General features: G+C 40.0%; 1 non-coding gene and 1 pseudogene across 1 annotated transcript; both read right to left on the bottom strand.

Moving 5' to 3' along the window:
- Positions 1-13037: 13037 nt before the first annotated feature.
- On the bottom strand, positions 13038-67183 carry LOC104229511 (protein YIP4b-like; annotated as a pseudogene).
- On the bottom strand, positions 16022-16128 carry LOC138882453 (small nucleolar RNA R71). The gene has a single exon (XR_011404056.1). It is a non-coding gene; the product is annotated as a small nucleolar RNA R71 (small nucleolar RNA).
- Positions 67184-72089: the final 4906 nt, after the last annotated feature.

Raw genomic sequence — 72089 nt, 5'->3', positions numbered from 1 at the left:
TCTAGGGTGACCTCTACCTCCCCAACCTCTACCTCTAGCTGGCTGAGTAGGTGGGGTAGCAACTAGTGCTGTAACTATAGCCTGGGAACTCTACGGGACATGCTGTGGTTGAGAAGTCTGTGGAGATGCACCTTTCCTAAGCCTGGGGTAATCCCTCACCATATGGCGTGTGTCACAACAATCAAAACAAGCTCTGGGAGGACGTGGCATCTATGACTGGCTCGGGCCAGGTTTGCTGTACTGACCACTGAAAGCACCTCGTGCAGGAGGCGCACTAGATACTGGAGGTGCATAATAAGGCTCTCGAGGTCTTGGAGGAGCTGTAATACCACTGGCTGCTGGAAGAGCTGAATGAACGGGGCAACTCATATAACCCCTACCATGACGAACTGCAGCTGGGGCACAACTACTAGAATAATGGCTAGACTCTCGATACCTCTTAGCCAACCTTTCCTTTTTATCCCAGGCATGCATACTCTCCACTCTCCTAGCAATACTCACCACCTGCTGATAAGAAATATCCATCTCCAACTTCCGAGCCATGCTAGACCTGATGCCTAGCCAATTTAGTGAAAAGGACAGCATACTCTCTTAAACAGTCATAGTACCCTAGCTCAAATGCTCAAACTCTATGCGCCATACATCCCCGAGGCTCTAAGGAACATACTCCCTCAAAAACATATCTAAAAACTAGATCCATGTAAGGGAAGATGCCTCAGCTGGGCTGTCCAACTCATAAGTACGCCACCACTGGTAGGCTGCTCCTCGAAGCTGGAAGGCAGTGAAAGAAACCCCACTGCATCCTGATATACCCATAGTGCAGAGGATACGGTAGCACTCCTCCAGAAATCTCAGGGCATCATCTGATGCTAAACCACTGAATATAGGAGGCTTATACTTCTTGAACCTCTCAAGCCTCTGCTGCTCATCATTTGAAGTCGCTGCCCTGTCCTCGAGCTGAACTAAGGCCACAGGCGGTACCGGTATAACCTCTAGGATCTGATCAACTTGGACCCACTGCTCAGAACCGCGGGCGGTAGGAGTTTGGGATCCTCCACCGGCCGGGGATGTGGCTGCAGCAAGGGGAATCAACCCTGCCTGAGCTACAGTGGTGTACATGCTCCCAAACTGTGCAAGGGTCTCCTGAAGAGCTGGAATAGTAGTAGCAACAAGCGTATCAGATGCCTGGACTCCGGCTGGAGCCACTGGTGGCTCCTCATTGGAAGCTCGCATGGGTGCTCTAGCTACACCACGGGCGTGTCCTCGACCTCTACCCCGACCCCGACTTTTGGCAGCTCTAGTAGGGGGCGGGGGTGCCTAATCATCTCCGGTAGCGCGTGTCGTCACCATATGTGAGAGAATAGAAGACAGAAGATTAGAATTTTGATTTCAAAAATCTCGCATGACAAGGAAATCAAATGAAATGGAATTTTCCTAACAGTTACACAGCCTCTCGTAGATAAAACAAACGTCTCCGTACCGATCTGATTGACTCTAATAAACCGGCTTGTGACTCCTATGAACCTAGAGCTCTAATACCAACTTGTCATGATCCAAGTTCGCCCTTCGTGAACTGTTGTGACGACACCTAGTCTCTATGACTAGGTAAGCCTAACAAATTGTGGAAAAAGGAAACAAAATACGAAACTAATAAAACCTACGGATAAAACATAATAAACGTTTAAGATGTCACTCGACATATACAAATACACACTCTCAAATTGAATCAACTTCCAAAACTTGGAATCTCATGAAATCACAAGTTGTGGATACTACATAGTTTTCTAACTCCAGAATGTCTACTCACAGGAAAATACAGAAGGCTATAGCTAAAGAGAAAATAGAGAGGGACTCCTCGGTCTACGGATACGGGAGATATACCTCGAAGTATCTGAAAAACACCTCGCCTCAATGATAATATGGCTGAGTCGAAGAACCTGTATCTGCACACAAAAAATATGTGCAAGAAAAGGCATGAGTACACCACAGCGGTACCCAGTAAGTGCCAAGCCTAACCTCGATCGAGTAGTGACGAGGAAGGTCAGGGCCCTTCTGGTTATATACATAAAACAAGGTAAACAATACGAAATATGATAGTATAATATAAGCACTAACACTTAATAGAGAAACAAAATCACAGAAAGAATGTAACTTAGTACACAGAGATAGCAACAGGGGATCTCCTAGGATATCGTCCCGTAGTCCCAAACGTAAAAGTGCAGGGGATCTCCTTGAATACCTATCCATAGTCCCAAAGTAAATATTCAGTACATGGGAATCTCTCGGGTGTCGTCCCATAGTCCTAAATAGAAATGTGCAGGGGGGTCTCCTGGAATACCAATCCATAGTTCCAAAGTAAACATGTAGGGGGATCTCCCGAGATATTGTCCTGTAGTCCCAAAGTAAACAAACAACAGTATCACGAAAGAATCTACAGTTCTATTAGTGAATAAACAGGAATTTTCCTCTAAACATGCTGCACAGAGTGCAGGTAAGCAGTTAAAGCAGGTAAGACATTTAGAACACATAAGCATGATTTCCCTGAGCTAAACAAGAGGCTTCAAGTACAAGCATTGCTCAATTACAAGAAAAACACAGATATTTACTTAATAGAAACAGGATTTTTCAACAATTAGCACGTGTGCGCACTCGTCACCTCACATACACGGCACTCATATAACAACAATACCAAAATCCTAAGGGGAGTTCCCCCACACAAGGTTAGACAAACACTTACCTCGAACAAACATGAAAATCAACTTGATACCACGCTATTGCCACGAGTATCTAACTCCGAGTGGCCAAAATATAATCAAATAAATTTCATAATGTAATTCAAACTACAACCAATAAATATAGCTAAAGGAATCGAAGCTAAGGTAAGAAAATAGAAAAATGCCCAAATATCCTCCCCGGGCCCATGTCTCGGAATCGGGTAAAAATTACGGATTATGAACACCCATACACTCACGAGTCTAACCATACCAAAATTACTCCAATACGATACAAAAATATTGATAAAAACCCCAAAATTAGGCCTAAGAACGTTTCTCAATTTTCCCCAATTTCTCACCTCAAATCCGAAATTAGATGATGAATTCATGTTTAGATTAATGAGTTATAAGCAAAAAGGAGTTAGGAATCATTACCCACAAACTTCCTCAGAAAATCTCTCCAAAATTCATTTCCTACCGAGCTCCCTATTCAATATTTGTGATATGAACTCAAAACCCTCGATTTTGAAATTTATATTCTGCCCAGACGCGACCTTAATCGCGATCGTAGAAGCTCCCACGCGATCGCGAAGAACAACTTCACTGGCTCTAAGATTTACCCTACGTGATCGCGATACTCTCCGCACAAACGCGATGCTTGCACTTTTCAGTCTACGCGATTGCGGTTGACCTCACGCGATCGCGAAGAGAAACTCACCGCTCCACATCTTCCTCACTTCTTCTTCGCGAACGCGGCATAGCCCACGCGTTCGCGATTCAACCTTCTACCAATACTATGCGTTCGCATACCTTTTCCCACGATCGTGAAGAACATTACTCCCTCTACTCAGCTAAGCCTACTCGATCGGGAGCCTCCTTATGCAATTGTGATGAAGGAAAGTCTGCAACAGAATAACCAGAAAATCTTATCCTTCTCCAAGTCCAAAAATGGTCCGTTGAGCATTCGAAACACACCCGAGGCCCCCAAGACCTCAACCAAATATACCAACTAATCCTAAAACATCATATGAAATTAGTACAACCCCCAAATCACATCAAACAATGCTAAACCCACGAATCACCCTCCAATCCAAACCTAAAGAACATAAAATTTCAAGAATCCTACAACTGATGTCGAAACCAACCAAACCAAGTCCGATTGACCCCAAATTTTGCACACAAGTCACATTCAACACTACGGAGCTATTCTAACTTTCGGAATCAGATTCTGACCCCGATATCAAATTTTCACTATTGATACAGAAACTTCAAAAACTCAACTTTCGGCATTTCAAGCCTAAATAAGCTACGGACTTCCAAAACACAATCCAAACACGCCCCTAACCCAAAGTCCCCTAACGAAGCTAACGGAATTGACAAAATTCCATTCTGAGGCCGCCTTCATAGTTCTCCGACTACGGTCCAAATTCTAAAGTTTCAGCTCTCATTAAGGGATTAAGTGTCCCAAAACACTGCAAAAATCCCAACGAATTATCCCAGCAATTCAAAATAGCAGAAACAAACACGATAAAAGCAGTTAATAGAGTATCGGGGCATTAATTCTTGAAACGACTAGCCAGGTCGTTACATGAAGTTTCCGGATCGATTGTGAGATTTTGATATCGGGGTAGGTATCCAGTTTCAAAAGTTGGAATAGCTCTGCAGTGTTCAATGTGACTTTTGTGTAAAATTTGCGGTCAATCGAACATGGTTTGGTTGGTTTCGGCTTCGGTTGTAGAATTCTTGAGATTTCAAGTTCATTAGGCTTGGATTGGAGGGTGATTCGTGGTTTTAGCAATTTTTTATGCAATTCGAGGGTTCGATTAAGTTCGTATGATGTTTTAGGAATGGTTGGTATGTTTGGTTGAAGTCCTAGGGGCCTCGAGTGAGTTTCAGATGCTTAATAAAAGTGAATTCGGACTTACGCAAATTCTGAACTTTGCTGCTTCTAGTATTTTTGCACCTGCGGTGATGAGCCCGCAGGTGCGGCCCTCAGAATCGAGGAAAGAGGTTGCAGGTGCGGTCTGGGGCCTGAAGACCAGTGGTCGCAGATGCGACTTAAGAACCGCAGAAGCGGACCGCATCTACGAAGTCTGGAGCGTAGGTGCGGCTCCTGGGGGTTTAATGAAATATCGCTGGTACGGGCACCCAGCCGTAGAAGCGGGACCGCAGATGCGGCCCCATGACCACCAAAGCGGAAATCACTGGGCAGAAATATGAAAAATTGAGGGTTTGAGTTCATAACTTGGAAATCAAATTAGAGGTCGGAGGAAGGAAATTCTACGGGGATTTTGAAGAGAAGATCGTTGGGTAATGATTTCTAACTCCCTTTTGGTTGTATTCCATTAATACTAAGCTTAATTTCATCATTTAATTTTGGATTTGGGACGAAAATTAGGAGAATTGAGGAAATGTTCTTAGGCCGAGTTTTGAGATTTTGATCGAGGTTTTGGTATCGGATTTGAGTGATTTTTGTATGGTTAGACTCGTGAGTGAATGAGTGTTCATAATCTGTAATTTTTACCCAATTTCGAGACGTGGGCCTGTGGAGGATTTTTGGGTGTTTTTCTAATTTCTCTCCATAGCTTTAAATTCATTAGTTAAATTAGTCGTTTGTAGTTTTATTTACGTTATGTCATTGATTTGATTAGATTTGGGCCACTCAGAGTTGGATACTCGTGGCAAGAGCGTGAGATCGGATTGACTTGAGCTAGTTCGAGGTAAGTGGCTTACCTAACCTTGTGTGAGAGAACTCCCCTTAGGATTTGATATTGTTGTCATGTGAATGCCATGTATGTGAGGTGACGAGTGGTACACGTGCTAATTGTTGGAAAATCCCATTTTCATTAATTAAATATATGTGCTTCCTTTTTGTTGAACACTACTTGTATTTTAAAGCCTCTTGTTTATCTTAGGAAAAGCTTGCTTATGTGACTTAACTATCTTACCTACTTTAACTGCTTACTTAGACTTTCTATAGCATGTTTAGAGTAGAAATTTCCTGTTTTCCTGATACGAACTTGAATAGAATTGTAGGATTATTTCCTGATACTATTGTGTGTTTACTTTAGGACTATCGATCGGTATTCCGGGAGATCCCCCTGCATGTTTACTTTGGAACTACGGATCAGTATTCCGAGAGATCCCCCTGCACATTTAGAATTGGAACTACGGGACGAGACCCCAGGAGATCCCCTGTACTAGATATTTACTTTGGGACTACGAATTGGTATTCCGGAAGATTTTCCAACATATTTATGATTTGGACTATAGGACGATATCCTGGGAAGTCCTCTGCACATTTACGTTTGGGATTACGGGACGATATACTGGGAGATCCTCTTTTGCTATCTCTGTGTACTGAGTTATATTCTTTCTGTGATTTATTCTTTATCGACTGTTAGTATCTTAATTATACTATCACATTTCATACTACTTTATCTTTATATATATATATAATCAGTAGGGCCTTGACCTTCCTCATCACTACTCGACCGAGGTTAGGCTTGGCACTTACTGGGTGCCGCTGTGGTGTACTCATGCCCTTTCCTGCACATGTTATTCGTGTACCGAACTAGGTTCTTCTGATCAGTCGTTCTATCAGTGAGGCGGGTGATATCAGAGACTTTGAGGTATATCTGCCACATCCGTAGACCTAGGAGTCTCTCTCTATTCTCCCTTTTACCTTTAGGCTTCCTTTGATTGGAAATTCTGTAGTTAGAACACTATGTGGTTTATATAACTTGTGATTTCATGATCTTCCAGGTTTTGGGAGTTTTGATTCAATTTTGAGAGTGTGTATTGTATATGCCAAGCGGTAATTTAAACTCTTTTATTATGTTTTTACCCGCAACTTGCTAGTTTCCTATTTCATTTCCCTTTTCCGCAAATTGCAAGGCTTACCTAGTCGTAGAGACTAGGTGCCATCACGACAGTTCACAGAGGGAAAACTTGGGTCATGACAAGTTGGTATCAGAGCTCTAGGGTCATAGGAGTCATGAATCACAAGCCGGTTTATTAGAGTCTCGTGGCGGTACAGAGATGTCTGTACTTATCTACAAGAAGCAATGTAACTGTTAGGAAAATTCCACTTTATTTGATTTCCTTGTCGTACGAGATTTTGATATCAAAATTCTAAACCTCTGTTTTCTATTCTCTCATAGATGGTGAGGACACGTGCTACCGGAGATGACTAGGCACCCACGCCCCTGCTAAAGTCACTAGAGGTCGGGGTCGGGGTAGAGGCTGAGGACGTACATGTGATGCAGCCAGAGCACCCGTGCGAGATACCACAGATTAGCCACCAGCAGCTCGAGCCAGAGCCTAGGCACCTGATACGCCTGCTGCTACTACTATTCCAGCTCTCCAGGAGACCCTTGCACAGTTCGTGAGCATGTACACCACTCTAGCTCAGGCGTGGTTGATTCCCCTTGCTGCAGCCACATCACAGGCCTGGGGAGGAACATAGACTCCCGTCGTCTGCACCCCAGAGCAGCGGGTCCAGGTTGATCAGATCCCAAAGGTTATACCGGTACATCCTGTATCCCCAATTCAGCCTGAGGACAGGGCAACAACTTCAGAGGATGAGCAATGGAGGGTTGAATGTTTCAAGAAGTACAAGCCTCCTATATTCAATGGTTTAGCATCAGATGATGCTCTGGGATTTCTAGAGGAGTGCTATCGTATCCTCCGCACTATGGGTATATCAGGATCGAGTGAGATTTCTTTCACTACCTTCCAGCTTTGAGGGGCAGCCTATCAGTAGTGGCGTACTTGTAAGTTGGACAGCCCAGTTGAGGCAGCTTCCCTTGCATGGACCCAGTTTTCAAATATGTTCTTGAGGGAGTATGTTCCTTAGAGCCTCATGGACGCATGGCGCGTGGAGTTTGAGCATTTGCGCCAGGGTACTATAACTGTCTCGGAGTATGTTGTCCGTTTCAATGGCTTGGCTAGGCATGCATCGACCTTGGTTCTACAGTTCGTGAGAGAGTTCGCCGATTTATGAGGGGCTCATTCTCAGCATCAGGTCCAGCATGGACCATGAGTTGGAGATGGATATTTTTTATCAGTAAGTAGTAAGCATTTCTAAGAGAGTAGAGGGCATGCTTGCTCGGGATAGAGTGGAGAGGAAGGCCAAGAGGTCTCAAGAGTCGGGCCATTATTAGGGGTTATATGAGTCGCCCTGTTCATTTAGCTCTTCCAGTAGCCAGTGGTATTCCAGCTCCTCCTAGACCTCAGGAGCCTTATTATGCACCTCCAGTATCTAGTGTGCCTCTTACGCGTGGTGCTTTCAGTGGTCAGTTCAGCAGACCTAGCCCGAGCCAGTCAAATCTGCCACATCCTCCCAAATCTTGTTTTGAGTGGGCGACACACGCCATATGGTGAGGTATTTCCCCAGACTTAGGAGGGGTGCACCTCCACAGACTTCTCATCCACAGCATGCTCCGTAGAGTTCCAAGGCTATGATCACAACACTAGTTGTTGCCCAGCCAGCTAGAGGTGGATGTCAAGGTGGTAGATGCCGCCCTATAGAGGGTCCAGGCCAGATATTATGCCCTTCCTGGCCGTACTAAGGCTATCGCCTCCGATTCTATCATCACAAGTATTGTCCTAGTTTGCCATAGAGATGCATCTATTCTATTCGATCCATGCTCCATTTATTCTTACGTGTCCTATTATTTTGCCCCACATTTGGGCGTATCTTGGGACTCTTTGAGTTCCGCTGTTTATGTTTCTACTCTTGTAAGAGATTCTCTTGTTCTGGACAACATTTATCGGTCGTGTTTGATTGCTCTTAGTGGTTTTGAGACCAGAGCCAATTTATTATTGCTCAACATGGTAGATTTTGATTTTATATAGGGCATGGACTGGTTGTCGCCCCATTATGTTAGTCTTGATTATCACACCAAAACTGTGACCCTAGCTATGCTAGGTGTACTACGAGTAGATTGGAGGGGTACTTTAGATCACACTCCCAGTAGAGTTATTTCATTTCTTAATGCTCTGCGAATGGTTGAGAAGAGGTGTGACGTGTATCTAGCTTATGTGAGAGATGTCAGTATTGATACCCCTACAGTTGATTCAGTCCCAATAGTATGGGATTTCTCTGATGTGTTTCCAGTTGATCTTTCAGATATGCCACCCAATAGAGATATTGATTTCGGCATTGATTTGTTGCCAGGTACTAAACCCATTTCTATTCCTCCTTATCATATGGCCCCTCCTAAGTTGAAGGAGTTGAAGGATCCGTTATAGTAATTGTTTGATAAGGGCTTTATTTGGCCCAGTGTATCACTTTAGGGTGCTCCTGTCTTGTTTGTGAAGAAAAAGAATGGTTCTATGCGTATGTACATTGATTATTGCAGTTGAACAAGGTTATAGTGAAGAACCGGTATCTTTTGCCTCATATTGATGATCTGTTTGACAAGTTCTAGGGTGAACGAGTGTTTTCTAAGATTGACTTGCGTTCAGGTTATCATCAGTTGAAGATTTGGAAGCCATATATCCCGAAGACTGCTTTCAGGACTCGATATAGTCATTACGAGTTTCTTGTTATGTTATTTAGGCTGACTAACGCCCCAGCAGCCTTCATTCATTTGATGCACAGTGTGTTCCGACCATATCTTGACTCGTTCGTCATTGTCTTTATTGATGATATTCTGGTATACTCCCGGAGTCGGGACGATCATGAGCAGCACTTGAAGACAGTGCTTCAGACATTGAGGGAAAAGATATTATATGCGAAGTTCTTGAAATGTGAGTTTTGGTTGGATTCTGTGGCATTCTTGGGTCACGTGGTATCGAATGAAGGGATCAAGGTGGATCCGAAGAAAGTGGAAGCAGTGTAGAGTTGGCCCAGACCATCCTCAGCTACAGAGATCTATAGTTTTCTTAGCTTAGCGGGTTATTACCGTCAGTTTGTTGAGGAATTTTCATCTATTGCAGCACCTATGACCAGGCTGACCCAAAAGGGTGCTCCGTTCAAGTTAACGGAAGAGTGTGAGGAGAGCTTCCAGAAGCATAAGACAACTTTGACTATAGTCCCAGTATTCATATTGCCTACAGGTTTGGGGTCTTATACTATCTATTGTGATGCCCCGAGGATTGGCCTTGGAGTGGTATTGATGTAGGATGGTAGGGTAATTGCCTATGCATCCCGACAACTGAAAGTGCATGAGAAGAATTTCTTGTCCATGATCTCGAATTAGCTGCTATTGTTCACGCCTTGAAGATCTGGCGTCAGTATTTGTACGATGTTCCTTGTGAGATTTATACCGATCATCAAAGTTTGCAGCATCTATTCAAGCAGAAGGACCTTATTTTGCGTTAAAGGAGGTGGTTAAAGCTGCTGAAGGACTATAATATCACTATCTTGTATCACCCGGGCAAGGCCAATGTGGTGGCCGATGCTTTGACTCGTTGGACGGAGAGTTTGGGGAGTTTGGCTTATCTACCAGCAGCGGGGAGGCCCATGGTGATAGATGTTCAGGCCTTAGCCAGCCAGTTTGTGAGATTGGATCTTTCGGAGCCTAGTCGGGTTCTAGTTTGTGTGATTTCTCGATATTCCTTGTTTGATCATATCAGAGAGCATTAGTATGATGAACCTCATTTGCTCGTCCTCAATGACAAGGTTCTGCATGGTAATGCCAGAGATGTGACCATTGGTGATGATGGGGTATTGAGGATGCAGGGTCGGGTATGTGTACCCAATGTTGATGGGCTTTGGGAGTTCATTCTAGAGGAGGCCCACAGTTTGCGGTATTCCATCCATCCGAGTGCCGCGAAGATGTATCAGGATTTGAGACAGCACTATTGGTGGAGGAGGATGAAGAAAGATATAGTTGGGTTTGTAGCTTGGTGCCTCAATTGTCAGCAGGTAAAGTATGAGCACCAGAGACCGAGTGGCTTGCTTCAACAGATAGAGATTTCGGAGTGGAAGTGGTAGCGGATCATCGTGGACTTCCTAGTTAGACTCCCACGAACTTTGAGGAAGTTTGATGCCATTTGGGTGATTGTGGATCGACTGACCAAGTCCGCACATTTCATACCTGTGTGTACTACCTATTCTTCGGAGCGTTTGGCGGAGATTTATATTTGGGAGATTGTTCGTCTGCATAGTATTCCAGTTTCCATTATTTCAAATAGAGGTACTCAGTTCATATTATAGTTCTAGAGGGTCGTACAGCATGAGTTGGGTACTCGGGTGGAGTTGAGCACTGCATTTCACCCCAAACGGACGAATAGTCCGAGCGCACTATTCAGATTCTTGAGGATATGCTCTGTGCGTGTGTGATGGAGTTTGGAGGTTCTTACGATCAGTTCTTAGGTGGAGTTTGCCTACAACAATTATCAGTCTAGTATTCAGATGGCACCGTATGAGGCTTTTTATGGTAGGCGGTGTAGATCCCCGGTGGGTTGGTTCGAGCCGGGCAGGGCTAGATTATTGGGCACAGACTTGGTTCAGAACGCCTTGGAGAAGGTTAAGGTGATTCAGGATAGACTCAGCACAGCTCAGTCCAGACAGAAGAGTTATGTGGACCGGAAGGTTCGCGATGTTTCATTTATGGTTGGAGAGCGGGTCTTGCTTCGGGTTTCGCCTATGAAGGGCGTTATGAGATTTGGGAAGAAGGGAAAATTGAGTCTGACGTTTATTGGTCCTTTTTAGGTATTGCGACGTGTTGGGGAGGTTGCTTATGAGCTTATCTTACCTCCCATTTTTCCTAAACTCTGTTATACTATTTGGCCAAGTTTTCCCTACTGTTATCCGGCCAAATTTACCCATACCACCACTAAACTTTTAAAAATTACTCCTTAGACTGTCAGGTGACCCAAAATCTCCTAAATCATTTTTGTTAAGTCACTTATTCTTCTTCTTGATCCACTATTTTCAAAATAGTTAGCATTTATCGGCTTTCTTAATTAGAAAAAAAATAAAAGAAAGAAATATTAAAATAATATAGCGGTTAGTAACAAAGTATAGTAAATTGAAGATTCTAAAGTAGATAGTTTGTTTAAATTTCAAAAGCATTTACAATACCTCAACTTTAATAAATTCATTCCACAAAAGGTACGAAGACTTTGCAAGTATTGATAATAGAAGTTGAAGTTCCTTTGAGACTTTGCATTGTCGAATTCAACTTTGTCTCAATCAAATACCTACGTAGTGTGTATTCTTAAATTAGTCGACCGAATACTAACTAGACAATTACAAAAATTTATTTGAATGTATATGTACATACATGATGAGGAGCCACATACAATACATACTCCCTCCATTCCAATTTATATGAACCTATTTGAATAGGCACGGAGTTTAAGAAAAAATGAAGACTTTTAGAGATTGTGGTACTAAACAAGTCAAAAAGAGGTCCAGAGTATTTGTGTGGTTATAAAAGCTTCTCACTAAGGATAGAATTGGAGGTTTAAGCTAAATAATTTCCAAATTTAGAAAGAGGTCATTCTTTTTGGAAGGGACTAAAAGGAAAATAGGTTCACATAAACTGGAATGGAGGGAATAATAAATATACCCACAAAATTTTGTAGTGTTAATATGATTGAAAAATTATAAAAAGTTTAAACCAATTCCAAAACCATTATCACAAGAAAAAAAGTGGGTGCAATGGTAATTAAAAATATCCATGAATAATTTGTATAGTTTAGTATCTTTAGCATTCATATTAATAGTAATTTCTAAAAGTAGTGAATCAATAAGAAGAACAAGTGATTTAAATAAAAGTAATTTGAGAGATTTTGGGTTACCTAATAGACTGAAGGGTAATTTTTGAAAATTTACTGATGGTAGGATTAAATTTGGCCGAATAGTATAACGATTAGGAGTAAATTTGGCTGAATAGTATAGTGAAGGTTAAATGTAAACAATATCCCAAAGTTAAAGGGCAAATTCAGACCTTTTCCCTTCAATGAAAAAAGTGAAAATGCTTCCCTCTGCCTCTTAAAGGTATCCTGGAGATAATGACGAGGAAGAAAGGAGTCAACGCATTGCACTAACGAGATGAGTGTAGTACGTGACCGATCTACCATAGTACACCCATGAATAAACAACCATCATCAGAAGATATCTTTTAGAGTGAAGACGGTGTTTCATGCTTATATGATAAACACCAGAAATAACTAGATATATACAACATCTTTAAAACACAGTACAAAATGTGACATATCCGTGGTAGAATTGAAACGATCAACAAAATTTCATATGGTAAAAAGTCATCCACATTATATGCATACTTCAAATGGGCTCCAAACATCTTATGTGATGCATTTAACGGGTTTCAAACATCTTTCATATGACAGGCATCAGTGACATCAATCAATGGCAATAATGAGAAATCCAACAGATACATACATGAGTACCACAGGATACAAGGCCAGAGCTTTCCTGCTAGGGTTAACAGCTGTACTCATGAAAGGGTATGCAGCCCAAGAGCTCTAAGCTAGTGCAACACATACCACAACCACCTTCAATATCACACTGTCCTTAAGCATGCAAATAAGGGCACCAACATCAAGTGGGAATTGACAGTAACCCAACAGACTGAGACTTTGGAAGAAGATTATGTGACCACCCTGCAAGTCAACATCCTTAATCCATCTGAAGTAATAGATAAATCATTTACATTAATTCTGTGACCCCCCATCTCCTTTAGAACTGTAAAAAAAATTGCAAATTGTTGCTCAAAAGTGCCTGTATAATGGTTTTGTTTCATTGATAGTGCCTATAGACTGCGTTCCTTGGGTATATATCCACAGATGAGCTGCCCTTTCCCCTATCCGTTCAACATCTCTTCTCTAAGCATCTTTATTACTCCCTCCCGTCAACAATAAGTGAACAAAATATCTTTTTATCTTTGTCCAAAATAAATTTCCATTTATATAATTAAGAAAAAAATCAATTTGTTTTACCAAAATTACCCAGATGTATGTATCCCTAAAAAGCCTTTTACTCCTCACATTAAATTATGCTACAACATTTAATTAAGGATAGTTTAGCTGCACTAACTATTTTTATCTAGAATTTAGTATTTTTTTTAATGGATGTGCCCAAGGCATATTGGTCACTTATTGTAAACCAGAGGAAATATATATCTCATAACTGGCAAAAAATCTTTGAGCATGCCCATATTTAGGGTGTTTTTTCTCTTGTTACTCTTTTTGTCTTTATTCTTTTTATAGGGATGGGTTGAGAAAGTGTCATTACCAGTAACAAGACATTCAATGTCAGAATGACAGCACCAGCGGCAAGCAGAGCAAATGCAACAGCAAAAACCTCCGACTTAAAGAAAATTAAAAGAAAAATGAATTCGTTAATCAGGTGTCTGATAATAGGTGAATTGGACTATAATTAGGCCCTAAAGAACCACCTCCTTGTATAGTTTTTACGATAAAAAGTGATGACAAAATGCTCTGATTAGTGCTTTTCATGCATTGCAGTCTATATACAATAAAAGAAGTCTAGGGAGTACTTTTGGGATCAATTACGGAGAAAAAGAGGCCAATCCTACAATATCCGCTAAGTGCACCATGCGAAGGCAGCAAAACCAGAACTGGAGATGGATTGCCGCGGTCCCGGCGTAACCAAGGTCGGACCGTGACAGAAGGCTGTTGCGGATTCTGAGAGGCTAGTTGGCCGCAATCCTGGCGTAACCGCGATAGGAAGCGGAAAATTGAGGGACTGAAGTGCAAAACACGGGATTTTTAGCCCAAAGCCCTATATTAAACAATAGAACTCGTCCAAGGGAGGCATGTAATGTTTTAGAGAGTACTTTGGCAAGAAAAACAAGTGTGAGAGATCACCCAAAACATCATATTTTCTTCTTCTCTTTATTTTTCTGGCAATTTTGATCATGAATGTTTTCATAGTTTATTTACCCATTGTCATGAGTAGCTAAATCCTTTGTCTAGGGTTTTGATGGAACCTATTGAAGGATGAACTTCTTGATTATGTTAATATAGTTTGCCAGTTTAATCTCTATTTGTTCAACTACATGTTTGTTGTAGTTAATTGACAGGATCCTCAATTAGTTGTGCCTAATTAGTTTGCATAACTCGGGAGAGAGTGCATATTTAGGTGATTATTGAACAACACCATTCCCAAAGTATAAGAGGGATCTATAACTGCGGGTTTAAAGGCGGTATTAGGGATAACGAAGTCTTGGGTGCAATCTAAAGTGAACTGTAATAAATAAAGCCAGCTAGTATATCTCGGGAGAGTGCGTCTAGTAAATTATCGTGATTACTCGGGAGAGATTCACGGTAAAAAAAGTGTTCATGATTGATAGAGATGTGTTGGTAAATCTATATGAAACATAAACAGAAGGGATTCCATCAATAGGGGAAATCACTACCTTAGAACCTTCTTATTATTGTTCGCAACTTAAGTATATTTAGTTTACAACTGTTTATTGACTTTCAATCTTAGTTATTAAATATACCATCAATTGTTATTCACAACGTTTGGGAAAGTTGATTCTAAAGAATTTAGTAAGTCCAACGAAAGTAATTGATAGGTTAATTCTCTATGGATTCGACTTTGGGCATAAATACTCAGGTTATATTTGCAACGTCCGCATTGTCCTTTTATAAGGCATAGTTGGGCGTGATCAAATTTTGGCGTCATTGTCGGGGAATTAACGGTGTTATCAATTAAAATTGAAAGAAGTACAAAAATTCTTATTGTAGTCATTTTTTTCTCTATACCCATTTTTTACATTGAAATTTTAACGTTTGTTGACTTGGTTGCACAGGTGCATGCCTAGAAACTCATCGAGATCTGGTGAAGTATTTGAAGCATTATCAAATCCCGAGAAAGTTTTCAAGGCCTTGAATAGGGCTAATCGAAAAAACAAACAACAACTAACAACTGTACAATTTGAAACAGTCATGGGGGATTACGAGGAAAACCCAGCGGTACCAATAGTGCCAGAGGCTGCTATCTATGACTGGGCACAACCCACAGCTAAATATCTGTCCACAACCATTGTAGTTTCGCAGATACAGGTCGAGTCATTCCAAATTATGAATAACATGCTGCACTTATTGCAGAACAAGAGACTATTTTTGGGGTCGCAAGTCGAAGATCCTCAGCAGCACTTGAAGAACTTATCTCTATCTGCAAAACCCAAAGGCAGCCCAACGTAACTCCTGAAGCAATCAAACTGTTATTGTTTCCATTCTCAATGACAGAAGCTGCCCAGACTTGGCTAAACTCACTTCCCATAAATTCTATAACAACTTGGGATGAGTTAGTCAGACAATTCCATAACAAGTTTCACCCACCCAATAAGACTGCTCAACAAATTGATGAAATTTTGAGTTTTAAACAGAGACCAATGGAGACACTGCATGAAACATGAGAGCGCTTTAAAGGGATGCACGTTATATGCCCGCACCATGGTATTCCAGATATGATGTTGGGGCAGTAGTTTTACATGGGATTGTCAGATAGCATGAAGAACATTGTTGATGCTTCAACTGGTGGAGCATTTTTGAGCAAAACATGGAGAGAAGGCCAAAGTCTGCTTGACAAGATGGCACAAAATTTGGGATGGACAACCAGGAATGCACCTATCACTTTAGTGGTTCACTCAATGCCCTTAGATCCATCCAACTCTATGGCTGAAAATATGGCCACCTTATTGACACAGATGAGTATACTCACCAAAAAGGTGGAAGAGTCAGGGCAGAAGCAGCAGGTACACATCGTAGATACTACCAATGAGGTCCTATGCGCATCTTTCATTAGTCAACCAATTGGTAACCAATGGAATGCAGAACATGATCATCACCACTACCCTGAAGACATGAATTATGTGTCTAATTATGGAGGCCAGAGATAGGATGGTCAGAATTGGGACCAGCAAAATCAACAATACAGGCTAGTCCATCCACAGTTCAACAATGGAAACATGGGAGGTATGAGACCCCCTAACAATATGGCACCTTACCCAAGGCCACAGGGATATAATAATCAGAATCAGCAGCAGGGGTATCACCCTCCTCAACAGTAGCATGGTGGAAGGCAGGAAGATGGGTTTGCTAGACTTGAGGCAATGATGCAGCAGGTTATTGGGTCTAATGCAAAGATTAATGAGAGAGTGGATGCACATGATGCAACAATCAAGAATATTGAAGTGCAGGTGGGCCAAATTTCTATGTTTCTGAATAATCGTCCTCATGGGACACTACCTGCAGACACCCAGATAAATCCAAAAAATCAAGGCCCAAAGCAGCTGATGGCGGTAAGTCTACGTAATGGCAGAGATCTGAATGTAGAGCAAGAGAGGGCTCGAGAAACTAGACACGCTGAGACCCTTATAACAATGCCCATTGAGCTGGATGAGTCAACAAAACTGACGGAGGTGCTAGTCCAGCCTGCCCAGGAAGAGAACAACATTCAGAATGTGACCGATAAAGAAGCTGAGACAGTCCAGGAACCAGTAGTTGATGTAGCAGCTGATAAGGATCAGTCCCAGTTGATTGGGAAGAAGAGACCTCCTGCACCTTTCCCTCAGAGGCTGGCTAAGTACCAAAAGGAGGAACAATACAAGAAGTTCTTCGAAATGCTGAAACAAATCCAGGTAAACATACCATTGATTGAAGCTTTGAAGGAGATGTCTGGGTATGCAAAAATGATGAAGGACTTGATGTCCTGAAAGTTTGATTTCCAAGACTTGGCCACAGTTACTCTTACTTAGACATGTAGTGCAGTGGTGACTAGACCAATTGCAGAAAAGCTGTTTGACCTAGGGAGCTTTACAATGCCATGCACTATTAGTAATTTTGCTTTTGCTAAAGCACTGTGTGATCTAGGGGCCAGCATCAATCTTATGCCCCTGGCGATTTACAAGAGGCTGGGCATTGGAAGAGCTAGACCCACCTCTATGTTGTTGCAGCTGGCTGACAAGACAGTGAAATGACCCTCTGGTATACTGGATGATGTGCTAATTCAGGTAGGAAAATTTGTGTTCCCTGCAGATTTTGTGATCTTAGATTGCAGAGTGGATGAAGAGATTCCCATAATTTTGGGAAGACCATTCTTGGCCACAGGGAGAGCTCTCATTGATTGTGAAACCGGGGAGCTCAAGATGAGATTGAACGGTGAGGAGATAATATTCAATGTGCAGAAATCTATGAGGCGACCAAGTGAATTCGCCAATTGTTCTCTTATTGATGCCGTAGATGTAATCGTAGAGACTGATGATGAGGTGCCAACCTTTGAGGCCCCCCTTGCTGCATGTTTAATGAATTTGGATGAGGTTAATGGAGAGGAACTGGCGGAATTGGTGTTGGCATTAGAGGGTAGAGGGTTCTGGGATAGAACTCTAGAATTTGAGCCCTTACACTTGGAAAATCGAGAGACTCCTCCAGCCAAGCCATCTATCGAAGAACCACCAAAGCTGGAGTTAAAGCCATTGCCCAACCATCTGAGGTATGAATTCCTTAGACCTAACTCCACATTACCTGTTATTATCTCATCTAGTTTGTTAGATGTGCAGGCGCAACAACTCTTGCAGGTACTTAAGGAGTGCAAGACTACCATTGGGTGGACCATGGCAGACATAAAGGGGATCAGCCCCGCCTACTGTATGCACAAAATTCTACTGGAAGAGGGACACAAACCTTCCAGGGAACACCAAAGAATGCTGAACCCTAACATGAAGGAAGTGGTGAAGAAAGAAGTAATAAAGTGGTTAGACACGGGAATTATCTTCCCAATCTCTGACAGCAGCTGGGTTAGCCCAGTTCAATATGTACCTAAAAAGGGTGGCATGACGGTATTTAAGAATGATAACAATGAATTAATCTCTACAAGAATAGTCATGGGCTGGGGAATTTGCATGGATTATAGAAAGCTAAATCTAGCCACCTGGAAAGACCACTTCCCTCTTCCTTTCATTGATCAGATGTTAGACAGACTGGCAGGGAGGTCACACTTCTGTTTTCTGGATGGGTACTCAGGATACAACCAGATTTCCATTGCACCGGAGGACAGAGAGAAGACCTCTTTCACTTGCCCTTATGGCATTTATGCCTTTCAAAGGATGCCCTTTGGCCTATGCAACGCACCCTCCACATTCCAATGGTGCATGATGACCATATTCACTAACATGGTAGAGGACATAATGGAGGTGTTCATGGATGACTTCTCAGTGGTGGGGAATTCATTTGATGAGTGCCTGATAAATCTGACACGTGTGCTGAAACGGTGTATCGAGACTAACTTGGTTCTGAACTGGGAGAAGTGCCACTTCATGGTACAAGAAGGCATAGTCTTGGGGCACCGGGTGTCAAGCAAAGGAATTGAGGTGGATCGTGCTAAAGTGGATGTAATAGCAAAGCTACCTCCTCCAACATCAGTCAAAGTAATCAGAAGCTTCCTTGGGCATGCCGGTTTCTACCGGAGATTCATAAAAGACTTCCCAAAAATTACCAACCCGCTCTATAAGTTGTTAGAAAAAGATCACCCTTTCTTGTTTTATGATGATTGCAGGGTAGCATTCGAAGAGCTGAAAAAAAGACTGGTCACAACACCTATCATTGTTGCCCCCAACTGGGAGCAACCATTCGAACTCATGTGTGATGCCAGTGACTACGCAGTGGGGGCAGTGCTGGAACAGCGGAAGGACAAGCTGATGCACCCAATCTACTATGCTAGTAGAACGCTGAGTGGAGCCCAGCTGAACTATACTATGACTGAGAAGGAGATGTTGGTTGTGGTGTTTGCTTTCGACAAGTTCAGATCATATCTGTTTGGTTCTAAGGTAATTGTATATACTGATCATGCAGCTCTCAGGTACTTGATTGAGAAGAAGGAGTCTAAGCCGCGCCTAATTCGTTGGGTGTTGCTGCTGTAAGAATTCGACCTTGAAATTCGTGACCGTAAGGGCACAGAGATCCAAGTCGCTGATCATCTATCACGACTTGAGGGAGGTGAAAATGCAATTGAGGTTGAAAATATTCTAGAAACCTTTCCAGATGATCAGCTAATCGCTACTGATCTTGAGGAGGCGCCATGGTATGCAGACTTTGCAAATTACCTGGCCTGCGGTATAGTTCCCTATGACCTTTCATCTGTACAAAAGAAAAAGTTTTATCGTGACTTCCGCATGTATTATTGGGATGAGCCTTACCTATTTAGAATTTGTGTTGACAATATGATCGGGAGGTGTGTCCCCGAGATAGAACAATCTTCTGTTTTGCAGGCTTATCACACATCGGCTTATGGAGGACATTTTGGAGGGGTCAGGACAACTGCGAAAGTTCTTGAGGCCAAATTCTTTTGGCCAACAGTGTTTAAAGATGCGCACCAATGGGTGAAGGGCTGCAATGAATGTCAGCGGACCGGGAACATTTCCCGTCGCCATGAGATGCCCATGAACCCAATTCAAGAGGTCGAAGTGTTTGATGTCTGGGGGATTGACTTCATGGGTCCCTTCGTCAGCTCCTATGGCAATAAGTACATACTTGTTGCTATGGATTACGTGTCCAAATGGGTAGAAGCTGCAGCGGTGCCCACTAATGATGCAAGAGTGGTGGTGGGGTTTTTGAAGAAGAACATATTCATCAGATTTGGGACACCAAGAGCGATTATCAGTGACGGAGGCACTCACTTCTATAATAGAGCTTTCGAGAAGTTGCTTGCAAAGTATGATGTACGCCACAAGGTGGATACCCCTTATCACCCGCAAACTAGTGGGCAGGTTGAAGTGTCCAACAGAGAGATAAAGAGCGTGCTAACCAACACTGTGAACGCCACAAGAACTGATTGGGCGAAAAAGTTAGATGATGCACTTTGGGCCTATAGAACTGCTTTTAAAACACCGATTGGTATGTCACCATATAAGTTGGTGTTCGGGAAGTCCTGCCATTTGCCAGTGGAACTTGAACATAGAGCGTGGTGGGCACTAAAATAGCTGAATCTAGACATCGAGGCTGCGGGCACAACGGGAATCACAGAATTGCATGAGCTCGATGAGTTCAGACATCTTGATTTTGAGAGCACAAGGTTGTACAAGGAAAGAATGAAGAGGTTGCACGACAAGAACATTGTGGAGCAAAATTTCAATCCTGGAGATATGGTGTTGCTTTATAACTCACGATTAAGGCTATTTCCGGGTAAACTCAGGTCACGATGGTCTAGACCATTTAGAGTGGTCGAAGTTTGTTGATACCCAATTTATCCCTAAGTATTTTTTACACTCAAAATACTTTCAAAATAACATATATGTGCATACATAAGCATGCCCAAGTGTTTTTTGTATTTTTCCCAAATTTCTAAAGACTTTCAAAACCAATTTATTGTCTATTTTAGCAGTGCAAAATTCAATAATTATTCCCAAAATTATCATTTTGGTGAATAATTTATTTATTTCTCATAATTACACCAACATATAATTAAGGTGATTTTTTTGCATTTTTACAAATTTATTTGATATTTAAAAGCTAAATTGCATGTAATTGCAATTATAGCCTATTTTACAATTAACAGCACTTCATTGTTATTAAATTATTTCCAGTATTTTTAAATTAATACTTATACCTTATTAATTAGTTCAATGCCTTTAATCTGTTTTAAAAATATTATTAATTATTTTATATGAAATAAAAGGGGAGAAATTGGTTATTTAACACATAGCCATTGTCATTTCAATTTTAGCCCAAAATTAAACCCCAATACCACCCAATTAAATGACCCAATTTCATTTTTTTACCCGACCCCCAGACCCCTCATTTCCAAGACGGTCTCTCTCTCTCTATACTAACTCTTGCTCTCCCTTCCCTCTAGAACCTTCTGGTTCTCTCCGATGAATCCACCGCCTCTCCGGCCACCTCCAGCCTCACCTCTCTCGACCACCAACTGCCATGAAACCTTGTCTTGTTGATTCCCTCTATCTTCTAGACCCCAAAAGCCTCTACCATACAAGATGGTCAATAGAAGCTTTGCCTGGTTTGTCTCCGGCCTTTTCCGATGGGTTTTGTTCCGATGGTGCTACGAACACCAATATTGACGAGTTTCACAGCCAGGTTTCTTACCTCTCACTCGTTTTACGAAACCCTAATTTCTACCTAGACCTCTTAAATCTTAGTCTTTATAACGATTTTTAACTTACTCTTTTGTGTTTTACACTACTCTCTACTCGATCTTTATGATTTCTCAAGTTTTCTATTCCTGCAAACATCTTCCTTATTTGATGCAATTTGTACCATTTGAGCTATGACTCCCTGATTGAAGGAAATCCGAGTTTTTAATTGCTTCTAATAAGTATTCTTTCTATAATTATAATCAGTCTATACGTATTACCTTATTTTCCACTTATTTTCAAGAACTATAAGTACTCTACCCTCTCTTTAGCAAAAAAGACATTCATTGTTCTGAACTCTCTCTTACACACATAAGTATACTTACTGTTCTCTCTTGTTTTTCTACACATCCTCTCTCACTTCCCCTGTTGACTACTGATTACTCAGTCGGCTGAAAGCCAAGACTGAGTGATTTTGGGACTGCTCTACTATTCTACTGCTCTATACATTGCTACTTGCTTGGTCTGCATACCACTGCTCTACTTCTCTGCACACTACTGCTCTATATTATCTCATCCTCGACTGGTATGCCCTCTATTTGATTTACAGCTTCCAAAACAATATATTTTTATACATACTGCACTTTATCTTATTTCTTTCATGCTTCTACTTATGGTTCTGCTGTCTTCATTGCAATTAGCATGATTTTTGCTAATTCATTGATGTGATCATCTTTCCTGTAGTTAAGCCCATCTATGTTTCCTTCACTTGTTAATACATTTCTTCCTTACCCCTAACCCAATACGTTATCAGTCTGTATTCATAACCCTTCCTAGCTATTAAATAATCCTGAATCTCTTTGGGAGGGTGTATGACTGTTGAAGGCTGAAGCGTTTTTTCTGATGTCTATGCTCTTACATGTGAACTACTTGTCCCCATTTCCCTTTTTCCCTATTTGTGTTTACTTCCCTGAACTATATGTGGTATTTTGGCTCTGAGATTGTCAAAATTGTCACATTGTTTTCTTTCAAAACTGGTTCTACATGGATCATTTTTTTAAACTGTTTTTCAACTCAATTTCTTTAAAAACTATGTCACGCACTCTCACTAATCCTAGAGTTTAGGTTCTACCCCCTTCTTGTAAGCATTGCCTTGGGTACCCTTGAGTACTTATTGAACTTTGATGCACAAGGTTGGTAATCCCACAATACACTTGTTCAACATTTTGGTTGTGTTTGGGTGCTGGTATTGGCCAAGGATCTCAATGGGCCCTTAGGGAGCTTTGCCGCACCCAAACCATGGAAAAGGTTGTGATATTCGAAAGAAGTGAGGTTGGAAGAATGGGCCAGGTAAAAGGCTCCCTATAGAGTAACTTCTTATTTTTCTTTACTTATGTAATTCAGCTATCATGGTTTGTAATAACTTGTAAACAACTGATTGCGGCTATAGTAAAATTGGGTGGGATTACGCATGCTTAGTTTAAGTAATGGGTGGAAAACATGTCTATAGGGTTTTACTTACCTATTTGTGCAATAGAAACCATGTATAGGACATGCATCTTACATATAGAAATCCTGCTCTAGGCTCTTTACTTTCAGATTGTTATTATACTCATTTCGTAATCACGATTAGTAACCAACAAACAACTGTTATAAAAAATTACTACTGCATTTAGAGATCATGTTTTAAGAGCTTTATGTGCATTAGACATCATGTTGTTTAGGATTTTTATTTCATTTGAGTTGCAATTGTTGAACACCTCGCCAGTTGTTTAATTTAATAACACAAGTTTGGGCTAAACTACGTCTTCTATTTAAAAAATTGGAATTAATATGCATGTTCACCTTTTCAAGTAGGCAATGCATACGAGCCTAGGCAAACTTTAGGCCTAATAAAAATTGATTTATTTTGTTTTATCAGTTTCAGACTACTCAGCCTCTTTTAAATTTCTGAACTTTGTTTCTCGTTTGCCTCTCTAAAGTTCACTCTTTCTTTGAAAATCTCTCTATCTAGAAACCAGTTTCATATTTATACACTCTCACTAATTTTCTGAGTCTCGCCCTATTAAGCTTTCAAGCTACTAGGTTATCTTTCTGTCCAAGAACGTGTTATTTCAAACTGCTGTATTTTCAAATCTCTACTTTATTCAAACGATGTTTTAACAATTCCCTTACATTTTACTTACTCAACTGTTGCCCTCTTAGTTGTATTTCTGCAAGTCAAACATTCTTCGGGCCATTCATTTTTTTTTGGATTAAACCTTCTGCTTTCACTGAAGCTTATCTTTTTCCGGCATTCCTGTTTTTTTAAACTCTTATCTTTAAGACCTTAAATGGGTTTGAGACGTGCTAATTACATGTTTACTTGTGGGGGGATTTGTGAGCCACTTATTCGCCTTTGTATAATTCCTTTATGTGTAGTCCTACTTGTTATGTATGTCGCCTAGCATTTTGTCCTTTAAACCTAAGGGTTCAGCCTAGTCCTTACCTCGTAGGAATAGTGGTCCTAACTACCCTCTAGGACTTATAGGATGGGACGGGTACATCACGCAATAAGCTTTTGTAACCCAATCACGTGTTTAAGTAACCTTTACGGGGTGGGAAGGGTAGAATATGGAGATAATGACCGATGCGCTAATATCACGTGCGACCCCTCTTTTGAGGAGTGATTGCTGGGTATTCCATTGAAGTGATCCATATTAATCACAAACCTAGGACCCCTTTCCCCTTTACTTGTTAACCTTTAAGCTTTCTTTTAAAACTAATTTTCTATACTCTCTACTTCTTCAACTCTTAAACTTGTTTGCAAAACTATGTGAAGCCCTTTGCTTTATTTTTCTACTTGTCTTCTTAAAGTCACAATTGTAGCATGGCCGGGAACCACACTTGTGGATCCTGAGGGGTTCCTAACAACTTTCCCTCGGGATAATTTCTAGCCCTTACCCTAATATCTAGTTTTCCAACTCAAGCTCTTCTAAAAAGTGTCCTAATGCACTATAATAATTAGGTGGCGACTCTTCAACTTCTAAACCCAATTCTCGAAAGGGAATAGAGTTGTCCTCCCAATGTCATATACCGTATTTCTGTCCCTACAGTTAGAAAAAAAGGGGGCGTCGACAGCATGTCGACTCTGCTGGGGATCTTCTTTAGGCTTTTACCATTGCATGTTGCTTGTGACTTTACTATCTCATTAATTTCTTTATTTACTGTCTTTTATTCTTTCACTACGAAACTGACTTGGCTCTTCATGTCTTTTCTTTCCTTTAGTTGCTTTCCTTTACTGCTTTATTTTAATACTGTTGCAATTACTGCAAGTATTGTAATCATTTATCTTGGCAAATGCGTATTTGCGGTAAAACCAGTCGATCAGCGGTGTAGTCGACGGTTCCGTGCCTTTCCCTCTTGAGTTGTCCGCTCAAGGGTACCTGTCTAACACCCCGATAGAAACCTTACTCTGTCTAACTATGCATGCATCATGGTCAAACCTAGTCGAGTCAGTTATGTTGTCCACATAATGACTCATTAAGATAGCCTTGTCCAAAGTCCATCGGGTTTCCCTGAAACCCAAACGGACACCTACATGTCCTGTGCATTTATTTGGAGAAGTAACTGCTTTTTATGCTAATTATTGGTTTAAATAGTCTAGTCTGGTGGGGTAAGGGTCTAACACTCTGTTTTGTAGAAAATGAGTCACGAAGTCCCCAGATTTGGCATGGTAACCAACATTCATCCAAGGCTGCTAAATTGGTGGGAAGATCTCCACTCCAGTGATCAGACACTCGTCCAAAAATACTTAGGGAATATGCCTTCTCTTCTAGAAATCCAGCCTGACAACAAAATCATAGAGGCTGCAACTCTGTTCTGGATAGTGACAGGTCCGTGTTCCGCTTCGGGGACCTTGAAATGACTCCTTTGCTCAAAGAAATAGGAGGCTTAGCTGGTATTCCTTGGGAGACGACGGGTTTCCTTATGCCAGAGAATCGCAAGGGTAGGGGTTTCCTTAAGATGATGGGACTAAAGAAGAACCCAGACTTGACCTGTTTGAAAGACTCCTACATCCCATTCGACTATCTGTACGAGAGGTACGACCATAGCAAGTCATACCGCACCTACTCAGATGAATTTGCCCTCACCTCACTGGGGCATATTCACAGAAGGGTATTCGTATTCATGTTTTGTTTCCTGGGGATGATAGTGTTCCCTATGAAAAAGGGTAGGATCCACACCAGACTGGTCATGGTAACTAAGAATCTAATGGAAGGAATTGGTGGACAACCTTTCAATATAGTGCCCATTATCGTTGTTGAGATATACCGGGCTCTGGACAACTGTCAGCGAAAAGCCAGTCATTTTGAGGGATGCAATTTATTACATTAGCTCTGGCTCATGGAGCACCTCCAGAAAGAAGAATACCGACAGGAGATCTTACGCAGAGACTGGGATGATCACATTGCTTTCCACCAGCCAAGGCGTATGAATTATATACCTAACATGTTCGCTCAGCCAGAGGACGCTGGAAGATGGGTGGAGCTATTCGAGAATCTAAAAGAAGACCAGGTATAGTGGATGGTCGAATGGTTCCCTACGGAAGAATTCATTATTCGATCCCGAGATGCACCATTTCTCATACTCATTGGTCTAAGAGGAACTTATCCCTACGTTCCCCTCCGAGCCATGAGGTAGGCGGGAAGAAAGCAAATCATACCAAGGGTCGACAAAATGAGTCACTTTAGGGATGATTTTCAGGACGATTATAGCCCTCAAAAAAGCCAAACTCAACATATGTGGCATTGCAAGCTCATTTTGGGGAAAGAATCTATTGAGCCAGACGGGTATCGCGCTGGTTGCGTGTCGCACTATTCGGGTTGGTTGGAAGATAATCACAATGGTATGGGTCATCCCAGATTCATTTACGGACACAGAATCATCGACGAGAAAGCTGAAGCACGGGTTAAGTACAATCAACTGCGCAAGAGGATTCGAGAGTGTGAAAGTGAGCATCGGGAAATACAAGAAGCCCATCAGAAGTTGATCGAGGAATGGAAGGATATGGCTGTTAGCGCGAACAAGCGACTAGGGTATTTGGAGCGGGGTCTAGTGGAGCTAGAAGGAAAGTTCCTCAAGAGGATTGAAGATTGTCGAAACACTGAAGGGAATGCAGGCGGACATTTGGCCCAAGCTTTTCTGCTGCTAGGGCTGCGCGAGCTGGTGAAGCTATTCGAGGGGGATAAAAATACTGAATCTGGGGAAGGTCCTTCGGGGACCAAGTAGTTAGGAGTCTTTTATTTTGATTTTAATGATGTAATAAGGCCGATGGCCACTAGTGACATTTTATTATTTAGCATCGTTTTGGATTCGTCTTATTTTTATCAATAAAATTAGGCATTTAGCATTATAAGTTCTCCAAGTTAATTTGTCGCTAGGCCTACCTCGGGCACAACGAGGCACCCAAGTTATGACGCGATTTATATTCTTGCACAATGTGTTTAAATATTGCAACATTTTCTTCTCATAACCAGCACTAACTTGTTACTTTTTTGTTTTTTTTTTTATTTTTTATTCCCCTCCCCAAAGGTTAGTTCGTGCATTCTGGCACCATCATCATACAGTATGAGATCCAAGGGCCCTCCACCTCCTCCTCCTCTGAGTCCTATCCGGAACAAGAACAAAGATAGAATGGGAGATTCAAGCGCCAGAAAGGAAATTGAAAGAATTGAGATTCCTCAGGGTACCCCGGTTGCTAAGGAAACTGCTGCCCAACTTGAGCGGAAACTATTGAAGTTCCAAGAAGAACTGGATCAAGTGCGGAACTTGGCAAATTTATCATTCACTCTCACCGCTCCTGATGTCAAATTTCCAAACGCTCAAAACCCCGCACCTCCACAAAACACCCCACAACCACAGATGCAACCCACTCATGCTTAACACTGCAACACATGCCATACTCCACTACTCATTCCTGAACCACTGAACACCACAAACGACCACCCCCACTACACTCCCATCTACGTAGATACCATACCCCACTACACTCAACCAATCTCAAGTGCACCTGAGTCTGATGACAAGAACTCTCTTATTAGAAACTTGGCAGCAGAACTCAAGAAGTTGACCAGCCGAGTCCAGGGCATGGAAGGAAACAGAAGCATAGAGGAGCTGAATTTCGAGGACCTCTGCATTCAGCCAGATGTTGAACTTCCAGAGGGATACAAACCTCCCAAGTTCGAAATGTTCGATGGCACGGGAGATCCCAGAGTCCATTTAAGGACTTATTGTGATAAGCTGGTCGGAGCCGGAAGGAATGAGAAAATCCGTATGAAACTCTTCATGAGAAGCCTAAAGGGGGATGCTTTATCCTGGTACATCAGTCAGGACCCCAAGAAATGGACAAGCTGGGTAGGTATGGCATCAGATTTCATGGATAGGTTCTTATTCAATACAGAGAATGCACCGGGTGTATTCTACATCCAGAATCTGAAGAAGAAGCCTACCGAGACATTCCGCGAGTATGCTACTCGTTGGAGATCAGAGGCTGCTAAGGTCAGACCAGCCTTAGAAAAGGAACAAATGAATAGATTCTTCGTCCGGGCTTAGGACCCACAATATTATGAGAGGTTGATGTTGATCGAGGGCCAGAAATTCTCCGATATCATCAAGCTGGGAGAAAGAATTGAGGAAGGCATTAAGAATGGTATGGTTACTAATCTTGAAGCATTACAGGCCACCAACAAGGCTTTACAATCTGGTGGCACGGCCAAGAATAAGGATGTCAATGTCGTGATGGTCGCACAGGGAGCCAAATCACCACAAAAATACCACACTTACCTGTCACTTCCACTTACATATCAGCCTATCCCAAATTACCAAGCATCTCCACCTCTCACATATCAACCCACTTCACCTAGATACTCTCAACCTGCACCCGTTTACCAAGTTTATAATGCCCAACCCTCTCACTACCAATCAACTCCCACTCGCCAAAATTTCCCTAGACCCAGACCAAAATTTGACCGCAGACCTCCCAGATAATATACAGCCATCGCTGAGCCAATTGACCAGCTGTATGAGAAACTTAAAGCTGCTAGTTACGTCTCCCCTATCCCTGCCATAACTACAACAAATCCTTCCCAGTGGGTCAACCCTAATAAGACATGTGCGTACCACTCCGGCATGAAGGGAGATACCATTGATGAGTGCCGCTCATTGAAGTACAGGATTCAAACTCCAATCTATAATAAGGTTATCGTAGAAAAGGAGACTGCTCCTAATGTCCGCAACAACCCTCTGCCTGATCACAGATGTGGGGACATTCACATGATCGAGATCGAAGATGACTGGGACCCCAAGGGATCAATAGGACTGATTGTTGAGGATGATGAGCCAAAGAAACAGCGGTCACACTTAACCCGATTGTTGTGCAGAACCATCCTTCCAGGGGCGATGAAGTAAACATGTCTATACCTCTCAAATTTGAAGCACCTTCTTCTGCGAAGGTGGTCGGGCCAATTGAGGTTGAGTTTGGGGTTCCAAAGGCACCTATACGTCAAGAGCCCGGGGAAGACAAACTAACCTTTCCCCTCACAGAACTCACGATTTTCTTTGGATGCAGGCACTCAACCTGCAATATAGTCAGGTATATTTATGTACGCATACTTTCCCAAGAATGCAACTTCTCAGAATCATCACTTGCCCGCAATTGCTATCCGTACACAATCTCCCCAGTAGTCATATTGTCGTAATCGGCTATCAGCTAAGAGATTTTACTACTAATCATCCTTTTACATTCTTGAACTGCATAAGGCTACTCTTCTGCCTTTCGAGACTAAGTATTGTCTCCCATCTGCATTTCCTGCATTGCATAAGGCTACCTTTCTGCCTTTCGAGACTAAACTCTGTCTCCATCTGCATTTTGCATAAGGCTACCTTTCTGCCTTTCGAGACTAAGCTCTGTCTCCATCTGTATTCTGCATAAGGCTACCTTTCTGCCTTCCGAGGTTAAGCTCTACCTCCATCTGCATTTCCTGCGTTGCATAAGGCTACCTTTCTGCCTTTCGACACTAAGCTCTATCTCCATTTGCATTTTGCATAAGGCTACCTTTCTGTCTTTCGAGACTAAGCTCTGTCTCAATCTGCATTTTGCATAAAGCTACCTTTCTGCCTTCCGAGGTTAAGCTCTACCTCCATCTGCATTTCCTGCGTTGCATAAGGCTACCTTTCTGCCTTCCAAGACTAAGCTCTATCTCCATCTGCATTTTGCATAAGGCTACCTTTCTGCCTTCCGAGGTTAAGCTCTACCTCCATCTGCATCTCCTGCATTGCACAAGGCTACCTTTCTGCCTTCCGAGACTAAGCTCTGTCTCCATCCTGCATGGCTAAAATATCGCCACTTTATTTTTTTGAATCGGCTGAAAGATCGCCACCTTATCTCTCTCGCATGGCTGAAATATCGCCACCTTTTACGCCTCGCATCGGCTGAAATATCGCCAAATCCTACATTTCATGGGCTGAAAAATCGCCACCTTCTACATTTCATGGGCTGAAAGATCGCCAAATTGTCCAAAGGCGTCATTGTTCGGAGGTACCATTTGCATTGCCCGAGAACGCCATGCCATGGCCTAAGGACCCCTATTTTACCTTTTGCATATCATTATTCAAAGGCATCATGGTTCGGAGGCATCATTATCATAGCCCGAGAACATCATTTCATAGCCTGCGAATCATTTATTATATGCTTCATGCGCCCAGGACATCATGATCTGAGGACGTCATCCTAACCATCCATAGACAACATTCATGGTCCGATGGGAACTTGCATGACGTTTAAATTTATGCACAATGTATGTTGGTATTATTCATTTGCAGGTACACCGGCTATCAACAGCTGCCTCAACAGGAGCGATCCCACTCCAGTTCTCGCAGCCTTTCAGACTTCAACCACTCTTCTCAACCAAACATCATGTCCGTTCTTTTTAAAATCTCCATCGGCATATCCCGTCAATGGATCCTGAACTACACGTGGCCTGATTCCTGTAATACCAGGGATATATCGGCAACTCAGGAACCAGATCTCGAGCAAAACATTTCAAATCGTTTCTTTTCGGGCAAAATTGGCCATCGTATCCTTACCCAACAACTCTTTAATCCTTCCCGGGTAAAGAGGGGCAGCTGTTGATACCCAATTTTTCCCTAAGTATTTTTTACACTTAAAATACTTTCAAAATAACATATATGTGCATACATAAGCATGCCCAAGTGTTTTGATATTTTTCCCAAATTTCTACAGACTTTCAAAACCAATTTATTATCTATTTTAGCAGTGCAAAATTCAATAATTATTCCCAAAATTATCATTTTGGTGAATAATTTATTTATTTCTCATATTTACACCAAAATATAATTAAGGTGATTTTGTTGCATATTTTTACAAATTTATTTGATATTTAAAAGCTAAATTGCATGTAATTGCAATTATAGCATATTTTACAATTAATAGTATTTCATTGTTATTAAATTATTTTCAGTATTTTTAAATTAATACTTATACCTTATTAATTAGTTCAATGCTTTTAATCTGTTTTAAAAATCTTTTTAATTATTTTATATGAAATAAAAGGGGAGAAATTGTTTATTTAACACATAGCCATTGTCATTTCAATTTTAGCCCAAAATTAAACCCCAATACCACCCAATTAAACGACCCAATTTCATTTTTTACCTGGCCCCCAGACCCCTCATTTCAAAGACGGTCTCTCTCTCTCTCTCTCTCTTTCTCTCTCTCTCTCTCTCGATCTCTCGATACTGACTCTTGCTCTCCCTTCCCTCTAGAACCTTCTGGTTATCTCCGATGAATCCACCGCCTCTCCGGCCACCTCCAGCCTCACCTCTCTCGACCACCAGCCGCCGTGAAACCTTGTCTTGTTGATTCCCTCTATCTTCGAGACCCCAAAAGCCTCCACCATACAAGATGGTCAGCGGAAGCTTTGCCAGGTTTGTCTCCGGCCTTTTACCGATGGGTTTTGGTCCGATGGTGCTACGAACACCATTATTGATGAGTTTCACAGCCAGGTTTCTTACCTCTCGCTGGTTTTACGAAACCCTAATTTCTACCTAGACCTCTTAAATCTCAGTCTTTTTAACGATTTTTAACTTACTCTTTTGTGTTTTACACTACTCTCTACTCGATCTTTATGATTTCTCAAGTTTTCAATGCTTTGTTCTTCTTTTAAAACTAGGGTTATTGAACCTCTTTCGAAATCACTATATCTTCTAATTTTTTTCTGGTTTATTTCCCGATTTCTACGTGTTAATTTTGTTGTAACGTTCCACTGATTATGTGATTTCTTACTTAGGGTTCTTTGGTTTTGTGCCTACTGTGTTTAAATAGGTCTAATTGTTTTCTATTTACTAAATGTTCTGCCGATTTTGTGCATCTCTTCGAATCCCTGATTTTTGTATGTGATTTCTTTGAAGGTTTTCCACTGATTTGAGTCACTTCCTTGTTTGTGAGATGCTTTCCTTACTTAGTGCTGATTCCCTGTGATTCTCAATCTCGTCTGTGACTTCCTGAACTAATTTTTTTATTCGTCTTTAATTCATTTGTTTATGTGCACAATATACTTTTATTTTACTTTCCTTACTTGTAATTATTTTGTACTTAGTCCCTATTACATGCTTCATACTATTCCTGTTAAGGAAATATTAGTCTTGCAAACATCTTCCTTATTTGATGCAATTTGTACCGTTTAAGGTATGACTCCCTAATTGAAGGAAATCCAAGTTTTTAATTGATTCTAATAAGTATTCTTTCTATAATTATAATCAGTCTATACGTATTACCTTATTTTCCACTTATTTTCAAGAACTATAAGTACTCTACCCTCTCTTTAGCAAAAAAGACATTCAGTGTTCTGAACTCTCTCTTACACACATAAGCATACTCACTGTTCTCTCTTATTTTTCTACACATCCTCTCTCACTTACCTTGTTTACTACTGATTACTCAGTCGGCTGAAAGCCAAGACTGAGTGATTTTGGGACTGCTCTACTATTCTACTGCTCTATACATTGCTACTTACTTGGTCTGCATACTACTGCTCTACTTCTCTGCACACTACTGCTCTATATTATCTCATCCTCGACTTGTATGCCCTCTATTTGATTTACAGCTTCCAAAACAATATGTTTTTATACATACTGCACTTTATCTTATTTCTTTCATGCTTCTACTTATGGTTCTGCTGTCTTCATTGCAATTAGCATGTTTTTTGCTAATTCATTGATGTGATCATCTTTCCTGTAGTTCAGCCTGTCTATGTTTCCTTTACTTGTTAATACATTTCTTCCTTACCCCCTAACCCCAATACGTTATCAGTCTGTATTCATAACCCTTCCTAGCTATTAAATAATCCTGAATCTCTTTGGGACGGAGTATGACTGTTGAAGGCTGAAGTGTTTTCTCTGATGTCTATGCTCTTACATGTGAACTACTTGTCCCCATTTCCCTTTTTCCCTATTTGTGTTTACTTCCCTAAACTATATATGGTATTTTGGCTCTGAGATTGTCAAAAATCTGGTATGTTATGGTTCAAAGATGGCGATAGAAACACTAAATTCTTCCATGCTCAAGTTAATGGGAGAAGGAAGAGACAGAAATTATCAAGGATCCAGAATAGCCTTCGTAAATGGATTGAAGAAGATCACTTAATAGCAGAAAAAGCATTAAAGTTCTACATGGATCAATTTACTGAGAGTGAAGTTCCTAATGCTTTTGATATTCTAAATCATGTACCTTCAATGGTAGATAGTGATCAACATGAAAGATTGATGGCTTTGCCTTCCAATGAAGAAGTGAAGAGAGCAGTTATGGGGTTGAATGGGGACTCAGCAGGTGGACCGGATGGCTTCACTGGAGCCTTTTACCAAACATGCTGGGAAATCATTGAAGAAGATGTAGTAGGCATGGTCAAGGCTTTCTTTTGCGGTCAGAAATTTCCAAAGAGTGTGACACACACAAACTTGGTTTTATTACCAAAGAAAAAAGAAGTTATGACCTTTGCAGACATGACCCCAATCAGTCTCAGCAACTTTGTTAACAAGATTTTCTCGAGGGTATTCATGAAAAGTTGGTTGAATTTTAACCAAACTTAATCTCACAGGAACAGACAGGTTTTGTGAAGGGAAGAAGTATAGTTGAGAATGTACTGTTAACTCAAGAAATCATTACGGATATCAGGTTGAGAACAAAAGCAGGCCCAAATGTTGTGATTAAGCTCGACATGACAAAAGCTTACGATAGGCTATCATGGCTATTCCTGGCCAAAATGCTTAGGAAGATGGGATTTCCTGAAGCGTTTATTGGATTGATCTTTGATTTGATTGGGAATAATTGGTACTTTATTCTTATAAATGGGCAGCCAAATGGTTTCTTCAAATCTTCGAGGGGAGTTAAGTAGGGTGACCCTTTGTCACCAACCTTATCATTCTAGCAGCAGAAGCAATGTCTCGGGGATTGAATTTACTACACATTAACCTGTATTTCTGTGGATTTGGAATGCCAAAATGGAGCCCAAAAATAAATCATCTCTCATACGCTGATGATACAATCATTTTCTCCTCATTTGATGAAACTTCACTGAGACTTGTCATGGAGGTTTTGTAAGCTTATGAATCATCGTCTGGTCAACTGGTGAACAAAGCCAAATCTGCCATATACATGCATCATTTAACGGATAATGAGGTAATTAACAAGGTTGAAAGGATTACAGGTATAGGAAGACAATGTTTCCTTATGACCTATCTTGGCTGCCCTATTTTTTATGCAAGAAGAAGGAGTGACTATTACCAGGGATTAATCACTAAGGTCATGGACAAACTGCAGTCGTGGAAAGGCAAACTCCTATCTGTAGGAGGCGGAGCTGTATTGATCGCAAATGTAATGCAAAGTATCCCAATTCATATGTTGTCAGCAGTTAATCCACCAATTTATTTGATCAATAAATTACATAGCATTTTTGCCAAATTCTTTTGGAGAAGCAATGTGGGAGGCAACTCTAGACATTGGTCATCGTGGACTAACCTTTGTATGCCTTATGAGGAGGGAGGCATAGGCTTCAGGTCCCTACATGATGTATCCAAGGCACTATTCTGTAAATTGTGGTGGAATTTCAGGACAAAGCCTAGTTTATGGAGTGCATTTATTAGTCAAAAGTACTGCAAGAAACTAAATCCAGTAATTGTACCTTGGAAGCGTGGATCCCACATGTGGAGAAAAATGCTAGAATGTAGGGACTTGATTGAGCATCAAATCTACTGGAAACCGAGAATGGGATCAGCTCAATTCTGGTTCGACAATTGGACTGAGCTGGGAGCCTTATATTTCCAAGTGCCTGCAGATTTTGGTATCGATGAGGATATTCACAATGTCAATTATCTGGTTGAAAATTGTATGTGGAACTTGGAAAAAATATTTCAGACTCTACCTGAAGATTTGGCAAACCACATTGTGCAGAATATTAGACCACCAAACGAATGTGCAGAGTTAGATACACCATTCTGGATGCTTGAAATAAGAGGTCATTTTTTAGTGAAGTCTGCATGGGATTACCTGCGAAGAAGAGACAACCCAAGATTAGGTTACAGGATGATATGGGTCAAAGGCTAACCTTTTCAGATATCCTTCTTCCTACGGAAGGTGTGGAAAGCTAAACTGCCACTTGATGATTTCTTGCGTAAAATAGGGTACTCCATGCCATCAAAATGTTGGTGCTATGTTGATCCTAAGGAGGAGTCATTAGTACATTTGTTCTTCACATCCAATGCAGCTAGGAGTGTTTGGAATTACTTCCTGAGGAGACCTGGAATTGCATTAGAAGGGTTATCATTACAACAAGCAATTACAAAGTGTTGGATAGCACCAGTTGTTCCCAGATTGAATCCAGTCATACAAGTTTTATCTGCATGCATTGTATGGGAACTTTGGAAGAGAAGAAACAGTTTGAAATATGAAGAAGCAGTGTCAGTGAGCAGAGTTATTTACCAGGTGTCATCTACTCTGCAAGCTCTAGTCCAACTAAAAAAGCCTGGACTGCATGTGCCTCACAAGTGGCTAGACTTACTGACCATGATGGAGCAATACACACCTCGATTGAAATATGAAAATGTGTTATGGGAATTTCCTCCAAGAGGGTGGATCAAAGTAAATACGGATGGAGCATGTAGAGGGAACCCAGAGAGGAGTTCAATTGGTTTCTGCATAAGGGATGAGGTAGGTGATTTGATATATGCAGAAGGAAGGGAGATTTTTGAAGGAACCAATAATGAATCAGAAGTAGTAGCTATTGTGGAGGCATTGAAGATATGCAAAAATCTTAATTATTTTCCGATATGGCTGCAGACAGATTCCTTGCTATTAAAGATATAGAGGAATCATGGAAGCCTCCTTGGTGTATTACTGATCATGTTGAGGAGATTTTAAGATTGAAGGAACAAAGTATACTCAAGGTCACACACATATTAAGAGAAGGGAATACATTAGCAGACCACCTTGCCAACTATGCTCTAGATGAAGGAAATATTGAATGTCATGGCTTCTGGGATATGGACTCAAAAGGAAGGAGGATTATTAATGAAGACAAGATGAAATGTCATTACATAAGAGTGAAGGTTACAAGGAATTAGGAGGAAAAGAGGCTACAATTTGCTATCAGACTCGAATCATTCTTGAGGAGAGATTGGTTAGCAATTTTTCAGCTAACATTGTTTACTTTTTTGCAGGTATCTCATCGATGCTAAAGCCTTATGTTATAGTAGAATCTCAAGTGGTGGTATTAATGCCTTGCATTCAATCCACTAGGAGTACATTAAAGGTGGGCTTTGGAATATGTACAAAGATCATTTCAAGGCAGGCAATTACATCAAAAGGAATTGCTGGAACTTTGGAGGAATTTGATCGACCATTTCATGAGGCAGATCAACCAAAGCAACAGGAAGTGAAAAAAGAAGAAGTCAGGACGTGGAGAAATAAGGGATCAATCACAATCGCGCCCATGAAGAAAACTAGAAGAAAGATTGTGAAAAATCTCAACTGGGACCAACGGTATCTGAGCCTAAAATGTTGCATAACTAGAGTACTTACAACGTGGTGGAGGGCATGTGAAAGGAATGACAAGTTGATCATGGGAAATCGACATGCTTATATTTTATTCACGCATGTGTCTTTTAAAAAGCAAAATGGGGAATTACTCATAAATAAAAGGAAAAGCTTGCTGAAATATTATTCTTTGGTGCACATGCTGCTTGTCCATCTAAGCACTCTGAAAAAGATAGCTTTGGAAGAAAAGAAATACAAAAGACAAAGATATAATGTTGTGACAATTTATTTTTTAAATGAACAAAGGATGGGGATCGACAACAGTCCATGTGCATGGGATTCCACATTGAAATGTTCAAGCATCCACACATAGCTTTATATTATTTTAAAGCACATTTGCTCTTTGAGACATCTTGCATGCCTGCTGCTTGTTACAGGTTCTGTTTTCCGTATTGGAAAGCTAAGCTGGAGCACGCTGGTTTGCAGCCTACGAGGAGCAGCATGGGGACATCTTGCACACCTACTGCTTGTTACAGTTTCTGTTTTGTGTATTGGAACGCTAAGCTGGAGCACGCTGGTTTTCAGCCCACGAGGACCAGCATGGGTACAAACTATGAAAAGAAAACTGTGCGTTTTGGACTGCTCAAATTGGAAGCTTTCACATCATCCAATTTGTTCAATTGAGGCATGCTCGCTTGGACAAAGTGGAGATCACATGTTTTGTTGTCCTTTCCAACTTTTCCGAAAAAAGAAAAGACCAGATGCTCAACCATGCTTTGGAGGAATTCTACTATTTTAAATACGCTGGATCATTGAGAAATGGTGCACGAATGCTTCCATGGCAATTTGAAATTGTAACCGTGAGTCTTCGACTGCACAATTTGGAAGAATTCACAACATCCCATTTATTTAATTGAAGCATGCTCTCTTGGTCAAAGTGGAGATCACATGATACCTCCATGGGAATCTACAGATTTACATAAAAAAAACATGGGTGGATTCTACACAGATTTTGAACTTCATATGCATAGATTGCAAGAGAAGGGGCTACAAATGCAAAACTGGGAATAGGCTATGTACGTAAACATATGATGCATTAGAATTGGGCTGAAGAGACATAAATTTGACATGTACTTAACTGGACAATTACTGGTTTATCATTGGGCTTCAGTGGCATGGAACGACTTAAGTGGGCTCGAGTGATTTTCTACAAAGTTTAATAACTTTAATGTGATATCAAAATGGAGCTACTTTACAAGTACAAGGCTTTTTGGCATTATCTTTTTTAGTTATAGCATGCATTTTGTGATACCAAGGTTGAGTTTGTTTGCTTAATCTTGGTAATAGGTTTAATGTACACCTGACAATGTTATTTGTTTATCATTTTTTTATTAATAAAATTAGCTCTAGGCGCTTGCCTAGCGGATTGCCAAAAAAAAAGTGGGGGTAGCCTATGAAACAAGTGTGGAAGAATGATTGGGTTGAACATGGAAATTGGAATAAAGGGAACGATTGTATTAAAAGTGCTTAGGGAGGTTAGTCACTATATCCAAATATATCCTACTCGTCCCTTAGCCTACATTATAACCAAATAAAGACCTCTTGATCTTGGACTGAACAACTCGATTAGTAGAGTATTACACTAAGGGCAAGCTTATGGTGTATCTGTGTGGCATGTGGATGTTCTTTGCTGAGAGTGAGTGGATTCGTTCTATCTATAGTTCCTTGTTGCTTGATTTTATGTGTTTGAAACTTCTATCAGAAATGTGATGTGAGGGCATGTTACTCAGGAAGAAAAAACAAGTTTTCACCTCTGTTTAGAGTAACTAGAGTAAGCACGAGTGTGGCATAACATTAGAGTCTTCATCTGAGGTGTGGCTATTGCATTGCTTAGGTTGTTCTTTCATAATGGCGGGTGTGACATAAACTGGGTAATGCATCGAACGATTAGGCCTAGAAGTGTGGTTCAACTTGCTCGAGGACGAGCAAAGATTTAAGTGTGGGGTGTTGATAATAGGTGAATTGGACTATAATTAGGCCCTAAAGAACCACCTTCTTGTATAGTTTTTATGATAAAAGTGATGACAAAATGCTCTAATTAGTGCTTTTCATGCTTTGCAGGCTATATACAATAAAAGAAGTCTATGGAGTACCTTTGGGATCAATTACGGAGAAAAAGAGGCCAATCCTACAATATCCTCTAAGTGAACCATGCAAAGGCAGCAAAACCAGAACTGGAGATGGACTGCCGCGGTCCCGACGTAACCGCGGTCGGACCGCGGCAGAAGGCTGTTGCGGATTCTGAGAGGCTAGTTGGCCGCGGTCCTGACGTAACCGCGATAGGAAGCGGAAAATTGAGGGACTGAAGTGCAAAACACGGGATTTTTAGCCCAAAACCCTATATTAAACAATAGAACTCGTCCAAGGGAGGTATGCAATGTTTTAGAGAGTACTTTGGCAAGAAAAACAAGTGTGAGAGATCATCCAAAACATCATATTTTCTTCTTTCTCTTTATTTTTCTGGCAATTTTGATCATGAATGTTTTCATAGTTTATTTACCCATTGTCATTAGTAGCTATATCCTTTGTCTAGGGTTTTGATGGAACCTATTGAAGGATGAACTTCTTGATTATGTTAATATAGTTTGCCAGTTTAATCTCTATTTGTTCAACTACGTGTTTGTTGTAGTTAATTGACAGGATCCTCAATTAGCTGTGCCTAATTAGTGTGCATAACTCGGGAGAGAGTGCATATTTAGGTGATTGTTGAACAACACCACTCCCAAAGTATAAGAGGGATCTATAACTGCGGGTTTAAAGGTAAGATTAGGGATAACGAAGTCTTGGGTGCAATCTAAAGTGAACTGTAATAAACAAAGCCAGCTAGCGTATCTCGGGAGAGTGCGTCTAGTAAATTATCGTGATTGCTCGGGAGAGATTCACGGTAAAAAGAATGTTCATGATTGATAGAGATGTGTTAGTAAATCTATATGAAACATAAACAGAAGGGATTCCATCAATAGGGGAAATCACTACCTTAGAACCTTCTTATTATTGTTCACAACTTAAGCATATTTAGTTTACAACTTTTATTGACTTTCAATCTTAGTTATTAAATATACCATCAACTATTATTCACAACGTTTGGGGAATTTGATTCTATAGAATTTAGTAAGTCCAACGAAAGTAATTGATAGGTTAATTCTCTGTGGATTCGACTCTGGGCATAAATACTCAGGTTATATTTGCAACATCCGTATTGTCCTTTTATAAGGCATAGTTGTGCGTGATCAGTGTCTACCTGTTAATCATTGTGAGTCTATAAATCACTCAAATCACAGGCAATTAATTACCAATCAATCAACACATAAGCCTTAGTCCTAGTTTAGTTCAGTTATTTAACAATCCAAGCTATTTTTGGTTTGGCTATGTAAAGAGGAAACCAAATGTAGTAGTATAAAACAAAAAGTAAAGTAAAGGCTGTAGCCCTGGACATGGTTACAGCCACAAGACAGCATGTCATGTTGTGCAAGATCCAGCCCAACCTAAGTTTCAACGGTCCATAAAATGATGTAGATTTATTCATTCCATCAAATTTTTCTCAGAATAACTAAAGTATCCAGACAAACAACATTTTCTCTTGATACTGAATAACCTCGGTTTGTCCTTGGGTCCACAGAAACATTGTTATCAAACTAGATTGGTAACTTCTCCCATTATGTCAGATCAGAGACAAGAAGTAACAGCAGAAAATAAAGAATATAAAATAAAAAACTAAAAATCACAAAAACAACTGCAGAAGGTTCGGTTAGACATGAATAAGAACTGTCCACATTGAGATGCATGAAAACTGAGTGGGTTTGAGTTTAGGACTTGAATTATGCCCGATACCCACTCTAAATTGGAGGTTTCTCTTTGGCATGTAGGGCCTCTAATTAGGAGAGTTGAAGGTTCTTTTATTTATCAGAAAGAGCTCAAGGATCTTTCCCACATGATAGAAAAGTTCTTACTGAACCATGTGGTCCTACGACACATTTGCGTTTACTGTTCTACATTATCATTTAAGCATTCTATATTTTTCTCTATGATTTGCAAATGGATCGGGTGGCCATCAAAAACTTAAGGATCGGATGATGAAGCGGGAGCTAGTGGTTTTAATGCCACAAACAGTTGATCCAATTGGTTTGACTAACACTTTGAGAACCAAGCTCATGGGTTCAAGACCAAGATGAATTAAGAAGTTACAGAGTAATTCATATGATAATATGGAGCCTCAGATTGGGACTGCACGTTGCATGTGAAATCACTTTGTGAAAATCAGAACAATGATGCCTTCTAAGAAGCAATAGGAAAGGTTTGAAACAACTATACTCGTTTGTGATTGCTTTAAGCGAGAAGGTAACAAACCAACAGAGCGTATAGTTAGAAGGAGAACAGGAAGTCCATATTCTTTTCTTTTTAATGATGGTGGTGTCCAGGCAAGCATTGTGCGCACCTCAACTCCGCCGGGTACCTAAAACCTCCCACCAGCATAGATACCAAGTAATTCTAGCCACCAACGCTTAGGCAAATGGGAACAAATCACATAGTTTTTCGTCTCCACAGGGATCTAAACCTGAGACTCATATTCACCACCCACTCTATTAACGACTACGCTAAACCCTTAGGTGCAATAGCAAATCCATATTCTTAATCGGGGTTGCTCCAAGAGTAGCTAACAATGCTCCCTAGCAAAGCATTATAACAAAATAGAATTATATCCTCTCAAACACATTACCATTATTGATTTTTTTCAGGAGTTTTAATGTCAATTACTTAAGGATATTTTGATGAATTTCACAAGTATTTCAAAATAATGTAACATGCTCCTTGATTGACCTTAGTGAAATATGCCCTGATGTTTTCCTGGTTGGTTAGGTAATTCTCCCTGCAAGTCTTAGCTTTAACAACCAAGTTTTGGGAAGTCTTACCCATGACACATGTTTTCCATCATAAATACAAGCTTTAATAGTTTTACCTAGACGAGGAATATTTATTTTAGAATTAGACATTTGTTAGTTGCACACTCGTTAAAATTCGGTGTATGCTCCATTCCCTTCCTTTGCATCTTCTCTTCTCTTCTCTTCCACCACTTCTAGTTCTCATTATGGATAGTAAATTTTTAACTATTATACATCTGATTTTTTCTAGTTTTTATCATTCAAGCAAGCTATCCAAAGGCCAGATCAGTTCTTGTAACTTCCTCTCTTTGACCATCTGCTATCTACTCCCAGTTAATTGCCCACCATGAGATAAGATGAGGAAGCTGCATTAGTGTGGTAGAAGGGCTTGTGACAACCTTAGCAAACGCTTTGAGCAAGCACTTCTAGCTCGACCCGAACAGCTTCAAAATGAAGAGGTAAAGCAAGTATGCCAGAAGGGACTTCATAAAGGCCAAGAAATAACTGGGATCTTTTTAAGAGAAGCAAGGCAAGAAAAGCAAGAAATGATCTTTTCTCAAGCACAAAGAAAAGCAGGAAGAAATGATCTTATCCTCCTCCACGTTAATAACCTGTTCACATTAAATAGGATCAATAGTTGAAAAGGTGAAACCAAAATGCATAAATTAAACTGCACCTAGAATCTTTCTCTTTGCGCTTCCCTCCAGCTCAATAGATAAGTCTGGAAGTAACGCACGGTCTACATATATCTCCAGACATTGGAGATCTTGAATGGGTTACTACAGCTTTTTCTTCCTCAATTTTGCCCTGGTTCAAAGAAATTACAATAGTTTAAAATCAAAATGAGGTCCAAAAGCCCAGTTCACTTTCCCATTCTTTCCGCAAAAAATTACCAAGGAAAGTAACTATACACTTGTCAACCATGGAATAAGCTGAATTGGGTATAATGGCTCAGGCTCCATTGAAACCAGAAAGTAAGGTGTATATATATTGTGAGAAGGCACGGAAGAAAATATGATATATTGATATTGTGTGTTCAATACAATACAAGAAGTTCTTATTTATAGCTATACTATACAAGGACATACTACTCTTATTCTAATGTGGGACAACACTACATTATGTACTTATCTAACACTCCCCCTCAAGCCGGTGCATACACATCATATGTACCGAGCTTGTTACACATGTAACTAATATGAGAACCAGTAAGAGACTTAGTGAAAAAATATCTGCTAGTTGATCACTCGACTTTACAAACTTTGTAACAATATCTCCTGAAAGTATTTTTTCTCTGACAAAGTGACAGTAGATCTCAATGTGTTTAGTCCTCTCATGGAACACCGGATTTGACGCAATATGAAGAGCAGCTTGGTTATCACACACTAGTTTCATCCTGCTGATTTCCGAACTTTAACTCCTTGAGTAACTGCTTGACCCAAACTAACTCACACGTTGCCATAGCCATGACCCGATATTCGGCTTCGGCGCTAGATCGAGCAACTTCATTCTATTTCTTGCTCTTCCATGAGACCAAATTACCTCCTACTAGGACACAATATCCAGATGTAGATCGTCTATCAAAAGGTGATCCTGCCCAATCAGCATCTGTGTACCCAACAATCTGCTCGTGGCCTCGATCTTCGAATATTAATCCTTTGCCTGGAACTGACTTTATATACCGAAGAATACGAACAACTGCATCCCAGTGACTATCACAGGGAAAATCCATAAACTGATTTACAATACTCACCAGAAAAGAAATGTCAGGTCTAGTCACTGTGAGGTAATTCAATTTTCTAACCAACCTCCTATATCTTGTAGGGTCTCTAAGAGGCTCCCCCTATTCAGGCAGAAGCTTAGCATTCAGATCCATAGGAGAGTCAATAGGTCTGCAACCCATCATTCCAGTCTCCTCAAGAATGTCTAAAGCATACTTCCGTTGTGAAATAACAATACATGAGCTAGACTGAGCGACCTCAATACCTATAAAATACTTCAAACTGCCCAGATCCTTAGTTTGGAAGTGCTCAAAGAGATGTTTCTTCAGATTAGCAATACCATCCTGATCGCTGAAAGTAATAACGTATTCATCAACATAAACCACCAGATAAATACATAAATTCGGAGCGAAATGCCGATAAAACACAGGGTGATAAACCTTACTACGAGTCATGCCGAACTCCGGAATAATTGTGATGAACTTACCCAACCAGGCTTGAGGGGACTGTTTCAAACCATATATTGACCTGCACAATCTGCATACACAACCACTAAACTCCCCTTCAGCAACAAAACCAGGGGTTGCTCCATATAAACTTCCTCGTCAAGATCACCGTGGAGAAAAATATTCTTAATGTCTAACTAATAAAGAGGTCAATGACGTACAACAGCCATGGACAAAAAAAAGATGAACAGATGCTACTTTAGCTACGGGAGAGAAAGTATCACTATAATCAAGCCCAAAAATTTGAGTATATCCTTTTGCAACAAGACGAGCCTTAAGACGATCAACCTGGCCATCCGGACCGACTTTGACTGTATAAACCCAACGACATCCAACAGTAAACTTACCTGTAGGAAGCAGAACAAGCTCCCAAGTGCCACTCGCATGTAAAGCAGACATCTCGTCAATCATAGCATGTCGCCATCCAGGATGAGATAGTGCCTCACCTATAGACTTATGAATAGAAACTGTGGACAAAGAAGATATACAAGCATAATGAGGTAACGACAGACGATGATAACTTAGACCAACATAGTGGGGATTAGGATTAAGTGTGGACCGTACACCTTTGCGGAGTGCAATTGGTTGACTAAGAGGAGACAAGTCCGCAGTAGGTGTTGAACCTGATGTAGGACGTGAATCACCTGGGCTTGATACTGGATGTAGACGACGATGATAAGTTAAGAGTGGCGGAGCTACAGAAGGTTGAACTGGATTATATGGAGGAACTGGACCTATAAGTAATGGAACTGGAGCTATAGATGGTGGAATGGGAGTTATAGATGGTGGAGCTAGAGATGTAGAGGAAGATGGATGGGAGATGGTGACTGAATCTCCAAAAGAAGAGACCGGTAGTACCTCAGAAATATCTAAGTGATTACCTAGACCTGTGAAGTATGATTGGGTTTTAAAAAAGGTAACATCAGCGGACATAAGGTACCACTGGAGGTCAGGAGAATAGCATCGATACCCCTTTTGTGTTCTCGAGAAACCAAGAAATAAACACTTAAGAGCACGGGGAGCTAACTTATCTGTTCCTGGAGTAAGGTTATGGACAAAACAAGTGCTTCCAAAGACACGAGGTAGAAGAGAGAACAAAGGTAAGTGGGGAAACATGACAAAGAATGGAACTTGGTTCTGGATAGCTGAAGATGGCATATGATTAATAAGATAGCAAGATGTAAGAACTGCATCACCCCAAAAAATGCAACGGAGCATGAGATTATATGAGTAGGGTACGAGCAGTTTCAATAAGATGTCTATTCTTTCTTTCAGCTACCCCATTTTGTTGAGATGTGTATGGATAAGATGTTTGATGAATAATCCCATGAGATTTCGTAAACTACTGAAATGGGGAAGACAAATACTCTCGGGCATTATCACTATGAAATATGCGAATAAAAACCCCAAATTGATTTTGAATTTCAGCGTGAAAGGTCTGGAAAAGAGAAAACAACTTAGATCAATTTTTTATAAAAAATATCCAGGTGCACTTAGAATAGTCATCAATGAAACTGACAAAGTAGTGGAATCCTAATGTAGAACTGACCCGACTAGGACCCCAAATATCTGAATGGACTAAAGTAAGAGGTGACTCTGCTCGATTATCAATACGTCGAGGGAAATGAGAGCGAGTATGCTTACCAAGCTGACATGACTCACACTATAGAGCTGACAAGTGAGATAAACTAGGTACCATTTTCTGAAGTTTTGACAAACTGCCCCAACCGTTTATGTAATAAAGCTGGTGAATCAGTAACATGACAGGTAGGTGATGGAAGACAAGATGTGAGTCCATGTGATTTAGCAAGGATAAGGTAATAAAGTCCATTTGATTCACGCCCGGTACCAATGATCCTCCCTGTACTGCGTTCCTGTATAAAAACATGATCATCAAGAAATAAAACGGCGCATTTAAGTGATTTGGCTAGGAGACTAACAACTATGAGATTAAAAGGACTATTAGGGACATAAAGAACCGAATCTAAAGGTAGGGAAGGAATTGGGCTGCTTGACCTATTGCAGTTGTCATGGTATGAGACCCATTGGCCATTGTGACTCTTGGAAGAGATTGAGAATATGAAATAATAATAAAAAGAGATTTGTTACCAAAAATATGATCCGATGCACCTGAATCAATGATCCAAGACTCAGAGGATGAAGATTGAGAGACACAAGTCATGCTATTACCTGTTTGAACAACGAAAGTTATCTCAGAAGATGTCTGCTTACCTCCTTTGTACTGAAGAAACTTAAAATAATTCGCAAAAGAAACCATCCAACTATTCGACGTATCGGTTCCCATGTCGCTACAATTAATAGTAGTAGGGTTAACTTGAAATGGTATAAATTAGTAACTTCTTTGGGAAAACTGAAGAAATCGCTAAGAAAATACTATTTCTGCGCAGGAAACTTAACACTGTTCTGCATGGAAAACATTGTTCACGCCAAAAATACTGTAGCAGCAAGAAAAAATTCAAAGTGGTCGGAATGAAATAATAACAGTAGGGGTAAAAAAGGAATTACTAGACGACCCAACTGTTCTGAAGAAACTTTTTCAAAAAATGGTCGGCAGTCCACTTCTGAAATCACTGTTCACGTCGGAAAAATATAAAAGTGGTCGGAATTTGGTGTAACCTGGATGGGTAGGCTCGGATTTGTAAGGGGAACAATCTGTCCTGAAGAGCTATCGCCGAAAAATGGCCGCAAGGTGGCCCACGCGACATCAGAACTACGCCGAAAAAGTTTCTTCTGACAGCTACAGTACCGCCAGAGATTTTCACTGGGGTTTGGTCACTGGACACTGACTATTCTTGTGGTAGTGTTGGATTTTGCACAACACTGACCGAGACAAGGAGACGCAAAACAACTTTGAAAAATCGCCGGAAAAAAGGGTACCGGTGACTGATTTCACTTCCCAGAATCGTTGGAATTTATGCACATCTATAAATCTCTCACAATAGCTCTGATACACTGTGAGAAGGCACGGGAGAAAATATGATATATTGATATTGTGTGTTCAATACAATACAAGAGGTCCTTATTTATAGCTATAATATACAAGGACATACTACTTATATTCCAATGTGGGACAAGACTACATTATGTACTTATCTAACACACACATATATATATATATCTTTGTTGCCAGAATATCTCTTATTTGGTTCTTTCCACAAGATATTTGTATCTATCACTATGTTATTGATTTCCTCATTTCCTACAAAATGGCACATATGAGATGGTCCTCTAAAGCTAAGTTACTCTGACATGGCAGTTTAGGTGCCGCACCCGTGTCAACATGACACTAGTATGGGCGTGGGATCCATAACGGATCTGGTCAAACAATTTTAGGTATTTTGACCACGACGGACAAAAACGTTCGAGACGAGTTACAATTTGATTCCCGAAATCAAAACCAAAACTAGCGTAAATTTGAAGAATAACACATCTAGGAAATCAATCATTTACTTATTACAACTTGTGAATATAAAAAATTCCATACTTTACAAGCTATATGTAAGTATTCCACAAAATTTCTCATAATTTAGAGATATTTTTATATTTTTATTTTTTTGAATTAATTTTAGCCGGATCCCCACGCCCGTATCTGTACTAGGATTTGTATTCCCAAATCTTAGAATTTACATCTTAAAGGATCCGACCTTTAGATCCACACTCGTGTCGGATACCCACACCCGTATTCGAGCAACTTAGTCTAAAGTTCTTTGTTGCATGTGGAGCATAGAGATTTTGTTCTATGGAAATGATATTGATACCTCAACCAAAGTGGATATCTTAAACCACGAGGCGAAGAAGAGGCATAGCCAAAGAGAATAGGGACTCTAGGCAAGTTGGAATTTGGTGCACAAACTAAACAGAACTATTTGCACCCATTCATGCTGCTTTTGTAGTCATTTTTTAACCAAGCCAACTATGTTTAAGATACCCGATCACGTTTATAGGACGTGCCTACAAGAATACATCAGAATGTAAAGAGGATGACTAGCTTAGAACATCAACAAAGAACGGTATACTTAAAAGAAGATAGGGATAACCATCCTTCTACCTAGAACCATCAACATGATTATAGCAAAAACTGTAATAGCCAATAGACAGCTAGATAGTAAATAGTGTTGCCAAAGGCTCATTTAAAGTGCGTAAGCCATGAAGCTCAGAAAATCTCAGGGAGGACACTTCGCCTCACTTAAGTTGTGCATCAATGCAGGAAAGACACCAAGATGTGCCCTTGTTGCCCATGAATTTTATCTTAAATGGAGAAATAATAGATTATAATTGCAAATAAGTGGATTGGCTGTTAAGAAAAACAATATGAATGAGTTTATTACTTTTCTCTTGAATTACACGTATATTTTTACTGCGCCTTTTATAACTAAAGTCCACACTTAAATTGGCGCTTTGCGCTTAAAGCCCGATGAACCTAAAGCTTTTCGCCTTTGACAACACTGATAGTAAAAAGATGAAACTTCGGTAATTCCAATGAGTTTTCTTTTGTTTGGACTTGTGGGATGAACCAGCAAGAAAAGTCGAGATTCAGGGAGAAATTGAGAGCCAATTACAAAGAAAACTAGTTAAAGAGGCGGAGATAGAAGAAAAAAATTTGGAACAAGAGAGATATGAGCAAACAACAACAAATGAAGTGGTCGGCCTTGCATAAAACAACATTACCTCAATCCCAGACTAGTTGTGTTGGCTAAATGAATCTGTTGTGTCCATTCCAATTCATTTAGGCCCATTTCATTCCAATACGGTATAAAAAGCTAAGTTGCTCGAATACGGGTGCGGATCTAGAGGTCGAATCATTCGAGATGTATATATTAAGATTCGGGAATACGTATCCTACTACGGATACAAGTGCAGGGAACCAGCTAAAAGTAATTTGAAAAAGAAAATATATATATAAAAGTATATCTAAATTATGATTAGTTATGCGGAATACTTGCGTATTACTTGTAAAATATAGAATTGTTTTATTCTCAAGTTGTAGATAAAGAAATGATTGATTTCTTAGCTAAGGCACGCTATTTTCTTCAAATTAATCCTAATTTTGGTTTTGATTTTGGGAATCAAATTATATCTCATCTCGAATTTTTCCATCCATCGTGGTCAAAGTGTCTAGAATTTTTTAAACAAATCAGGTATGGATCTCATACCCACACTCGTACTGGTGTCGTGCCAACATAGGTGTGGCACCTAAACCTAAGTTGCTCAGACATGGGTGCTGGTATCCCACACATGTGTGGATCTAGAGGTCGAATCCTTCGAGATTAAAATTTTAAGATTCAGGGATATGGATCCTAGTACGGAATATGGAAAATTAAGATTGTGGAATACTTACGTATAGGTTGTAAAGTATGGATTTAATTTTTATTCTCAAGTTGTAGATAAGTAAAGATTGATTTCGTAGATACGACATGCTATTTTCTTCAGATTTATCCTAGTTTTGGTTCTGATTTCGAAAATCAAATTGTATCTCGTCTCGAATTTTTCCGTCTATCGCAGTCAAAGTACCCAAAATTATTTGACCAGATCCAGTACAGATCCCATACCCACACCCATTACTAGTGTCGTGTCGACACAGATGCGATACCTAAATTGCCGTGTCGGAGCAACTTAGATGAAAAACAGAGAAACTGTCAGCTTATTTGTGATTGTGCATGCTCTTGTTTGAAATAGTTAGAAGGAAGGGAGACTAAATTTTAAAAGGAACTCTACTATAGACTTAAATTGAAGAGATGGCACACTAGATGCATAACCTAGTTTCTTTAATCTTCCTTAGCTTTTGTTTTTTAATTTTGATACGGGTGATTAACAAAGTTTCTCTCTAGTATTAACATCTTTTATAGCAATCTTGAGCTATAATATGTCCAACTTAAGTCAAATATTTTCCATAAAATACCACCAACCCAGTAGTCCCGCACATCATATGTAACTTCATGTAACTGTGCTAAAGCCAAAAAATCTCTAGATCTTAGATGAAAGGAATGAACACTCCATACCACACACATAACATCATATCTATCCAAGCACACCATGTCTCTTTCTCCCTCTCTCCAGCCCTTGCTCCTATCTTTGACACACATACTCTCTCTCTCTCTCTCTCAGATATGTCACTTTCTCTTTGTTCCTTTTTTTCCAAATTTGTGGTTCATCGATCAGAAATTTTTAAAATTCAAAAGAATCAAGGAGACACAGTGTTAAAAATAGAGTGAAGCAAGGAAAAGAGACATCCCCCATTTCACAAAAAGCGAGAAGCGAGAAGCGAAGCGCCCGCTTTTTTGAAGTGAAGCGGAATTTTTTTAAAAAAAAATTAAAATAAATACGGCATAGACAACACATGCAATTGTAAGCAAATGTTCAATACTTGAATTAAAAAACTAAAGAGTATCACCAATTAAAGCACAAAATGAGCATCCTATTCTTCTACAAGATTGTCAAGAGTAGCATCAATTAAAGCACCAAATGAGCATCCTATTCTTCTACAAGATTGTCAAATTCTTGTATTCCACTATCATTATTATATTGCTCATCATCTTCTTCAACTTTATCTTCTTCATCAACTAGGGACAAAGTAGCTGCCTGTTTTCCCTTCCTCTGTGAACTTGAAGTTGAGATACTCCCCCTCAAACCATAAATCCTCTCCCCAATTCCACGCGCCTCTGCAACATCATCCCAAGTGATATCAGAAGTATCCTCAAATACTTCTTCATCTGCATGATCTTCCGGGACTCCAGTTAGCCATTCATTAGCATCATCGATGTTGTCCAAACTAATTGGATCAATTACATTGCGAGCGTTGTAACGATGCCTCAATGTTCTATTGTACTTAATGAAGACTAGATCATTGAGACGCTTCAAGGTTAGTTTGTTCCTCTTTTTGGTATGAATCTGCAAATAATAAGTAATTAGTAAGATTAGGACAATTGAGATATAATTTAATTATCTCAAAATACTAAATCTTTCTTATTAGTTCTTACATGCTCAAACACGCTCCAATTTCTCTCACACCCGGATGAGCTACATGTTAGACTTAGAACCTTGATGGAAAACTTTTGTAAATATGGAGTGGAATGACCAAATTGCTTCCACCATTCAACTGTAGAAGTAGAACAAATTTTCAAAACATAATATTAATAAAGAAATAACTTATTAACTATAAAACAATATGTAAGCACTCGCTCACCTGGTGACTTCGTCTTTCTTTGTCTAATGGCCATGCTTTTTCCAAAAAGGCTTTCAGCATTCCTATAAATACTAAATTGCTCTGTGATTTTATCTTGCACGGATTCTTCAGGTATCAAATTCTCAATGCATTTATAGTATCCATTCCACAAAGATTCATCTCCTAGAATCCTCTCTTCATTGTCATAAAATAGTTCCGGGTTCAAAACAAGTCCAGCTGCATGCAAGGGGTTATGAAGCTTACTATCCCACCTTTTATCTATGATCTCAAAGACTCTTTTGTATTTTCTTTGATCACTAAAAGAGGCGTGAATAGCCTCCTTTGCCCTATCAATTGCTTCGTACAAGTAGACCATTGGTGGCCTTTGCTCCCCATCCACCAAATGAAGCACTTTAACTAAAGTACCACCAATCTTCAATGCATGAACCACGTTGTTCCAGAATGAAGGAGAAAGTATAATATCTGTAGATTCTCTCCCTCGAGTTTCCCTTCCATAGGCACTGCTAGTGTACTCATCTGAAACAAACAACTTCTTCAAATTGCTTTTTTGCTCATACATCCTAGCCAAAGTTAAGAAGGCAGTAGCAAATCTTGTCTTTGCATGTTTCACCAAGCTTCTTTGTTTAGTGAATCTCTTCATCATGTTCAATAACAAAGGCCTTTGAATAATATAGGAATGCACTCTAATTGCCTGATTAAAGACAGTACTGAAGTGTCTTTCCTTCAAAATATCACCGAAGATCAAATTAACAGAATGTGCTGCACACGGAGTCCAATAGATATGCGGGTAGCAAGCAGACATCATATCACCAGCTTTAACATTTTCACTGGCGTTGTCCGTGATAACTTGAACAACATTTTCTGCTCCAATAGAGTCTATTGTACTCTTGAACAAGGAGTACATTTTGATTGAATCAGCGAAGAGTCGCTTGCATCAACGGACTCAAGAAACAGGCTTCCCTTAGGAGAATTCACCAAGATATTGATGATCATTTTTCCATTTCTCGTTGTCCACTTATCCATCATAATGGAACAACCAAACTTGTTCCACTCTACTTTGTGCTCCTCCACGATATTGTTCACCTCTGCCACCTCCTTTTTTAGATATGGCCCACTAACTTCATAATAAGTTGAAGACTTCATTCCTGGGCCATATTGGCCTACGGCCTCAGTAAAAGCAACAAAAGTGTCAGTATAATTACCATAATTAAAGAGAAGACCTGCATCATACATCCACCACGCAAAAAAGGTAACTGCACTGTCCCTCAAATTCGTTTTGGCATCAACTTGAGGATTACCACTTTTTCATCCCTTATCTCCAGATTTTTGGAGGAAGTAAAAATCCATAGGACCTTTGGTCTTGCCAGTAGATCCACAACTAGAAGACATTGGTGAAAGCATCCTTCCCCGTTTTTGTGATTTTGGTGGAAGCGACGAAGCATCGTCACCTTCTTCTGTTTCATCATCATCATCATCAAAATTATAAAGTTCTTGTTCATGCATCATTTGAGTCTTTAACTCTTTGTTTTTTTAAAGGTATGCTTTCAATTCTTCCTTCACATGCCCCAGGACTTTAGGACAAGATGAAATATTTGGATCACCACCGATTAGATGCGCTTTTTGACGATAGATTCCTCCATTTGTAATCTTATCACAAAAAAGACATCTAATGGCTATCTTGTTGGCCTCGCTAAATATTCCCGAGTAAGCCCAAGATGGGTCTTTCCTATCTTCTTTTGGCGCCATTAAAATATCAACTACATAACACATAAGAAAGACCATAAGAACTAAGAATAAAAAATTATATAATTTGGCAGAAATTGGGCAGAATTTGGGCAGAAACGGGGCAGAATTTTTCTGAAAAAAAATATCCAGCATTTCGGCTCTTTTTGGATTTTTAGAAAGAAGAAGAAGAATGAAAGTAAAAACATACCTGTTGAAACTTGAAAGTTGTTGTTGACTTGTTGTAATATTGAAGAAGAAGAACCCTAGTTTGCTTGAACAAATCGTTGCTTCATGTGAGGAAGAAATCGCTGGTTTTTTTGAGGAAGAAATCGTTGGTTTATCACCCTAGGTTGCTGCTGAAGAATGACTAAAATAGAAGACTCACTCGATTTGGGTCTTTTAATTGAAAAGGATTCGTTTGGGCTTTTATATCCAGAAGCGCTCGCTTCTTCCGCTTCCTACCGCTTCACCGCTTCTCGCTTTTTTGGCAGAAGCGGTCACTTTTTACCACCTAAGCCACTTTTAGTTAGGGTAACGACCTACTCGGCGCTCTACTTCTCTTCTCACATAAAGCAAGGAAGCGGTCGCTATTTTGAACACTGACGAGACGCAAAGCGATTGAGACATGTCTTTTACCTCTAGAGCTGAAAATGTTAATCTGTCTTTAACACCATTATTTTCATAATGATGGTTTCAAACTCACCTAGTGCGCACCTCGACTATTCCAGCGTGTACCTGCTGTCTCCCACCAAGTTGGTGATGGAGAAAAGCTTCTCATAGGAGAAACAATGTAGGGAAGTTATGTTATTTTGATAAAAATGTGTGGTCATCTTAGGTGGTTCCTTTTCATAGAAAGGAGTGCCCGTTTTATTAGAAAAAATTAAAATTGATGAGGACAATCTGAGATGGGTATGTGATAACTTCAAGCAAGCTTCCAGGGGTTCAGGTGATGTTTCCAGCAACAGAATCTTGTTCACAGAGAATATCAAAATTACAACATATATGGTCGTTTCATTCGAGTTGAAAAATGGATTGGCGAAAGGAAATCGACAATTATAATACCGAAGAAGGATTACAACCTGGGCTGGAGTGACGTGGCAGACAAGATCCTAAGATTTATGGGAAACCCCAACACTTCTCATCAGAAATTTACCTCGTTGGACCTATCTTATTTTCAAGCAGCAAGCGTGCAAAAATGGCGTGGTTTTGAATCTCAGACCAACCCAAAAGACGGAAACAGGAAGATTTTATCTAGCTGCCTAGTCGGAGCTTTCAATGACTCCTTTTGTTCTGATCCTCAACCTGAAGTGCTTCAGACATGGTTCTCTAGTCGATGGAAAGTGATGGTTGGTATGCGAGTTAAGCCTCTAACTCACAATCTCTTCCTTTTCGAGCTTCCCTCGAGGTATGAGGCTGAAAGGGTCAAGTTCGGCGATTGGTTCTGGGACAGGAGAAGACTCTCCCTCGACTTGAGGTCTCTGACCATGGGTACAAAAATCTTTGAGAATATTCTCGGTCAAAAATGGGTAAGGGCTTTTGGGATTCCATTGCATGGGTGGTCTGAAAAAATATTAAAGTTCACCGGCAATTGTTGTGGTGGTTACATAGATATAGATGTAGACACCAAGAATGGAAACAACCTCATGTGGGCTTGTATTTGTATCAAGGACTAAGACCAAGATCCTCCAAGTAAAATTGACTTGGTTGTGGAAGATTTGGTCTTTGTTATCTCCATTATTCCAGATGGCCACTGCAGTATCGCTGCTGTCGGAACTAACTCTCAATCACTTTCTATTGACCAAAGGTCCAAAGACCTTTGGTCTAAGGAGATGGCTGCATCGAGGCCCACACCTGCTATTTTAAAATTTGTATCTCAATCTAGGCCCGGTCTAACAAAAAAGTTGGCCAACTCAAAGGTCAACAAGTCAGCTAACTTTACTAACCCTCTCGTGATGGACGATAAATACTACAATAACTATAAGCAAGGTAAGAGGGCCAAGGTTATTTCAAAAGGGAAAGAAATACTGAAATGGAGAGCTAAATCTTTTGGGTCAGCCCAATCACTCTTTAATTCTTGAAGCCCACCTATGATTTTGCAAAGGGAGCCCAACCTTACCCCCTCAAATCAGATGGCCACTGCTTCTATCTCTAATTTTGGGTACGGTGACTCCGATGATAGAGAAGAAGATGCTGATGATGAAGCTGATCCAAGTCAAAAACTTTCACTCCTCTCTCTACCATCGAATTTCCCCAACTTCTCCATGGTAAGACTCCAAGATCCTGATATCTCTTCTCTTTTTGGCAGCGAAACTATGTCCCTACCATGGCATGAAGCGTTAGGGCAATCAACTATCAGCACAACAATGATTATCGAAACCTCCCACTGGACCAAGGTAGCGATGACTAATGCATGCAAGGCTTTTGTAATTAATTCATCTGGTTTTGAGCATGAAATCTTTGATATGATCCTTCGAATGGAGCAAAAGAGGCAACTTCAGAAGCTCATGCAAGGGCTGAAGGGGACCATAGAGAAGAGATTAAAGAACAAAGGGGAAAAAGAAACATAGAAGTTGGAGTGTTCAATTACATATAAAAATGGTAAAGGTTCAGTTAGGGGCAGGTACCACAAAGCCTTTTCCGAATGAAGGCTAAAATCATCAGCTAGAATATTAGGGGGCTCAATGACATGAGCAAAAGAGACACAATAAAGTCACTTGTTAAGAGGTGAAGTCCAGAAATTCTTTGCTTACAAGAAACCAAGACAGATAATTGTCCAGTGGATATTGTTAGACAGATTTGGGGGTCAAGATGGGTCGGTTGAACTGCATTGAAAGCTATAGGTAACATAGGAGGTGTTATCATCTTGTGGGATAAAAGGCATTGCAATTGCATCGAGTATAAGCATGGTCAATTCTCTATCTCTTCTATGCTATAGGGGGTTCGTGTTGATTTCAGATTTTGCTTTACTAGTGTTTACGATCCTCACTCTAATTGGGAAAAGATTGAAATTTAGGATGAATTGGCTGCTGTAAGAGGATTGTGGAATGAAAGTTGAGTGATTGGGAGGATTTCAATGAATGTCATTTTGAGAATGAATGATTTAACTGCACTCGAAGATCAAGGGCTATGAGGATGTTCTCTGAATTTATTCAAGGCATGGGCTTGGTAGACCTTCCACTCCAAGGGGCTTATTACACATATGCTAGAGGTGAAAATTCCTTGCAAACCTCAAGAATCGATAAGTTCTTGATTTCTTCATAATGGAATGATTTTTTTGGCTTTGTTCAATAGCAAGCTCTTCCCAAAGTGGTTTCATACCACAGACCTATTGCATTAGTGTGGGGGGCCTGGACTAATGAACCTTCTTACTTCAAATTTGAGAACATGTGGCTGCAGCAGGAAGGGTTTGGTGCTATGATCAAACAATGGTGGCAAGGTTATTTGGTGAATGGATCCTCTGACTTTATTCTTGCTCAAAAGTTGAAGCTACTCAAGAAAGATCTAGTAATCTGGAACAAGGAAGTATTTGGTAGAGTTAGTACTAGAACTAACATAGCACTTGGAGAACTATTACTAATGGAGCATGCTACAGAAAAAAGACTGAAGACTCAAGCTGAATCCAATGAAATTTTGCAGTTAAAGTTGGAATTGCAGCAACTAGCCAGATCTTAAGAGACATTATGGAGACAAGTCAAGATGCTTGTGGTATTACGAGGGGGATAAAAACACTAAATATTTCCAAAAGTTAGCCGATTCCAACAGGAGATATAATTGTATTGACAGAATCCAGGTGGGAGAAGATATTATTGAAGACAAGGAGCAAATTAAAAGTGTGATTTTGGAGTTCTAGCAGGACATTTACTCCGAGAATGAAGATTGGAGACCAAACGCTACTTTCGAAGGCTTGGGCTATCTAAATAATGAGGCGATGGAGGTATTAGAAGCTGCTTTTGATGAGGAAGAAGTTTTGAATGCCATCAAGTCTTCTTCCCCTAATAAAAGTCCCGGTCCAGATGGTTTTACAATGGTATTTTATCAAAATTGTTGGGAAACTATCAAACAGGAGATCATGGGAACCTTCAACCATTTTCACAGTAATTGTCATATGGTAAAATCCTTTAGTGCTTCTTTCATTGCCCTCATTCCTTACAAGAAAGGAGCTCTCAAACTTAAGGATTTCAGACCTATCAGTCTCACTGGCAGTATGTACAAGATAGTGGCCAAGGTACTTACTAAAAGACTAAAAAAGTTTATTAGGAAGCTGGTCTCCGACTATCAGAATGCTTTCATCAAAGGTAGACAAATAATAGATGTTGCTCTTATTTCTAATGATGCCTTAGATTGGAGGCTAAAAAGTGGTGAACTTGGGTTGATATTCAAGCTTGATATAGAGAAGGCATTTGACAAAATCAACTTGAAATATATCATCTCCATTCTAAATCATATGGGATTTGGTGCTAAATGGATCAAATGGATTGAATATTGCTTCAAAATCTCTTTGGCATCAACTTGAGGATTACCACTTTTTCATCCCTTATCTCCAGATTTTTGCCGGAAGTAACAATCCATAGGACCTTTGGTCTTGCCAGTAGATCCACAACTAGAAGACATTGGTGAAAGCATCCTTCCCCGTTTTTGTGATTTTGGTGGAAGCGACGAAGCATCGTCACCTTCTTCTGTTTCATCATCAAAATTATAAAGTTCTTGTTCATGCATCATTTGAGTCTTTAACTCTTTCTTTTTTAAAGGTATGCTTTCAATTCTTTCTTCACATGCCCCGGAACTTTAGGACAAGATGCAACATTGGGATCACCACCGATTAGATGCGCTTTTTGACGATAGATTCCTCCATTTGTAATCTTATCACATAAAAGACATCTAATGTCCATCTTGTTGGTCTCGCTAACTCTTCCCGAGTAAGCCCAAGACGAGTCTTTCCTATCTTCTTTTGGCGCCATTAAAATATCAACTACATAACACATAAGAAAGACCATAAGAACTAAGAATAAAAAAATATATAATTTGGCAGAAATTGGGCAGAATTTGGGCAGAAACGGGGCAGAATTTTTCTGAAAGAAAATTCGCCAGCATTTCGGCGCTTTTTGGATGTTTAGAAAGAAAAAGAAGAATGAAAGTAAAAACATACCTGTTGAAACTTGAAAGTTGTTGTTGACTTGTTGTAATATTGAAGAAGAAGAACCCTAGTTTGCTTGAACAAATCATTGCTTCATGTGAGGAAGAAATCGCTGGTTTTTTGAGGAACAAATCGTTGGTTTATCACCCTAGGTTGCTGATGAAGAATGACTAAAATAGAAGACTCACTCGATTTGGGTCTTTTAATTGAAAAGGATTCGTTTGGGCTTTTATTTCCAGAAGCGCTCACTTCTTCCGCTTCCTACCGCTTCACCGCTTCTCGCTTTTTTGGCAGAAGCGGTCACTTTTTACCACCTAAGCCGCTTTTAGTTAGGGTAACGACCTACCTGGCGCTATGCTTCTCTTCTCACTTAAAGCGAGGAAGCGGTCGCTATTTTGAACACTGAGGAGACACAAAGCGATTGAGACATGTCTTTTACCTCTAGAGCTGAAAATGTTAATCTATGTCTTTAGCACCGTTACTTTCATAATGATGGTTTCAAACTCACCTAGTGCGCACCTCGACTATTCCAGCGTGTACCTGCTATCTCCCACCAAGTTGGTAATGGAGACAAGCTTCTCAGAGGTGAAATAATGTAGGGAAGTTATGTTATTTTGATAAAAATGTGTGGTCATCTTAGGTGGTTCCTTTTCATAGAAAGGAGTGCCCGTTTTATTAGAAAATATTAAAATTGATGAGGACAATCTGAGATGGGTATGTGATAACTTCAAGCAAGCTTCCAGGGGTTCAGGTGATGTTTCCAGCAACAAAATTTTGTTCACAGAGAATATCAAAATTACAACATATATGGTCGTTTCATTCGAGTTGAAAAATGGATTGGCGAAAGGAAATCGACAATTATAATCCCGGAGAAGGATTACAACCTGGGCTGGAGTGACGTGGTAGACAAGATCCTAAGATTTAAGGGGAACCCCAACACTTCTCATCAGAAATTTACCTCGCTGGACCTATCTTATTTTCAAGCAGCAAGCCTGCAAAAATGGCGTGGTTTTGAATCTCACACCAACCCAGAAGATGGAAACAGGAAGATTTTATCCAGCTGCCTAGTCGGAGCTTTCAATGACTCCTTTTGTTCTGATCCTCAACCTGAAGTGCTTCAGACATGGTTCTCTAGTCGATGGAAAGTAATGGTTGGTATGCGAGTTAAGCCTCTAACTCACAATCTCTTCCTTTTCGAGCTTCCCTCGAGGCAGGAAGCTGAAAGGGTCAAGTTTAGCGATTGGTTCTGGAACAGGAGAAGACTCTCCCTCGACTGGAGGTCTCCGACCATGGGTACAAAAATCTTTGAGAATATTCTCTGTCAAAAATGGGTAAGGGCTTTTGGGATTCCATTGCATGGGTGGTCTGAAAAAATATTAAAGTTCACCGGCAATTGTTGTGGTGGTTACATAGATATAGATGTAGACACCAAGAATGGAAACAACCTCATGTGGGCTTGTATTTGTATCAAGGACTAAGTCCAAGATCCTCCAAGTAAAATTGACCTGGTTGTGGAAGATTTGGTCTTTGTTATCTCCATTATTCTAGATGGCCACTGCAGTATCGCTGCTGCCGGAACTAGCTCTCAATCACTTTCTATTGACCAAAGGTCCAAAGACCTTTGGTCTAAGGAGATGGATGCATCGAGGCCCACACCTGCTATTTTAAAATTTGTATCTCAATCTAGGCCCGGTCTAACAAAAAAGTTGGCCTACTCAAATGTCAACAAGTCAGCTAAATTTACTAACCCTCTCGTGATGGACCATAAATACTACAATAACTATAAGCAAGGTAAGAGGGCCAAGGTTATTTCAAAAGGGAAAGAAATAATGAAATGGAGAGCTAAATCTTTTGGGTCAGCCCAATCACTCTTTAATTCTTGAAGGCCACCTATGATTTTGCAAAGGGAGCCCAACCTTACCCCCTCAAATCAGATGGCCACTGCTTCTACCTCTAATTTTGGGTACGGTGACTTCGATGATAGAGAAGAAGATGTTGATGATGAAGCTGATCCAAGTCCAAACCTTTCACTCCTCTCTCTACCATCGAATTTCCCCAACTTCTCCATGGTAAGACTCCAAGATCCTGATATCTCTTCTCTTTTTGGCAGCGAAACTATGTCCCTACCATGGCATGAAGCATTAGGGCAATTAACTATCAGCACAACAATGATTATCGAAACCTCCCACTGGACCAAGGTAGCGATGACTAATGCATGCAAGGCTTTTGTAATTAATTCATCTGGTTTTCAGCATGAAATATTTGATATGATCCTTCGAATGGAGCAAAAGAGGCAACTTCAGAAGATCATGCAAGGGCTGAATGGGACCATAGAGAAGAGATTAAAGAACAAAGGGGAAAAAGAAACAAAGAAGCTGGAGTGTTCAATTACATATAAAAATGGTAAAGGTTCAGTTAGGGGCAGGTACCACAAAGCCTTTTCCGAATGAAGGCTAAAATCATCAGCTGGAATATTAGGGGGCTCAATGACATGAGCAAAAGAGACACAATAGAGTCACTAGTTAAGAGGTGAAGTCCAGACATTCTTTGCTTACAAGAAACCAAGACAGATAATTGTCCAGTGGATATTGTTAGACAGATCTGGGGGTCAAGATGGGTCGGCTGAACTGCATTGAAAGCTATAGGCAACATAGGAGGTGTTATCATCTTGTGGGATAAAAGACATTGCAATTGCATCGAGTATAAGCATGGTCAATTCTCTATCTCTTCTATGCTACAGGGGGGTCGTGTTGATTTCAGATTTTGCTTTACTAGTGTTTACGATCCTCACTCTAATTGGGAAAGGATTGAAATTTAGGATGAATTGGCTGCTGTGAGAGGATTGTGGAATGAAAGTTGAGTGATTGGGAGGATTTCAATGAATGTCATTTTGAGAATGAATGATTTAACTGCATTCGAAGATCAAGGGCTATGAGGATGTTCTCTGAATTTATTCAAGGCATGGGCTTGGTAGACCTTCCACTCCAAGGGGCTTATTACACACGGGCTAGAGGTGAAAATTCCTTGCAAACCTCAAGAATCGATAAGTTCTTGATTTCTTCATAATGGAATGATTTTTTTGGCTCTGTTCAATAGCAAGCTCTTCCCAAAGTGGTTTCAGACCACAGACCTATTGCATTAGTGTGGGGGGCCGGGACTAATGAACCTTCTTACTTCAAATTTGAGAACATGTGGCTGCAACAGGAAGGGTTTGGTGCTATGATCAAACAATGGTGGCAAGGTTATTTGGTGAATGGATCCTCCGACTTTATTCTTGCTCAAAAGTTGAATCTACTCAAGAAAGATCTAGTAATCTGGAACAAGGAAGTATTTGGTAGAGTTAGTACTAGAACTAACATAGCACTTGGAGAACTATTACTAATGGAGCATGCTATAGAAAAAAGACTGAAGACTCAAGCTGAATCCAATGAAATTTTGCAGTTAAAGTTGGAATTGCAGCAGCTAGCCAGATCTGAAGAGACATTATGGAGACAAGTCAAGATGCTTGTAGTATAAGGAGGGGGATAAAAACACTAAATATTTCCAAAAGTTAGCCGATTCCAATAGGAGATATAATTGTATTGATAGAATCCAGGTGGGAGAAGATATTATTGAAGATAAGGAGCAAATTAAAAGTGTGATTTTGGAGTTCTATCAGGACATTTACTCCGAGAATGAAGATTGGAGACCAAACGTTACTTTCGAAGGCTTGGGCTATCTAAATAATGAGGCGATGGAGGTATTAGAAGCTGCTTTTGATGAGGAAGAAGTTTTGAATGCCATAAAGTCTTCTTCCCCTAATAAAAGTCCCGGTCCAGATGGTTTTACAATGGTAGTTTATAAAAAATGTTGGGAAACTATCAAACAGGAGATCATGGGAACCTTCAACCATTTTCACAGTAATTGTCATATGGTAAAATCCTTTAGAGCTTCTTTCATTGCCCTCATTCCTTAAAAGAAAGGAGCTCTCAAACTTAAGGATTTCAGGCCTATCAGTCTCACTGGCAGTATGTACAAGATAGTGGCCAAGGTACTTACTAAAAGACTAAAAAAGGTTATTGGGAAGCTGGTCTCCGACTATCAGAATGCTTTCATCAAAGGTAGACAAATAACAAATGTTGCTCTTATTTCTAGTGAAGCCTTAGATTGGAGGCTAAAAAGTGGTGAACTTGGGTTGATATTCAATCTTGATATAGAGAAGGTATTTGACAAAATCAACTGGAAATATATCATCTCCATTCTAAATCGGATGGGATTTGGTGCTAAATGGATCAAGTGGATTGAATATTGCTTCTCCACTGTCAAATATTCTGTTTTGGTAAATAGAAGCCCGATTGTTTTTTATCCTCCCAAGAGAGGAATAAGGCAAGGGGATTCTTTATTCCCCTTCCTCTTTATTCTAGCTATGGAGGGACTCAATAACATGCTAAAACAAGGCCAAACAACTGCACTGGTTAGAGGGCTTTGGGGTTGGCAATAGATCTGGTCATTCAGTCTCAGTTTCACATTTGCTGTTTGTTGATGATACTCTTATTTTTTGTGGTGCTAAGAAGACTCAAGTTCATTATCTTAGTCTTACTTTGATGATTTTTGAAGCACTGTCAGGGCTACATGTTAACATGTATAAAAGCATCATTTATCATATTAATGTAGTTCTTGGTTTAGAGGATTTGGCTGAAATTATGTGTTGTAATATAGGGTCCTTCCCGACAACATACCTAGGCCTTCCTCTGGCTACTAGACAGAAATCTATTGTAAATGGAATCATTGAAAATTTTGAGAAGAGATTAGCTTCCTTGCAGTAGCAACATCTCTCCCTATGTGGCAGAATAACCCTTATTAATAGTGTTTTGGATAGCATACCTACTTACTTTATGTCCCTCTTCAAACTTCCATCTAGTGTTCAGAAATAGCATGACAAACTGAGATGTTCATTCCTATAAGAGGGCAACAGTAAAGAACATAAATTTTACCATGTGAAGTGGGCTAAGGTAATTCTTTCTAAGTCACTTGGGGGACTAGGGATCAAGGATTTGGATTTACACAACAAAAGTATGCTTATGAAATGGCACGGGAGGTATAATAAAGAAGGAATGGCTTTTTGGGAGGAGGTAGTCCAAGCCAAATATGGTTGCGACAGCCACTGGTGCTCTAGTTTTGCTAATACTCCTCATGGTTGTGGGCTATGGAAGAGCATCAGGTCATTGTGAGATTGTTTCTCTCTTAATACATCACTCTAGTTAAGCAATGGTGAACGTATCCTATTCTGGAAGGACTTATGGATAGGAACTACCATACTGAAAAATGCTTATCCAATAATGTTCTCGCTTGTGTCTAACCCAGATTCTACATTTGCTCAGAATTGGGTGGAGAACTCATGGTGCCCTCACTTAAGAAGAAACCTTTGGAGATTGAGGACTTGCTGGCTCTTCTTGGTAGTCCAAGCCAAATATGGTTGTGACAGCCACTGGTGCTCTAGTTTTGCTAATACTCCTCATGGTTGTGGGCTATGGAAAGGCATCAGGTCATTATGGGATTTTTTCTCTCTTACTACTTCACTCCAGTTAAGCAATGGTGAATGTATCCTATTCAGGAAGGACTTATGGATAGGAACTACCATACTAAAAAATGTTTATCCAAGAATGTTCTCGCTTGTGTCTAACCCAGATTCTATATTTGCTCAGAATTGGGTGGAGAACTCATGGTGCCCTCACTTAAGAAGAAACCTAAATGATTTGGAGATTGAGGACTTGTTGGATCTTCTTGGTAGTCTCCAAAGTGCTTCAGTCAACGTTCAGATTATGGACAAACTTAAATGGGGCAACAAGAGGGGAGGTTCTTTTTCAGTCAAAGAAAGTTATTTTAATCTGATCTCTATTAAAGTATTGATTGATCGATGCCCGTGGAAACGTATATGGAAGATGAATCTCCCTTCAAAGATCAGTGCTTTCTGTTGGACTGCTCTACATGGAGCTTGCCTAACTCAAGACAACCTCATCAGAAGGAATTTCCAATTAGCCAACAGATGTCACATATGTCTCTGCAACTCTGAATCGATCAATCACCTATTTCTACATTGTTCAGTTGCGACTGGCCTATGGTCTATGTTCCTCTCACTTTTTGGACTACATTGGACTATGCCATGTAGTTTGAGGGAAACCTTTGTGTATTGGAGCTGCTGGGAAGTTGACAAATCCATCAAGAAAATTTGGTCTATGGTTCCTGCTTCTATTTTGTGATGCTTATGGACTGAGAGGAATCAAAGATGCTTTGACGGTATTTCAACTGCCAGATGTCAACTTAAGGCTAGATGTTTAGTTTTCCTTTTTAGTTGGGTAACCATACCCCTATATATAATTCTGACCTCTTTTTGGAATTTATCAGCTCCATAATCCTCTGATTGTTTTTGTCTATATTGTGAGCTGATACTTCTCCTATTTTGTAATTTTGCATCCGCTGGATGCTTTTGTTATTAATATACCACTTACTTCATCAAAAATATGTGGTTAACAGTTTGATATTTGATAAACAAACATATGTCAAAGGTTCATTTCAAGTTGCCTATAGGCAATGTGCTTGTGCATACTTGTGCAGGCAGCTCATGACCGGAAAATGACTCTGTCTATAAATTTCTTTAGCTTATTAAGTAGGAGTAAGCCTACAAATTTTCTTATTTCGTTTATCTTCAACATGACTAGTAAAATTAACTCTCACGAATTTCTATAGAAGATTACACCAGAAGATCACAACTTCATCAAAAAGAGAAAAGGCATCACAAATTTCTTCTTTTCATTGGAAAATTTTTTGCACCTGCCAGAACCCTTTTGTTTGGTGGTATGAAAAGTTTTGTGACTGATGCTTTAGATCTATGTAAGTTTTGATCGACCTGTTTGTGGATAGATTATACTTTTATTTTGTTCTTCTGATACTTGTACTCTTCAAAGCATTATCTTTTTATTCCTGTAGACTCTAATTTGAGCATATAGGTACGCTCTTTGGTGCCATAGTAAATTAGAATTGGTCAAATTATATACCTCAAAACTACAAGAACGTACCCACAAAATCACGAAAATGAAATTCATCTAAAACCCATTGAACTTGTAATAACAATGCAAAAGGGCTGAGGTAGTACCAACTCACCTGAACCTATTTGCTTCTTTTACCAAAATATAGTGACTATACTTACAGAATTTACATAATAGAGTACCTTCTAGTAGAACACACATGTAAAATTGGACATAACTAGTGATTTAAATTTTAAATCGGAGTCTTCGTATAGAAAGGGAAAGCTACCAAATGGATTAACAGTGATTGTTCATAAAATTGGCAACGTAGGTGAGTTACCTTCTTTAAGGAGGCGGACCAGGACAAAGTGAGACCAAGGAAGACAATGAAGTAGAAAGGTCTCCAAGGAAGACAATGAAGTAGAAAGGTCTCCAGAGATCCCAAACCGGAAACACTTTCCCTGGATCTTCTCTATATGGATTAGGGAAGAGCACAAGCTTCAAATCACTAATATTTGTGGATAAATCTCTTTTGACTATGTCCTAGATGGACTCCGTAAGCGTATTGGAGGAGATCCAGATCCCATAGCAGCTATATTCAATTGTCCTGATGATAAAGGCAGCAGAGGCGGGATGGGAATGGAAGGGACAGGTGTTGGTTTCTGATTGGCGCTATTGAGACATGTGTCTTACCTCTAGAGCATAAAATGTCAATCAAGGTCTTTAACGCCAATTTTATTTTTTAATAACAGTGGTTTCCAAGCCAACTTGTATGCACCTCAACTATTCCACCTATTACCAGCTATCTCCTACCAAGTTGGTAATGGATGTAGGCTTCTTGGAGGAGAAACAGTGTAGGGATGTTATGTTAATCGCTATATTTGTGGTTAATAGTTTGATGTTTGATAATAAAACATATGTCAAATATTCATTTCAGGTTATCAATGGGAAGTGTACTTGTGCAGACAACTCATGCGCAAGAAATGACTCCGCCTATGAATTTCTTCAGCTTATTAAACAAAAGTAACCTTAAGGCGAATAACACACTAGCATGTTATGCCTAGAATATCTATTTTTCTTTTCTTTTTTTGCTGAGATCCTATTTTTTGGCTTCTCTGTGACAGGGCTAATAATTCATTCTGCACCTGCTTTTGAAAGAAATGCCAAAACCCTTATGATTGGTAGCATGAAAAGTTTTGTGACTGATGGTTTAGATCTATGTAAGTGTTGATCGAGCCGTTTGCGGATAGATCACTTTGTATTTTATTCCCATAGCACGCGCAATCTTTAAAGCTTTAATTTTTAATTCCCCCGTACAGGAGTCTATTGATCTAATTTGAGCGTACATGAATCCCTTGAACTAAAACATGCCTATTATCTAATCACAACTACTAGGACTGAAGTAGTACGAATTAAAATGAACCTATTGTTATTTTCTTTATCAAAATATAGGGAGTATATTAGAAAGCTTACACATATCAGTACCTTCTCAGACAAAACACATGCAAAATTGGGCATAACTAGGGATTTAAATCGGAGCCTTCATATAGTAAGGGAAAATTACCAAATGGATTAACAGTGATTGTTCATAACAATGGCAATGTAGATGTGTTACCTTTTTAACAGAAGCAGACCAGGACAAGGTGAGACCAAGGAAGACAATGAAGAAGAAAGGACCCTAGAGATCCCAATCCCGAAGCGCTTTCTCCGGATCTTCTCTATACGAATTAGGGAAAACCACCAACTTGAAATTGCTAATAATTCTGGAGAGATCTTTTTTGACGTTGTCCCAAACAGGCTCCGTAAGCGTATTTGGCGGAGATCCGAATCCCATAGCGGCTATATTGGACTGTCGAGCTGATGAAGGCAGCGGAGGAGGAGCGGGAACGGAAGGGACGTGTGTCCTCTTCTGATTGGCGGTAGGGGGAGGTGGAGGGTGAATATTGGAAGGCATGAAAGGAGAAGAAGAAATAGGGATGGCAGTACGAGGAGGAGAAGGAGGGCGAGCTAGAAGGACAGTAGAAGGATGGGAATAAATGAGGTTTTTGATTTCATCAATGTCCGGTTGGGATGTCGAGTTAAGAGGTATTGTGTCTCCTTGTGACATTTTTTTGTCAAATTTGCAGATTCTGAGAGGAGAAATGCAACAGATTCAGCCAGTCGAGTGGGGAATGGGGCAAAAGTGTGATCGGAGAGGGGGGAAGACGGGGTTGGGTGATCGGATATGGGGAGAAGTTCTGATTGTCTAACTGTAGGAAATGGGTAGTTGTACTGTAGGAGGAATTTTCAGTTATTGCATAAAAATATGTGCATTGCATGTGTTGTACAATGTGGTTTGTGAGTAGTTTCATTTTGGGAAGAAATGGCTTTGGTATTGAGAAAGGTACTAATTTCTCATGCATATAAGTTCCTTTTCTTTTTTAGCTTCTCTGGACACTTAGGGGTCGTTTGGTAGGGTGTATAAGAATAGTGTGGAATAATGTCTATTAGTAATGCATGCATTAGTAATGCAAGTATTAGTTATGCAAATATTAATTCTTATCTATTGTTTGGTGTGGTGTATTAAAATTATAAAGCATTGCATAATTTTTAAAAAAAATAGTTGCTTACAAAAATGCCCTTCATATTCTCTAGCTTTAAGGGACTTTAAGGACAATTTTGTCTTTAACCATGTTAATGCATGCATTAAAGCCTTGGTATTACTAATGCCATGGTTTTCTATGCATTACTTATGCATAAGATAATGCCAAGTATGATGTATAACTAATACAAGTATTAGTTATACACAAGTTTAAAAAAAGGTACCAAACAAGGTATTAGTAATGCGTAGAGCTAATGCTTGCATTATTTTTTCTAATACCTCCTACCAAACGACCTCTTAAAATGTTAGAGCCCTCAAAATGAGTTGGCTTGGACCATCACATCGCAACTTACTTTGACCAGAGATTTTAGGAATCTTTATGAAGGAAATTAAAGTTGTTATTACAAATCTCACAATACTTTTCCACTTTGTAGGGAATCTTTTCCTTTTGAAACCCAGTCCCCTATCTATTTCCCCCGCTATTGGTTTACATGGAAGTGATGGTATTAGAGAACTAAGTCCACTTAAGCAATTTTTCAAGGTCACTCTTTACCTTCCCTAGTTCTTCCTGAAGCTTTTTATTTTTCTCAAGATTAGCACACAAACTAGTCTTCACCAAATTCAACTCATTTTCAAGCGTAATATGTGCCTCACTTACAACTTCCTTACCATTTTAAATTCCTCAGTTGTTTCTTTCAAGTCTACTACCACCACTACTAGGTCATCTCTTTCTCGCTCAACGACATCAACTCTCTCAATGAGGGTTTTTTTCTCTACTTGCACACTCAAAGGTTTCTTTTAAGTCCACCACAATAACCATTAGATCATCTCTTTCATGTTCTATACTGACAATTTTCTCTTCTAAGGCATTCTTTTCTTTTTTCTGGTTCTTTATCGTTTCTTTCAAATCGACTACAATGACTACTAAGTCATCTCTAGTTTGTTCAGGTTTTCCTTGTTCCATAATTAATGCATCTTTATCAGTGATAAGACTATGGTATGCATTAATTAGCACATTTGCTATGGTACAAAGTTGTTATTGTACTGATCTTGCTTTAGAAGGGGGCAATCATTGATGAAGTGTCTTGGCTTGCCATATTTATGATAGAGGTCATAATATCATGGCTTGCTGGAACTTCCCCTTTTTGGAATGCCTCCATTCCTGTGAACCATCTTCTAGAATCTTCTTGTCAAGTAGGCCATGTCCCCATCTTCACCACTTGAGTCATTTTTGTCCGTCTTAAGGAAAAGGTTCTTCTCCCTCTTGGGCTCTCTTCTTTCATTGTCCTTCTTAATCTTCTTCTTTTTCTTCTTTTTCTTCTTCTTCTTCTTCTTCTTCTTCTTCTTCTTCTTCTTCTTCTTCTTCTTCTTCTTCTTCATTTCATGGGTTTTCAAGTTTCCAACAAGTTCATTCATGGTCAGTGTCTGCAAGTCCTTAGCCTCCATAATGGAGTTAACTTTGCTTTCCTAAGAATTGGGTAGTACACTAAAGATTTTTCTGACAAGCTTGTTTCTTAGAATACTTTCACCAATAGAGTGAAGCTCATTGATGATGGAGGTAAATCGAGTATGCATATCTTGGATGGATTCATTATCTTTCATTTTGATGAACTCATATTCAGTTGTGAGCATATCAATCTTGGATTGTTTCACATGTGTTGTTCCCTCGTGAGCTGTCTGAAGAGCCTCACATATCTCTTTTGCTGATTAACATGATGATATCCTGTTATATTCATCAAGACCAATGCTACAAACAAGAATTTTCTTGGCACGAAAGTTCTTTTCTATGGCCTTTCTATCAGCGTCATTGAATTCCTTCCTAGTCTTGGGGATGACTACACCTGATTCGCCAAGGTTCTTTGTAAGGACAAAGGGTCCGTCACATATAACATCCCATAGCTCAGAATATTTAGCCATGATAAAGTCGTGCATCCTCGTTTTCCACCATCCATAGTATTTCCTTGACCCTTGGAAGTCTATAAGTAGACTAGCCTTCTTCGAAGTTTGAAGGAACAACCATGAGGATCATTTGTAGGTGTTAACCTGATAGAAAGAACCCGCTATGATACCAATTAATAGAATATAAAGATCCACTAAACTCTATAGAGAACCAAGTTCTCTACCAGATTCAACAGTACCCACGCACACTACAGTAAATATAATGACAAAGGAATTTTACGTGGAAAATTCCTAGCTCAATGGGATTAAAAACAATGACCTACCCTTGTAGGATTTCAACTTCACTACTGAACAACTTTTATACAACCTATGCAACCTAGGAATTAACCTCTTAATCCTTCACTAACCTATAATACTCTATTACAAGCCACTTTGTAATAACTCAATTACAAAAACTTTCCAACATGACTAACTTTATCCAAACCACAAACACACAGGTTTAAGGTTTACAAAGGGTTTCCTATGGAATGCTTCTAAACAAGCTAGGTAGGAATTACAATTGAAAAACTATGGCAGGAGTTTACAGAGGCTTTTCTTCGTCATTATCTGCCACCAGGGCTTAGACGTGCCCGAGTTGATAGGTTCTTGACCATTCGGCAGGGTAACATGAGTGTTCGGGAATACAGTCTTCAGTTTGATTCTTTGGCTAGGTATACTCCCACTATTGTATCTAAGATAGAGGATCAGGTTCACCGGTTCGTGATGGGGTTAGAGCCGCAATTGCTTAACGATTGTATGTCGGTCTCACTTCAGGCAGACATGGATATTACTTGTGTTTAGGCATACACTCAGGGTGTAGAGGAGCGTAAGCAGAAGTAGAGGGCCGATCGTGAGCATAATAGGGCCTAAAATAAAATAGGGAGGTCTTCGAGTCCTTCTGGTAAGTTTCGAGTGGTCAGAGACCACAATACCCCAGGTATCCAGCCCAGCCATTGGCTAGTGCGCCCCCTCAGTTTAGCGGTAAGAGATTTGATCATTCCACATATTCAGGGGCTGGCCAGAATTTCAGGGCCTCAAGTTCTCAATATAAGGGTGAGTCAAGTCAGATGAGGCCGCCCTTGCCACGATGTGCTTAGTATGGTAAGCAGTATGCCAGGCATTGCCATATGGGGTTGGGTGTTTGTAAACTCCAACCATCTTTACGACTTATATAATCGTCTGTTTTGGGTTTTAGGATAATCAAAACAGATATAAAAAAATGATCTTCAGCTTGAAGCTTTAAATTTGAAAGGTTTAACCAAATTTTAACTTTTTAGTAAACGATCTCGGATGTGAATTTTGATGGTTCGGTTAGCTCTGTTAGGAGATTTTGGACTTAAGAGCGTGGCCGGAATGTGATTTGGAGGTCTGTAGTGGAATTAGACTTGAATTGGCAAAATTGAAAATTTGGCAATTTTCGGTTGGCAGTGAAAATTTTGATATCGGGATCAGAATGGAATTTCGGAAGTTGGAGTAGGTTTATAGTGTCATTTTTGACGTGTGTGCAAACTTTCAAGTCATTTGGACGAGGTTTGGTATGTTTCGACATCATTTGCAGAATTTGGAAGTTTAGAAGTTTTTAGGCTTGAGTTCAAGGGTAATTTGGTGTTTTGATGTTGTTTTGAGTGTTCCGAAGGTTCAACTATGTTCATATGTTGATATATGACATATTGGTATATTTGGTTGAGACCCTGAGGGGCTCGGGATGATTTCAGATGGTTAACGGAGAAGTTTGGAAGTGGGATTTTGCAGCTGAAGCTGCTTCTTCTAATGTTTCCACACCTGCGGAGTGGGGACCACATGTGCGATGATCGCAGACGCGGGAAGCAACCGCAGATGCGGAATTTGTCGCAGGAGTGGAGGATTTAACCGCACCTGCGAGCCCGCATGTGCGAGGCCTGGGGCGCAGATGCTAAAGCTAAAGATTTAAGTGAAATGCGTAGATGAGGCGTTTAGATCGCGGGTGCGGTCCCTTAGGTGCGTGAACTGGGCCACAGATGCGGAAGTGCTGGGAAGAATGTATAAAAAGGCCCCTTCGTGAAATTTGGTCAATTATTCATCCGGATTTGGAGCTTTTGGGAGCAAATTGAAGAGGGATTCAAGGGGGTTTTCACTGAGGTGAGTAATTTGAGCCTTAATACTCGTGATTTTGGTAGTTGTCTGTGGTTTAATCATGTAATTAGTGGTTATTAAGGGTAAAATAAGGGGTTAGTACTTGCTATTTTGGAGAGTTTTGATTTAGGGTTTGAGGGGTCATATAGAGTCGGATTTTGGTAAATTTGGTTTATATGGACTCGTAAGAGGATAAAGATTCTAGTTTTGTGATTTTTATCGGATTCCGAGACGTGGGCCCGGGGGTCGAGTTTGGCCAATTTCAGGAATTATGATTTAATTTAATAATTTTCGTGTGGGATTTGTTCCTTTATCATGTATTGATGATATGATTCTGATTTTTGATAGATTTGGGGTGATTTGAGGCCGGGTCGAGAGGCAAGGG

This window comes from Nicotiana sylvestris, chromosome 11 (assembly GCF_000393655.2).
Source record: "Nicotiana sylvestris chromosome 11, ASM39365v2, whole genome shotgun sequence".
In the NCBI taxonomy this organism is placed as follows: Eukaryota; Viridiplantae; Streptophyta; class Magnoliopsida; order Solanales; family Solanaceae; genus Nicotiana; species Nicotiana sylvestris.
Note: the sequence above shows the minus strand (reverse complement) of the source record. Positions and strands in the feature narration are given on the sequence as shown.